Source organism: Quercus robur, chromosome 9, assembly GCF_932294415.1.
Source record: "Quercus robur chromosome 9, dhQueRobu3.1, whole genome shotgun sequence".
Lineage (NCBI taxonomy): Eukaryota > Viridiplantae > Streptophyta > Magnoliopsida > Fagales > Fagaceae > Quercus > Quercus robur.
The window spans coordinates 31,335,332-31,407,420 of NC_065542.1; the positions used below are offsets into that span (position 1 = coordinate 31,335,332).

The window sequence follows — 72,089 nt, forward strand, 5'->3', positions numbered from 1 at the left end:
CTGTGTTTCATGAAAGGTCTAAACATATTGAGGCAAATTGCCATATAGTTAGAAATAAAATTCCGGATGAGACAATTAAAACCTTTTATGTGTCATCTAAGAATCAACTAGCTGATATTTTTACTAAGGCACTTGGGGTAGATAATTACCTAAGGTTGCTGAGAAGGTTAGGCTCATTTAATATCTTTGCTCATTGTATTCAGTATCTTGAACAGACAGTTGAGAATCAAGGTGCAAGAGCTTTGCTCTTGAGGGAAAGTGTGAAAAATGAGAAGCAAAGAGTACAGTAATATGAGGTACAACAGGGTGTTGCAATTGGAATTGGAAGTAGTAATCAAGTGGCTAGTATAGCAGCTGGGAGAAGGAAGTGTAGTGATCAAGTGGTCACTGCAAAATCAGTCTTGGCAAGTGCAGAGCTGTTAGAAACAATTGAGGCAGTGCCATTTCTTGAAGATTTTATGCATTGACTTGGATCAGTGCAATTAGATTGTATGACAACTGGAAATTAGTTATAATATAAGCACACGTGTCATATTAGAATAGGATTAGCTTCATAACAATTTTTTTTTCCACCAAAATAGGGAGTTAGTCATACAGTTTTAGCTTGTTTACATCATGCATATATAGGAGTAGTGGTGATGTATAATTAATTGATTTTGTACTCTCTTTTCATTGTTTTTCAATAAGAATCACAGTTTTATTTAGAGAGAGGGTCTTCTAGAATTTTACAACAGAAAAACCATTATAAGCTTATTTATCCGATCCTTTTTCTTTGCATATATTCCATTCTCACTCTCAACGCAATTGCCGATTTCAATCCCAAGAAAGAAGTATATAACTTAATGGTTTTGCTCAAAAAATTTCAAAGGGTACTCTCCACTTTGTAGTGAAAGAATGCAGAGTGCATACACGGAAGATTTCTTTTGGTATAAAATATTGTTTCTCAAAATATCACTTTTCCCAGAGCGTAGTGTTTGTGAATTGCTGAGGTTGTATATTGCATTGACTTTGGTGTTTGTGTGTTGCTGAGTGTGGAAGCTGCTATGAGTTTGAGAAAATGTATTTGGGATTTGCGGATCTGCGGTTTATTGCTGTTAAGGTTTTTTATCTTCCCAATTTAATGATTAGGATTGCAATTTGTAGAGTCTGAATTTGCTGAATTATTTGATTGGTTGCAGTTGATGTCATCTGAGTTTGCCTTATAATTTGTAGGTTCGCTTTGGGTTTGCAAAGACCCTTTCTATTAATGTATTGTTTTTTGGTGCGACAATTTATGGATTGTTGTTTGTGGGACAATTATTGGTTTATATTTATTGTTTGTGTAAATTGTACATAATTGTAAGCATTTACATAAACCATATATAACATATTTGCATGAATATTATAAACTACTCTGTTTAGTTTACAAAAATGGATTGTTAACAAGTGCCCTTAGGGCACTCGTTAGCATGACCCTATATTTTTTACCAATGAACTATTGTGTATGGTAAAAAATAGCTATGCACTACAATTGAAAAGTCAAATTTTTTGTTTTGGTTCCACCAATGCAACCTCATTTTAATAGTTGATGGTATTAAAAATAGCAATATAATTTTTTAGCACTACCAATAATAATGCTCTAAGAGAATAATGTCAGCTGCGAGTGTTAATTTTTTAAGGGGAAAATATAGGCTATATGTATAATCTATGGGGGTACAAATAATATGGAGCTCGAGCTCAATTCTTGAAGTGATGAAATGACATCGACCATGAGCCCAATACGTAGTATGAGGAATTTTGGGCTGAAATCCCAACACATATGGATAGATGAAATGGGTCTTTGGGGCTTTATAAGAGTCAGGAATGGGCGGAGTGTTGGGCCTATAGCTTGGACGGGCTATTGCTCAGTCAACAAGTTGGTCCTAAGGAAAAAACCTCAGCCCATGAGTTTGATTATGTAAGTACGCAGTCTTAAGATTAGTAGGCCATGAGCCTCAACAGTATCATGCTTGTCTTGGGCTTTTTCTTGACCCTTAGTGCTTCATAAAATTTGTTTGATATTGGCTTGATTTGTTTAGTAAAAGTGAGCTTGAGCATGCACCTAAAAGCATATACTAATCAAGTAAATAAAATGAAATTTTTTTAAAAATAAATAAATAATAATAAACCAATAAAGCAATAACGGGGACTGTGTAGTAGACATTCATCCTAAATTTGACTTCTTCAGAACAATGGAACAGGGTCAGAGTAATTACAACTAGAGGCCCATTGGGCTAATTACTTGCTGTTGGATTTTTTAGGTGCTTGTTTAAAGATCAATAGTCAAGACTGGAGTGGGAAAGAGAAGCAGGCAAAGGGACTGTGTGTGTAAATTAATTAACATCGTCTGCTTATCTTTGCTTGAATTATGTCTTGGGCCCTTGGCTCCAACCATGGCCGAGTCCAATCTTTTGTCATTCATTGAGTGGTTTTTTGCGGGAACTAGAAATCCAAGAAACATATATACGGCATAGCTATGAAACATGAATGCAATTGAATGCATGTATTATATTTTAATTCAAATGACAATACATGGAAAAAAAAGATTAAAGAAGGTAAACTAGTATAGCAATAATGGAGAAAAAAAATTAAAAAAAATACACATATAAATTTAGATTAAGAAGTACTACGTCCATAACATTTTTACAATACTTTCACAACAAATCCTATAACTAAAGTTGTTATTGGTTTTAATTTAAACCTAACACTAAAAGTTCTTTTTTGCCCACCAATAAGAGCAAATAACAATATGTCACTTCGAAATTGTTATGAAAATGTTGTAGGAATAACATTTCTCATTTAGCCTAAAAGGTTTTTTTTTTTTTTTTTTTTGGTTAATTAGCCTATAAGTAAATATTCTCATTTGGTCTTTTGAATATAAAATTAATAATGGGTTTAGATCCATTTGCTTTAGCCTAGTTATCAAAATTGAACCTAGCATTGAACTGTCAACATGGTGGTTTGATGTTTCAGGGGTTCAACAATTGTGTCATTAATTCAACCATAATATTTATAATTTATTATTATTATTATATATATTAAAAATTACATAAAAAAAAACTATAAAATATGAGACAATATTAAATTTAAACATAAATATTCAAGCATACCAAAGATTGAAATTATTAGAATATTATTGCTCTAAAATGTATTCAAATACATAATTTCATGTTTTTTTTTTATATGTACAAAATGACTAAATATAAGACACTTTAATTGATCTTTTGACAATTATTAAAATAAAAAATTTTAATCTTTTAGCTAATTACTTCAAGTATAAAGCACACAAATAAAAAATCCCATAAATAAAAGTGCAAAATTTACGGTGATTATTTGCTAAAAGTAACTTTAAAATGAAAAAATCAAATGGTTCAAATTAAATCCCACGTGTTCGATATTTTCTTTTTCTTTAATCTCATATTCCTTTCACACTGAACCAAAATTTTGTCTAGTCTACTGATATGACGGTTCAACAAGCAATTTGATACAATTCTAAGAGCATCCATAGTAGTGGAGCTAAATTTTTAGCAATTTAGTTCCACCAAAAGTTACTTTATTTATTTTACCTATACACATGCTGCAGCAGTGGATCTATTTTAGCTTTCAACACAATAAAATAATATATTCATCACAATAAAATAATATTTCTACTACAATAAAATAATAATATTTCTACTGCAATAAAATAATATATCACCACCACCACACAGCACAAACATCCTCCATCACCACTGGCCACCAGTCCACAGCAGGAAAAAAAAAAAAAAAAAAAAAAACAAACCCAACCCAAATCGAACCCACAAATCCACAACCACCACCACCACCTCCACCACCACTGGCCACAAGTCCACAGCAAGAAAAAAGAAAAAAAAAAAAAAAAAAACCAACCCAAATCAAACCCACAGCCACAAATCACAAATTGGACCCAGCCATCATAAATTGAACCCACGCCGCTACGACCCACCACCACCACCATCTCCACCGTGACCCCTGAAATCCAGCAACCCAAACGCCGAAATCCACCAAACCCAAATCCAGCTACCCAAATGTCAAAACCAAACACCGATCTCAACCCCGATACCAACGCACACTAGAGCACAACCACGACACAACAGCTGGAGCACAACGTTGAGAGAGTGAGGTTGAGAGAGATACCGGAGTTGAGAGAGAGAGAGAGAGAGAGAGAGAGAGAGAGAGAGAGAGAGAGAGAGAGGCATTTTTTTAATAAAAAGCTGGAATAAATTTTTATTTTTTTTTTAGTTCTAATGAACAGTGCACATCTATAGACAGATGTGCACTGTTCATGTGGAGTTAAAAAAAATGGATATAGCTCCACTGCTGGAGCACCATTTTAGCAGCAGTGTAGCTATATTATAGTAATATAGCAATATAGCTACACTGCTGCAAATGCTCTAATAACCATGAAATTTATATAAATTTGCTAAAAAACCTAGTATTTATAAATTTCTTTTCTTATTAATTTTCCACTTATTTTGTCATATTACGTTAATTATTTTTTTTTACTAAAAACATATTATTTGAAAACAAAAATAATAAAAAGCTTAAGACAAACTTTTTGCTCCAAATGGCAATTTCAATATAGAATCTCCAACTCTCAAAAAAAAAATATATATATATATATATATCGATCTCCAAATAATCGTGTTGGATCTCCAAATATATCCTAACTTTCAATATTCTTTTTTCTAGTTTTAAATATTGTAATATATATATATATATATATATATATATATACATTTTTGAGGGGGTATTAATTAATTGCACAATTATACCTCACCATGGCTCCAACAATTTCTGGTGCAGGTGAGGTCTAATTGCAAATGAGTTTCTGGCTCATCTCAAGAGAAGCCTGCACCAGAAACTCATTTGCACAAGTGATGAGCTACAGAATTTGATTCCCATATTGTACATGCTTTCCAAGCTATCATGTCCCTATGAAACATATATCTTATTATATATGTCCAGGTTGTGTTTTAAGTTATTCATTTCAGATACTATACTACAATCCATGTGAAATAACTGTGCTTCTGAGGTAGTTTGAACTAAAAGTTTTCACACACACTGTTTTTTTTTTTTTTTTTTTTTTTTTTTGAGAAAGTACACACTTTGTTATTGAATGTGGTTAACTTGAACTAAAACTAGTAAAGTTTGATAGAAACCTAATCATAACAATGTGTCAACATGCAATCATGGCTCAAATATGTTAGTGGTAACCGATCAATAAGGTTGGCTTCCGAGTACCGACAATACCTTGGGAACATTAGCAATATTCTGTTCAGTAACTTTAAAGTTTTCATGCAATTAATAGATTGCACTAATGGAGAATATAATCTTCCAAAACGGAAATGCTGCCATTAGCCCCTTGTTTTGAGTTTGATGTACTTGTCTTTTTAGTTTTTACTTGGTCAAAGCCCTTTTCTATGAACTAGTCAAAAAATTTCTTGCACTCATCATAAGGGAATCTGGAAAAGGAGTGCTAAACTTCTAATATTCCTTGCGTATGAAGTACATAAAAGCATTCAAATTGTTTGTCGAGAGCATTGGTGCTTGGTGCATTATCTGCTTTCTTTTAGGAAAAGAATGGATTTCAAATCCCTTTTGTATTTATTTTGTGCCGACAAATGTAATGTAGAATTTAATAGCATATTGTTTACTTTGTGCAAAACAATGCTCATTGGGAGGACTGAAACTATTATTAGTCTATCATATATGTTCTAGATTATACTAAAACAAAATAAAATTAGATTGCATAATTGGAACGTGGAAGCTTTCATTTTTTCATTATGGACTAGATAATGTGAGGCGGCTGCCAATGACTATGGTCTTATATGTATGTTGACTAGAGACAAGACATCTAACCCTCCACCTTTTGACTCAACTTAAGCAATCAGCAGCAAGTGACCATGTGGCAATATCTTCAAAAGATTAACTTTTACTTTTTTCAAAGGCTTCAATAACTACCTATGATAATCCACTCTTTATACCTTGACCCTTGTCCACATTGCTGAATACAAAATTTTCTCTCTATTATGACACAGTAACCTAATTTTTGTATTTTAAATTTTTAACTGACCATTTCTTAAGATACACACGTTTGATTATTTATAATAGGGATAATTACACATTACCTACCTATGGTTTACCTCTAATTCTAAGTGCCTACCCGTGGTTTGAATTTTGACACTTTGCCCACCTGTGATTATCTCCGTCTATGTGCCGTAACCCAACTCTCCGCTTTCCGTTACTCTAACACAGAATAAGTAAAAAACAAACCCCAAAACGGATCAAAACACTCTCACTCAAATCTTGAATATGAAGAACATGATGAACATACCCAAATTTTGAAACTTGAGTTGGCTCACTAAACCCAAAACATGAAGATTAACTAAAAACTAAACCCAAATTTTTCTGTTTTTCATGTTCAAACTAATTGTATCCAAACTAAACCCACAATCATGTTCTGGGTTTAGTGAGTCTGAAGAAAAGTAGAAGAACATACCCAAAAACTAAACCCATGACAGAAAACCCAGTTGCCCAAACCCCATAAAAACATAAGAAGATAACAAATTTACAGCAATCAAACACGAAGCACAAATACCCATATGGTGAAAACATCTAAATCATCAGTAATAAAAACATCTAAATCATCCAAAATAACCAACAAAGCTATAAACTTCACAATCAAAGCCACCTTGTGCATCGAATCACAACTAGAACACCCCAGCGACTATTTGGTTTGTTTCCCGTGGCCATGAGTGACTCTAAATCCAATCAATCATTCATCACCTTCACCGGCCACTCCTTGAACTTTTTCCCGATCCAAACCCAAGAACAGATCTCCATCCAATTCCCGCAACCAAACATGTCATCTTCATTCGGATTCAGCAGCGACGAAACCGCACCCTTCTTCAGGTTCTTGGGAGCAGTGTGGGTCAATTGCTTGGAGTTCGGCGTGGGTTTCATTGCCTGTCGTCGACCAATCAATTCTGTTCTTCGTGGGTCTGAGTATGTAAAATTTTTGCTTCGTGGGTCTGAGTTTGTTCTTTGTGGGTCTGAGTTTGTGAAATTTTTTCGTTCATCGTGGGTTTGGGTTTGTGAAATTTGTTCTTGGTGGTTCAGCAGTTGTGGTGGCTATGGCAGTGGGTTATGGTGGCTGGTGGCAGGGGCTGGGCTTCTACCCCTGATGCTCGCTGCGCCGCCTTTTTTTTACTTAGAATCTGTACTCTCTCTCTCTCTCTCTCTCTCTCTCTCTCTCTCTCTGTTTAGTGTTTTTTTTTTTTTTTGGTGCAAGACATTTGGTTACTTTGAATTCTCAGTAGAGTTTGAATCGTTGAAATTTGATTGCTTATTGTGGGTCAAATTTGATTGCTTGTTGAGTTTTGGGTCAAATAAATGTGAAGTTTTGATTTTGGTTGAGTTTCACCATATGGGTATTTGTGCTTCGTGTTTGATTGCTGTAAATTTGTTATCTTCTTATGTTTTTATGGGGTTTGGGCAACTGGGTTTTCTGTCATGGGTTTAGTTTTTGGGTGATTTAGATGTTTTATTATTGATGATTTAGATGTTTTATTTTGGGTTCAACTTCCTGTAATTTTTCAGATTTTTGGTATGTTCTTTATGTCCTTCATGTTCAAGATTTGAGTGAGAGTGTTTTGATCCGTTTTAGGGTTTGTTTTTTACTTATTCTGTGTTAGAGTAACGGAAAGCGGAGAGGTGGGTTACGGCACATAGACGGAGATAATCACAAGTGGGCAAAGTGTCAAAATTCAAACCACGGGTAGGCACTTAGAATTAGAGGTAAACCACAAGTGAGTAATGTGTAATTATCCCTTTATAATATATTTAATTTTTATTAGAATGCTATTTCTTCATTCATTTTTTATTATGATAAGTATTGTAGCAAAATATTATTTTGGTTAACGGGATGCTAATTCAATGTGGGTATTTTTGGGGGGTTCATTGAGCAAAGTTGGGCTAAAATACTATTTTGCATGAACTAACGTGAATGCTCTTAAGTGTTATAACCTTCAATTTTTTTTTAAAGTGATATAGCCTACTATCAAGACTTAAATTTCACTCTTAATTATTGTAATTATCGAATTATCTACAAAAAAAAAAAAATAAATCCTTTATTGCAATTTCTTTTTGCGAAAGAGGATTTATGGGGATTATCAAACTCAATACTCTAGAGTCTAGGAGAGAAAAAAACTCCATCTTTTATTAAAAAGGGTAAATACTATTTTAGTTCTTAAACTTTATCAAAAGTTTGTTTGTCATCCTGCATTTTAAGTTCATTTTTTGTTCCAATATTATTGAAAATTTCATTTTTCATCCTTAAATTATTGAAAATGTTTTATTTATTTCCTTAAACTTAACAAAAAGTTTGTTTTTCATCCCTTAACTATTGAAAAAAATTCCTTTTTTATCCTTATTTCTGTCTCTAAACTATTAAAAAAAAACTCTTTACAAAGTTTAGAGATGAAAAAAAAAAAAAATTAAAGTTTATGGACGAAAAACAAACTTTTAGTAAAGTTTAGAGACTAAAGTAGTATTTTACCCTTTTAAAAATTATCGGCTACCTTAAAAAGTTTAAATTGGGTTTCAAGTAATTGCCAATGATAATAGCATCATTTGCAATGTTAGATGCTTGTGGTTCTAATTAACTCCACATTCCCCTCCCTTGCTATCTACTAATTAGAAAAGGTATAAATTCATTAAAATTAAAATAATTGCATTTTAAATTCAAATACACTCCTACAAATATTGCATATGGAGTTATGGACTTAAATTTTTAAAAAATTAATGAGATTATACTAAGATGTATCCACAATATTCGTTATTTCTTTAGAAGATCTATGGATTTGGTAGGAAAAAAGTGTGTAAACTCTAGACCTAAATCCTTTCATTTGAAGAGATTGTTGGTCATATAGTAATGCTTATCCATAGTGATTTTATGTAAAAGTAATATTATATTAATTACATTTAGTCATCTCAATAAGTTATAAAAACAAATTATGAAATTTGTTGTATATATATATATAGAATTTTTAAACACTTATTTATAATGAAATACCTGGAACTAAAAAAAAAATTGTGACGTAAGCAATCAACATTAATTAATTCGTGATGCAAGCATCGGGGCTGTAGTTGACTGATTAATTATGAACTGTTGGTCTGGAGGGCCCTCTTTGATTTATGATTATTATCTCTAATTCTCTATGCAGTATACACTGTTTATTTCTTGGCAGTTTCCAACCCACAGCAGCGATCAAGCCTTGCAATTTTTTGAACTAATTAAGGCCAAAATGGCCAAATGGTCATAAAATTCTAAGTATATAGTTAGTAGTCCTAGTTACTAAACTATATTATTTACTAACATCTCGAATTTAAGAGACTCGATTTTGACCTATAAATCGAGTCTCAAAGACTCGATTTCCATGATCTGATGTGACACTTTTTCCTACTTGGAAATCGAGTCTATAAGGCTCAATTTATACACAAAAAAAATTTAAAACAATTCTAACTCTCAGGTCTCTCGTACAAACCAAAATACACAAAAAATAAAAAATAAAAAATAAAGAATCCATAAACACAACAATTAGGGAGAAAGAATCAGATCACATCGGAGAGGCGACCTATCCAGAACATATCAGAGACGAAAAAAAAAAAAAAAAAAAAAGACAAAGGGAACAACCCAGGCCGCGCATGGTGTGGGTCTCGCACGGCGAGTGGTGTGGCATGGTTCTTCTCTCGTGTGCGACCCAGGCCAGGCCACGCCGCCATGTGCGACCCTGGCCAGGCCGCATGCGCCGTGCGCAACCCAGGCCAGGCCGCACACGGCGTGGGTCTCGCACAGCGAGCGGCACGGCATGGTTCTTCTCTATTTCTGGCTTGGGTACTCTCTGTTTCTGGTTTTTTTTTTTTTTTTTTTTTTTTTTTTTTTTTTTCTCTACTTCTGGGTCTGGGTTGTTCTTTGACCTTTATAAGGTTTGTAAATTGAGTCTTAGAGACTCGATTTTCATGTGGCGCCACGTGGAAAAATATACCACATCAGAAATGATTAGACCATAAAAATCGAGTCTCTTATACTCGAAATGTTAGTAAATAATATAGTTTAATAACTAGGACTACTAACTATATACTTTGGATTTTATGGCCATTTGGCCATTTTGGCCACTAATTAATTCCAGTAATAGGTTTCATCCTTATAATATTTTGCTAGTGAGAAGAAAAAGAATAATCGGATTTTGTTATCGAACCTCCCTTTTTTTTTTTTTTTTTTCATTTGAGCTACGGATTTTGTTATTGAACTTAGTAATTCATAAAAATGTGTATTTGATCTAACATCTACGCACGCGCACCAAAAAAAAAAAGAAATTTCTTCCAAATTTACTAGGATTGTGGTATTAAATCATTAAATTGCAATATTGACAGCATGGAACTCTGTGTTACAGAATTCACAAACAGTACACTTAGCTCAAATAAAAATAAATAAATAAATAAAAATTCACAACCAGTACACTTAACACACTTAGCAAATCAAAGTGAAATATAAAATTGAAAAGTATGAACCGTAAAGTAAAATAGATAAAGAAATGACAAGCAAAATAGTCTATGTTACATCATACTTGTGGCTGCTGGTGGCCTTAGAAAATTATATATGCGCAGTCTTCTTGAAGCATGGCTATGACGTGTGTGGGTAAATAGATTTACCCTTCTTGACAATGCAGCTTTTGGCCTCGTTGGACTTTAAGGCTTCAGGGGAAGAAGGAAGGCAAGGAGCACGGAAAACATTTTCCATGGATTCGGCTACGTATTTAAATACCATTCCCTTTACGGCCTTTGCACCAAAAAAAGAAAGGTACGACCCATTTAGAAAAATTTTAAATATACTAATTATTTTATTTGAACGGCCTAGGATAGAAACTTGGAAGTTAAGTATACGAGTGACTAATGCTTCTAGAATATTTTTGGGGTTTATATATCCAATTTACCTTCTCTGTTTTCTCGATTCTCAAAAAAAAAAAAAATATTTTTGGGGTTTACAAATGCTCTGAAATGAAAATCGTGCTAATCTGACATTTGCACAGTAGATTTATCAGTTTAATAATATTATTCTCATTCTCTATTTTTCAATTTTTGTTTAATTTTCTTTTTTTCCAAAGGGCTAATAATCCCCCAAAAAAGCAAGAAAGTTTGAAGTAATATTCCTTCTTTGAGTGACTGACCTTCTTACCCAAAAAAGTCAAGTGTGTTTAGTTATTTTCTTTTTACCAAAAAAAAAATTGGTGATTGAAAAAGTTCTCTCTCTCTCTCTCTCTCTCTCTCTCTCTCTCACTTTCATACAACAGTTTTTGATTATCCTTTCTAGAATTTTTATTATAAATTTATAAGCTAGCCGAATAAAATAAAAGGTGATCACATTGTCACATGCTAATTGCTAAATAAGAAAATAGTTTAGTCCCCAAGTAAGATGGATTTTTAATTCTGATTTTGCTCTGCTCCTGTGCTGCCATTACCACACTTATGCAATAGTCTGCTTACTAAGCTGCTGTCTATTATGGCAGACCATTATAAGCTTATTTATCCGATCCTTTTTCTTTGCATATATTCCATTCTCATTCTCAACGCAATCGCCGATTCCAATCCCAAGAAAGAAGTATATAACTTAATGGTTTGGCTTAAAAATTTTCAGAGGGTACTCTCCACTTTGTAGTGAAAGAGTGCAGAGTGCATACGCGGGAGATTTTTTTTGGAATAAAATATTGTTTCTCAAAATATCAATTTTCCCAGAGCTTAATGTTTGTGAATTGCTGAGGTTGTATCTTGCATTGACTTTGGTGTTTGTGTGTTGTTGAGTGCTGAAGCTCCTACGAGTTTGAGAAAACCTATTTGGGATTTGCGGATCTGCAGTTTATTGCTGTTAAGGTTTTTTTTCTTCCTAATTTAATGATTTGGATTGCAATTTGTAGAGTCTGAATTTACTGAATTATTTGATTGGTTGCAGTTGATGTCATCTGAGTTTGCCTTATAATTTGTAGGTTCGCTTTGGGTTTGCAAAGATCCTTTCTATTAATGTATTGTTTTTTGATGCAACAATTTATGGATTGTTGTTTGTGGGACAATTATTGGTTTGGAAAAAATTTAGATATAATAACTTAGATGTTGTTCCTTATGTTTCTCTCTTCAGATTCAGCTATATGGCTATTTAACTAAAAAATACACTTTCAACACATGAGAAAAAATCCACATGGCAGAATGTTAAAAAGGAAACCTAAGGAACAACACCTAAATACTGTACCTAATGGTTCGTTTGGATTGAAGGGAAGGAAGGGGAAGTAGAGTAGATTTAGTACAAAATTAACTTATTTTTAGTCAACTCTATTCTACTCTACTTCCCTTCACTCTCCCTCCATCTATATAGGCCATTAGTCTTGCTCTATTGGTTTATATTTATTAGTCAACCTTAATCAAATTTTTTTGAGCTTTTTTTGAAATATGCTACTAATATGATTTCCAAATGAATAAGTTAAATAATACATAATATTTCACAAATTTTTTTAAATAATTATTAGTATATAATCTAATATGAGTATATAATAAATAATATATTAATGGTAAGTTCATATGAAAATAATGTTATTCCAATAATAACTTTTTTTGGCTAAACCAATAACAACTTATAACTTTCACAAATTGTTTTAAAAAATTACAATAATTTGCGTCCTTAACATTACTCTTTTCAAGAATTTGTTGAACGTGCTTTTAATTCTAGCTCTTGTTACATAGCTACAACTCACATAAGAATGAGGGCATATCTTGTTATGAAAATTGATGGTTCCTCTCTATTTTAAATATTTTTCAATATTGTATATTTCATTATTTATATTTTGTTTAATAGATGTAATAATATGTAGACTAGCGTGTCATTTAAAATTTGTAAAATAGAATCTAAACCATGAAATAGGTGAAATTGACAAAAATGTGTCATCATCACCTTGTAGGCTGCTAGGTTAAAAAAAAAGTTATAATCCCTATACTGAGAAGAAACATCCAAAATAATAATAATAATAATATTATTATTATTATTATAGTCACGTACTATCAACGCCCACCAAAGTAACTAGTCAACTACCATTTCAAAAGGTTAATTCCCACACGTAAATTTCCAAAATCCAAATTCTAGATTACAAATTATGACCTTTTTTTTTTTTTGGAGAAACGTCAATTTATGACTTACCTTGGAAAGTTTAATTGATAGAAAATAAAACAATTACATTTTATCAAATTGGATTTGAGGGGAAAATTCAAAAAAGGCAGTCAGAAAACAGAGAAGGGCAAAAGAGAAAAATACAAGACAGAGGAGAAAGCCACCGCAGAAATAGAAAAATAATGGGATAGCATTATATTTGCTAACAAAGTCAGGCCCCTCCAATCATTTCATTTTAAGGAATTGATTGGTTCATGGACAGCCTTGGCTTGTTTTCAATACTCAGCATCAGGGGCTTGATCGAACCAAGTGCATGTATACAATTTGATGAACTCATTAGATTCAGTAGTAGGATCCATAAAATCTCTCAAATTAGAAAGGAAAAAAAAAATGTAATTTGGAATTAATTTGATCCTGTAAGTCCTAAAAGATTGGCTGTCTGGTCATGGTTGAAATACTTCTTATTATAAAAAAATAAATAAATAAAAAACCTTCCTTCCATTTTTCTCTGATTCTGGATTGAATAAGCCAAACATACAATGTAACTCTGTGTTTTAGACCAGAAACAGACTTTGTTTTGCCTGTGCTCTCTAAATTTACAAACCGAGACAACTGTTTGATCAGGAATCAATAGAAGCAATTGAGATTTGAGAATACTGTTCTTCCAATCCAACCTTGACTAGACCCATGAAAGGGTGGACAACAAAACTTCAATCAAACTAATTTGGTGTTCTAATTATAACTCTTTCTCTTTTAGCAAAGAAAAAAAAAAAAGATCTTGCCATAATAAATGCCACAAAAGCATACTAAATATAGTTAATCTTGCATATTCATTTTCCTATTCCAAAAACAGAGAAATCACAAAAGCATAAAAAAGTACACTGAAAAAAGAAAAGAAAAAGAAGTACACTGCAAAAATTCTACAACCCTTTATTTATGGTTACTAACCAAATATGCCTCTATTTTCCTTTCTCTTCTTACTAACCAAATATGCCTCTATTTTCCTTTCTCTTCTTGAACAATGGTCATGGTGGTGTGGTGGGTTACCCTTACCCTTCTTCTGGAAGCAGCAAGCGACCTTAGTGTTGGGCTGTGGGGTTGGTGCAGATTTTGGCTGCTACAAATTTCCATATCATTCCCATCACTGACTTTCTCTTTGCTGGAAAACCACTTCCATCTCCATGTTTCTGTTTGCTGAAGCTGTGCTGTTCTTCACTTGGACTCGAGTCCACTACCTTCTTTGGCTTTATTTTGATGCAGCCACAGCAGCCCATCTCCCCACTTGGATTCAGCTTTCTCACCACCATCTTTGTACCTTCCATTTTGTTCATAGCCATCTCTCTTCTCTCTCTCTCTCTCTCTATATGCTGCAAATTTTCAATTTTGTGAAGGTTTTTTTAAAAGATTTATAATGTCAATCATGTAGAAAGACATTCTTGGACACCAAGAGTCCTACAGTGTCAAACCTACAATGATGCAATGATGCAAATGATTACATCTTCAAATTCTTTCTTCTTACATACGCTAAGGCTATGTTGGAATCTAATCTCCTATGGTTGATATATCTTTGTACAATTTTTAAGTCTTATGCCGTTTCTGATCAGCGTAAAAAAAATAATAAAAATAAAAATCTTTGTTTAAATTTAATAATAGCTGAACTGGTAATTAGTTAATGATGAAATTTGACAAAATTGTCTTTAGAAGTCGACTCAATGATAGCTAGCCAAATTGAGCGTGGCAGGTGTCTCTCACAGCGCAGCCTAATCCAATAATATGTTAATTAAAATACAAGAAAGATTGGAGTTCGTTTGATGCACCTTTTAAAGTAAAAAAGAAAAATAAATGAATAAATCTTGTACGCTTTGAAGTCCCAGGAAATCCCAGAGGAAATGGCAGCAGATAAGAAGAGTCCATACCTTACCCCTAAAACAAACCCCAGTACTAATATACCCTTCCAATATCCAAGTATTTTTAGGGCCACTTAAATTTTTAAGAAGAAAGAATTTGAAGATGTAATCATTTGCATGAACAGTGTATAACATATTTGCATGAACCTTGTATAAATATACACGTTTGTTTATTTTACCATATAAATCTTATATGAACAGAAAAATGTAAACTAATAATTTTCCATGTGTGTTTTTTTTTTTTTTTTTTGAGTAAGCAGTAATACTTATTAAAACACACACAAAAATAACAATAGTGTTTTTTAATTAAACCGAGTTTATAATATATTACATAATCAGAGTACAACTACAAAATGACATAACCTTTGTAGTTGTAAATCAGAGTTATAAACAACGGACATTAGACACACACAACCAACGTGGGATAAACATACCTATTTGGTTTGGTTTTAAGAGCAATGCGGCACTTACAAGTTGTTACTTTCTAAGTGGAGAGTTAAAAGCCTTGGCCGTTTTATTCTACTACTTTTAGTTTACATTTGGTCAGCCTTAATCAATTTAACATGCTAGAAAGATGCTATTAAGATGATTTCCAAATAAATAAGTTTAAGAATACATGATATTTCACAACTTTTTATATAATTATTAGTAAATAATCTAATTATGATAGTTATAAAATAAAAATAATATTAATGATAGGTTCATGTGAAAGTAATGTTACTCCGATAATAACTTCTACTTCTTTTTTGGCTAAACCAATAATAATTTGTCACCTTAACAAATAGTTAAAAAATTGAAATAATTTGTGTCCTTAACATTACTCTTTCCAAATTATACAAATTTATTTGCTCAAAAAATTTTTGAATACACTTTTGATTCCATTTCCTTGATACAAAGTGTTGATGCTCACTTTTGGCAAAGGGCCCAACAATAGAAGAAGTCCAACAATATAGAGAAGGTGAGAAAGGTAAAATAGTAAAGGAATAAGGAAACGAGCCCAGTAGGCTGAAATGGCAGGATTGATGACTGGCAAGCCCACAACAATTAAAAAAAGAGGTAAAGAAAAGGTAAATGGGTCAAGGAAGCCTGAGAAATGAATTAGTAAACTCAATGGGTCGGCCCAAAGGCCAATAAACCCAAGAAGTAATAAGAGGTAAAAATGTGGTAATTGAGCCAAAGAAACCCAAAGGATCTAACAAAAAGGCCATAGGAGTAAAAATGGTAAAGAGAAAGTAAACAAGCTAAGGAAGCTTGAGAAATGAAATAATGAAATGAGCTGGCACAGCAGGAATGTTGGCCAACAAAGCCCAAAAGAGGTAAAGATGTGACAAGTAGATCTAGGAAGCTTTGAGTAAAAGATTAACAAAGAAGTGAGCTGGCACAGTAAGAACGTTAGCCCACAAGTTCACGAGGTAACATGAAGTAAATGGGGGAGTAAAGTTATAGCAGACACGATGAAATGATATGGTAGGATCGATAGTCGAGAGGCCCACAAACGCAAGGAAGAAAAATATGGACTCGGCAAGAAGATGAGGGCCCTTGCCCAAGCAACGCCCAATCCAAGAAGAGAAAAAAGGCAAGAAACATGACATGAAAAGCCCACGCATCCTTCAACAAACACAGATTGGGGAGTGGTGCAACCAACAACATAAGGCTTAATCCTTATCCAAATGAGAGTAGTAAAAAAACAAAGAGAGGTAAGAAATAAGACAAACAATTTTGTCTAGGAATGGGGAGTGGTGCAACCAACAAATTCAAAGCCATGGTAGTAGCTAAGTAGTCGGCAGACTAGTGGGCAGTCTTGGAAGGACACCCATAAGAAGCCAAAAGCAGTTGAGAGGTAAAAATGGTAAATCTCACCATGACAGATAGTATAAAAAGTGGTAGCTGTGAACAATAAAGAGGGGGGAGGGGGGGGGGGGGGACAAGGGACGGAAGGAATGAAAGAAGAAGAGGTAGAACAAGAAAGAAAAAAGAAAAAAGAAAAAAATATACAAAAATCATAGAGACATGAGTGGTAGGGATAAAAGCATGCATCAATAGACTACCTTTTTTCTCTCCCTCTTGACAGACCCACTCTTTGAGATATTGAGGATTGAAACTTAAACCATTTAGACCATTTTTTCCAAAGTGCGTAACATTTATGGCAGAAGCCTTCCTTGAGGTCACTCATATTGGGGATTAGTTCCCTTTTTGGACTTGTATTTGCTAAGAAACTAAGCCTACTCTTCGGGCAGACACCTTTTTCTTTTATGCTTGTTGCTTTATTATCACTATTGTATTATTCTTCCATAACTATATTATGCCACTTTCCTTTATTTTGATGTTAACATTATTTGTTTAGTATTATAGTTGTTCTACCATACTATATTCATGCAATAACATTTGTAATAGTTGTTCCTGCTGTGGGCACACCATACACTTAACGCTTTTGCTAGAGTGCGTCTATATTGGGACGGCTTGACTTGTGTACAAACTGGCCTGAAGTGTATTTCATTTAGGACAGCCCTAACTCTTTTACCTCAGACCCACAAGCCGCAGTACAATAGGAGAGATAAACGCCCAACAACACAAAAAGGCCCACCATACAAAGCTACAACTCATATAAGAATGAGAGAAACATTATTTGTTTATGAAAATTGATAGTTCATATTTATTTTAAATATTGTTCATTTTGTTTATTTCATAATTTAAAATTTTAATGGATGCAACAAAAATATATATTGCCTTCATTTTGTTTATTTCACAACAAATCATAAGTAGTAGGTTGTTATTGGTTGCTATTATTAGGGTAAAAAAGTAATATAAGTGATGAGTTCAAATTTGAACCAATAACAGCTAACCACCTATAATTTGTTGTGAAAATCTTGTAGACGTAGCACTTCTCTTTTATATATATATATATATATAACCGAAACCTTTGAAACTCAATTTTCCACGTCAGCACAATATTTAAATAAAATTATTTTTGTTTAGTCTAAACTTAATAAGGAGTGAAATTCTACCTCTGAAATTCTACCTCTCTAATAAGTCCAACTTAAACTCAAACTCATCATCTTTTTTAAACAAAATTATTTTTGTTTAATTCAAACTTAATAAGGAGTGAAACTCTATCTTTTTAACAAATCCAACTTAAACTCCAATTTCGAGATAAATATGAAAACTTACTTATTGTTCCAATCCTAAAATCAGTAATGTTGAAGTGCATGTCATAATTTTTCCTTTTTTTTTTTTTTTAATTTTTGTTTTAATGTTGAAGTGTCACAATATAAATATATATATATACACACACATAGAAATACCACCTTTAATTTTTTATCAACTTTTCTTCTACGTATTACTTCAGCAAATTTTTAGATATATATACAACATTTTCCTCTACTACTTTATCCAATTTTTGGATAGATGCAAAAGGTAATCAATTTTTATTCCTTCACATTGTCTTTTTCTATGCTAAAATTAGTAGCTATTAGCAAGGTTTTCAAACCCGGACTGTTTATTAAACCGTAAAAGTGAGAGGTACAAGGTTTTTAAGGTCAAACTGAGGTCGAACCAGGGTCGAATCGTGATGACGTCATAATTAATTTAATAATTATTTAAATATATTAAATTTGTAAATATTAGCAAAATTTATTAAAAATATCTTAAAAAAATTGAAACCAAATACATAAAATAGTACATTATAAGGTTAATAAAAAATAGTACAACATAAATAAGCATAAAAAGAAATTTTTATAATAATCCTTTAGGAGAAATCATTTCAATTAACTAAAAACGACTTTTAAAATAAATTCATAAATTGCATAGGTATTATTTAAAAGTTAATTTAGTAATATTTAATATGTTGAGAAAGATGACATAGAAGTTTAGAAAATATAAATCATGTAAATTTAATAATATTGCATATTAGCTCCCAAGTAAAGCACTTGGTCTGTTGGTCATGGCTTCAGTCTTGCTTACAAGGTGTGAGAGCTCAGGTTCGAATCTTGGCAGCCACATTTTCTTTAATTTTTGTCTACATTATGACTGGTTGAACCGGGCTATGATTCATCCAGTTTTCCCGGTTGAACCCTGGTTCGTCCGATTCTCTCACAACTCACTGATACCCGGTTTTTTAGGCTTAAAAAACGGGATTTCAATCCAGCTCCCATTTTTCCCAATCGGACCGCCTAGTCTGGTCCGGTCCGAGTTTCAAAACCTTGGCTATTAGGTAGAAAGTGTCACAATTTTTTCCCTAATACACAGTTTTTTTTTTTTTTTTTTTTTAATGTTGAACTATCACAATTTTTTTTTTTTTTAGTTTATTTATTCTTTTTATCAAACTTTTCATTCCACCATTATCAATAATTCTCCTTCTCTTATAATTCATATTGATTAGAAATCGAACTACTTTACAATTTGAAATTTTATACCAGATGAAATTCTTCAAAATTGATTTAAAATCGAAATTTCTGAAACTCTCATAATTTTCCATGTCAGTATAATATTTAAATAAAATTATTTTTATTTAGTCCAAACTTAATAAGGAATGAAACTCTATCTCTCTAACAAGTCCAACTTAAACTCAAACTCATTAGTTTTTTTGAACAAAATTATTTTTGTTTAATCTAAACTTAACAATGAGTGAAACTCTATCTCTCTAACAAGTCTAACTTAAATTCAAACTCAAATATTAATAATTTATCTCAAAATTTGCGAGGTTAATTATGAACACTATAAAAACAATGCAAACCTTAATTTTTTTTTTAAAGCCGAGTAGAGGAATGAGCATTTCTTATGTTATTTTCTTCTCCTCTACTTTGTTAATATATATATATATATATATATATATTATGGTCTTTCATGTATTTTTGAAAAAGTAATTTTCGTACATGAACCACCAAACTCTCTTTAGCCCTTTTTTACAAGATTAAAAAAAATTGCAATAATTGAAATTTTCTTTTGAATGTAACTCATCTTTTTTTTTTTTCTCTCTCTATTATTTAGTCATATATATATTTTTTGTTTTAATAATATCTAAATAATAAATCATCTGATTTTTTAATAATTTTTTTTGATTCAAAAATTTTAATATCTGAATTTTTAAGTTATTTTTCTGTAGAGTCTGAAATTGTCTTATAAATTTTTTGTAAACCATTGCACATTTAAGCAATGACTTATTCATCAAATTTTAATACAAGTTGAAGTTATATAAGAATAAATCATGCAATGATATAATTTTTTAATTAATTTAAAATTTTATAAAATTACTTTAATTTACCTCATAGATAAATAGGGTCTCGCATATAGCAAAATTTAACGACAAGTTGTTATTAAGCAGAAACAATCAAACAAATATTCCTGATGGCCACGTATCAATGTCCCGTCAACTCTTTTAAGGGAACTCGTTTCCCATCAAGGCACCAAGCCACCAACTGCTATTTCAGAAAGTTTTAGTCCTTCAACGTCAACGTCCAAATTCTAGATAACAAATTATACATTTTTTTTTCTTTTTCTTTTTTCCTTTTTTATGAAACTTACAAATTATGACATAAAGTTTTAATTGATAGAAAATAAAACATGTAGATTCTACGGTCAAAGAGCTTTTTTTTTCTTATGAAAATCATTTTTCTAAATTGAATTTGGGGAAAAAATAATTCAAAAAAGGCAGAGGAGAATTAGAAAGTAATTACTCCGTATTTGCTAATAAAGACAGGTCCCAAGAATCATTTCATTTTAAGGAATTGATTGGTTCGTAAACAGCCCTGGCTTGTTTGCAATACTCGAATTTGGTGGCTTGATTAAAACAAGTGTATGCAATTTCACTAACTCATTAGATTTACTAATAGGATCCATATAATATCTCAAATTAGAAAGGGAAAAAAAGTAAATGGAATTAATTTGATCTTTAATTAGTAAAAGAATGGTTGAAAAGACCTTGCTTCCATTTTTCTCTGATTGTGAATTGAATGGGGCCAAACTGCCAAAGATAAAGTGAAAGTGTGTGTTTTAGACCAGCAAAAGACTTTCATGGAACATTGCTACAAAACCAAGACAACCTCTTTGTATAGCATTTGAGAAGCAAATATAGTGTCAAATCTTTCCTAGAATGCTACCAAGTTGAGAATATTGTTCTTCCACAGGATCCATAAAAGGGTGGACAAGAAAACTTTCAATCAAACTACTTTGGTGTTGCAATTTGATGTTTTATAGCTCTCTCTTTTAGCAAGGAAAAACAAAAAGATCTGGCCATAATAGATGTCACAAAAGCACACTAAAAATAGCTAATCTTGCTTTATCAATTTCCCATTAAAAGGCATAGAAATCACAAAGCATAAAAAAGTACACTGCAGACTCTGCATATAACTAAAAATACAACAACATGACCCATTATTTGTGGTTACTAAACCACATAAGCCTCTGTGCACCTTTATCTTCTTGAACCATGGTCATGGTGGTGTGGTGGGTGTGGCTAATTTAGCCTGCAGCAATCGACCTTATTGTTGGACTTTGGGGTTGGTACAGATTTTGGTACCACAGATTTCAATATCTGTACCAACACTGACTTTTTCTTTGCCGGGAAAACACTTCCATTTTTCTGTTTGTTGGAGCTGAGCTGCTCTTCACTTGGGCTAGAGTCCACCACCTTCTTTGGCTCTATTTTGGTGCAGCCACAGCAGCCCTCCTCCTCATCTGAGCTCACCATCTTTGCCTTTTCCATCTTGTTAGTTGCCATCTCTCTTTTCTCTCTAAATTTCCTTTCAATTTTTCAACTCCAAATTGTGAAGGTTTTTGAAGAGATTAATAATGTTAAGTAGAAAGACACTCTTGGACGCCAAGAGTGAACTGTGACATTCTTGGGCTCCAAGGCTGAGCTGGAATCTAATCTCCTATAGTAGATATGTCTTTCTACACTTTTAATTATGATTTTTGTAGGTAATTCTCTGCTTTGCTGATCAGTGAAAAAATATTTATCTTGTTTAATAATAGCTGAAGAGATTTAGGAATTAAAATTAATATCTTTTTTTAATCTACTTTTATTCCAAGGGTATTTAGAAGTCGATGTCAATGACAACTAGCCAAATTGAGCGTGGCACATGTCTCTCACATCGCAGCATAATCCAATAATATATATATATATATATATATATGTGTGTGTGTGTGTGTGTTACTTCTAAATTTGTACTAATACGTAAGAGATTGGAGTTTATTAACTTCATTTGATTTTTAATGGACCCTTAAAGTTTTTTTTTTTTTTAAATCTTGTACCCTTTGAATTCATAGGGAGGAAAAAGCAGCAGAAGAGTCCATACCCCTAAACAAAGCCCAGTACTATATAACCTTACAATGTCCAAGCATTGTTTGGGCTGCTTAAATATATAAGAAGAAAGAAGTTGAGGAACTACAATTTATTTCCAGAAAAGAAAGGAAAGGTTGTTTGGAATGATTGTCTGTCAAAGATTTAATCTTTTTTCCCAAAGGTCAGTGTTTGTGTGATGTTGAGTTTGTAATGAACATTGACTTTAGTGTGTGTTTGCTCTGAGTTTGTGGCATGCTATATGTTTGATAAAATGTCCATGTGGACCTGCATTTTATTGCTTCCCCAAATGTGAGGCTTTGGAGGTGCAATTTGTAAATTTTGCTGAATTATTTGAGTGGTTGCAAATGATGATATTCAAGCTCTCTTTACTATTTGTAGATAAGCTTTTGTGGGTATAAAGTTCTTCTATTATAGATGCTTATTTGCCTATGTGGATTTTAACAGGAGGGTGACATTGAAAATCTGCTATTTGCTAATTGAGGAGTTATGGCCAGGATCCAATTTGGTCAGTACCTTGTTGTTTTTTAGTATGTTCAATCTTGAGAATTTTTTTTTGGTTTGAGACTTTGAAAAATGAACAAAAACTCCAAAATGTTAAATCATGGATCGTTGGCATGAATCTATCTCAGCTTTCATTTTCTTTCATTTTTTTTTTTTTTTTTTTTTTTACATTAATGTTTGCATCAATCTTTTCTGGAAATTCTATCTAAAGATCTGGTTGATTTCCAAATTATTTTCTAAATATCTAATTAGGTCAAGATTTTTTGTCCTAGAATGATATAAAAATATATGAGACTTATATCTTCAAAAAATTAGTTTATTCGGAATTTGATAGAATTTGAGGTTTTTTATTTTTTTATTATTTAATAGTAGCTTCCACTTTCTATCTATTCGTTTCTCTTTCAAGCCCCTTCAATGTTTCTAGTGTCATATAAAGTGCATCAGATATGACTAGAGAAAAAACCCCATTTGAGCATTGTTAGAGAATATTTAGGTTCCGTTTGGGTCAAGAAGGGAGGAAGGAAGAGTAAAGGAGAGTAGAGTTAAATTAAGTTGGCAGAAAATATGTTAATTTTGGGCCAATTCTACTCTACTCTGCTCCCTCTTCCTCCCCTCAATTCAAACTAACCATTAGTTTTTTGCTTTCTTAAGTCAAAATGGCAATATTGGATTACAGTTGATGTTTGTTGAACTGGTTCAAAGTCTTTGGACCCTATATTTGCTGAGTGGTATGTGTTGGAAAATATGGCTAAATAAACAAGTTTTGATTCAACAATACAAATCCTAGAAAAAGAAAATAACAATGACAAAAATAAATAAATAGAGTTAGAAAGATCTCACAAACTATATAATCACGCAAAATGTGTTGTCTTTAAAGATTGATTCATGCCATCCAGAGTAGAACTCGGTGTGAATGACTCTTTTGGTCGAACAACTCCTAAGATTAGATTATAGTGATTTCTTTAAGTTGATCACACACTCAAATAAGAAAAACTAGGAACAACCTTAATTGCCTTTCCTTAAAACTAAAAACTTAGAAGCTGAAATTTTGTGAAGATGAGCAGAAAATTTAGAGCTGAACAGAGGAGGGAGAGTGGAGGCAGCAAGGCAGAAAAAAAACTGAAGAGAAAGAAGTAAAGCAGGGTTTAATATATATCAACTCAGAAAGACAAGTGGGCTACCTAAATGGACTAGGCCTCTAATGGTTACTGTGCAGATTTGATGCCCAACGGGTTGCTCAAATACTCACCAACGGCTACATCAACACCAAATTTATGCAAAAGGAAAGAAAGGGAAAAAGTGAGGCCCAAGAATGACATAACAGGCCTAAGGCCAAGCCCAAACCAACACCAAGCCCATAGTGTTCAGTCTTATAAACTTATGACATTGTTTATTCCTAACCAATGTGGGACACAAAGTATAGGTTAAGTGTTTGAAACACACCTACTCCAACAATATGTTGTGACTAGGAAAAATCACAAGCTAGTGCACTCTAATTTGAAGTCAAAGAGTGCAGAGTGAAGACAGGGAAGATTTCTGTTGGTATCAATATTGTTTTTCAAAATATCAATTGTCCAGAGCTTAGTGTTTGTGAATCGCTGAGGTTGTAACTTGCATTGACTTTAGTGTTTTGTGTTTGCTGAGTTCTGAAGATGCTACCAGTTTGATAAAATGTCTTAGGGACATGAGGTTTATGGCTGTTTAGGTTTTTTATCTTCACAACTTTGGATTGCAATTTGTAGGGTCTAAATTTGCTGAATTATTTAATTAATTGCAATTTATATAATCTGAGCTTGCTTTATTATTTGCAGATAAGCTTTGAGTGTGCAAAGACATTTTCTATTTATGGGTTGTTATTTGCTAACTGAAGTCTTCAATCCTCTGTTGCTCTATCTGGTCAGCATCTTGTTCATTCTTTCCTTTTTTTAAGTATATTAATGTTAGATCTGGGCTGTTGGTTTGTATCTGCCTATGCTTGGCTTTTTATTTCTTTTTGGTTTACATTAATCAACCTTATGACACTTTTATTACCTGTTAATTGTGGTAACTTTTTATTGATTATTATTTGGACCCACCAATGATATCATTTTTTCACTTACTAATAACCACTCAAAAAATAAAATATAATAGTCACTTACCACATTAATAATTTGTAATTTTTTTTTGTAAATCTAGCATTTTCCTTTATATTAACATGCTACTATGTTGATTTCAAAATAGATAAATTAAAAAATACATAATTTTTCATAATACTCAATTATTAGCATATAACCTGTTTATGGATGTCACCATAAATAATTTCATTTTAAACAATTGATTGGGTCATGGACAACCTTGGCTTGTTTTCAATACTCAGCATCAGTAACTTGATCGAACCAAGTGTATGCAATTTCATGAACTCATTAGATTCAGTAAAAGGATCCATAATAATATCTCAAATGAGACACTTAAAAAAAAAAAAAAAAAAAGTAATTAGAATTAATTTGATATTGTAATTTGTAAAAGAATTGGATAGAACCAGGCTTAGACAACTATTTGATAAGGAATCATCCTATGAGAAAAAAAAAAAAAAAAAAAAAAAAAAAAAAAAAAAAAAAAAAAAAAAAAAAAAAAACTAGTTGAGATGGAATCAATAGAACCAATTCAGATTGAGAATCTTGTTCTTCCAGTCCAACCTTGACTAGATCCATAAAAGGGCGGACAAGAACGCTTCAATCATTTTCTCTGGTAAAGTGGGGTATTAGCAGTACCTACTTTAGTGTCGTAATTTGATGTTTTATAACTCTTTCTCTTTTTAGCACCAAATAAATAAAATAAAATAAAAGATCTTTCCATAATAAATGTCACAAATGCAAACTAAAATTAGTTAATCTTGCTTTATCATTTTCCTATTTAAAAGGCAGATAGAAATCATAAAGAATAAAAAGAACAATATAGATAACTAAAAATACTGTCATTTAAATATATATATATATATATATATATATATATATTCCAAATGTAGTGGACAGAGACTGAAAAAGCAATATATATGGTACTAACTACTGAGTCCAACAAACTATAGACAGGCACCTCTACAGGAACTACTACCTGAAAAGAGAACAATACAAATGGCCTCTACTACTTTTGACACCAAACTCGAATCTACACTACACTAATATAGTGATGTCTTTGTGATTAATGGGTCCTACACCCCCAAAAAAAAATTCCTCTTCCCCTATGGAACTTTCAACAAATAAACAGCCAGCAAAACTCATCCAAACACACAAATGATCCTTAATTTTTCTACCAACTAGCTATTTACAGTAAACATCAGCTGCATTACCATCAGTATGCTAGTATTACTATCTATCAAGGCATGCTAAATTCCAGACAGTCCTCTTTTGAGCTACTGCTATTCCATAGTGAGAGCATAAACATAGACTAAGCAATCTCCAAATTATATGGTAACTCTGTAGAACATACAGTGCACAAAATTAAATATAGTGGCAGCTTCATTCTTCTTGCTGGTTACATAAGCTTACTTTGCACCAGAATTTAATTCAGCAACATATATAAAGGAGTACATCACAAGCTTAGACAACTATTTGATCAGGAATCAATAGAAGCAATTGAGATTTGAGAATGCTGTTCTTCCAATCCAACCTTGATAGCTAGACCCATAAAAGGGCGGACAACAAAACTTCGATCAAACTACTTTGGTGTTGTAATTATAACTCTCTTTTAGCGAAAAAAAAAATGATCTTGCCATAATAAATGTCACAAAAACACAAAAAATAGTTAATCTTGCATATTCATTTTCCTATTTAAAAAGTAGAGAAATCACAAAGAATAACAAAGTACACTAAAAAGAGAAAAGAGAAAGAAGTACACTGCAAAAATTCTACATACATTTATTTATGATTAATACTATGGTCTATGGATACATAAAAATTCACAAGTTTGTGCCACAACTCGCTATATAACGAGTTGTGAGTGGTGGAGATGTATTCCCACATAGCCAATCTCCACCACTCACAACTCCCTAACATTACTCTTTATTTATGGTTACTAACCACATATGCCTCTATGTTCCTTTCTCTTCTAGTCTTCTTGAACCATGGTCATGGTGGTGTGGTGGGTTACCTTTACCCTTCTTCTGGAAGCAGCAAGCGACCTTATTTTTGGGTTGTGGGGTTGGTGCAGATTTTGGCTGCCACAGTAGCCCACCTCCCCACTTGGGTTCAGCTTTCTCACCACCATCTTTGTCCCTTCCATTTTGTTCATAACCATCTCTCTTCTGAAAAGCAATATAAAGAAATGAAAAATATGAAGAAGCAGAGAAGATAGCAAAGAAGAAAAGCAAATTGATGAACTAATTATGAGTTTCTTGATCTGATTGATTCACTGTGTCCAGTACATATACATAACCAATTCCGTAAAGTTTGGGATCACTGTAACTAATTATATCATGACTCATCAGATGCTTACACGTGGACTTGCTACAATAACTTACTTTACTAATACCACTAGCATAAGCTACCTACAGCTTAGACTACTTTACTATAGTGACTACTCTATTCCAGGTCGTTTTCCTTCAGCCTTATCACATGCTATGTCACATGCCTCTACATCCCCCCTCAAACTGAGGGGAGGAAGACCCATCAATTTGTATGCAAGATCCAGAAACTAAGGAAAAGACAAAGCTTTTGTGAAAATATTAGCCAACTGATAGTGTGTGGAAATGAAGTTGATCTGCAAGTCTTTATTAAGAACCTTCTCCTTGATATAGTGATAGTCTACTTCAATATGCTTGGTTTTAGCAAGAGAAATAGGACTAGAGGCTAAGGCTAATGCAGAAACGTTATCACACCAAAGCATACGAGGTAGAGATAAGTATACTCCCAAGTTCTTAAGAATCATCTTTATCCAACATAATTCAGCAGCTGCAGAAGCCAAGGCTCTATATTCAGCCTCAGTAGAAGACCTAGCCACAGTCAACTGCTTATTGGTAGACCAAGTAATAGGAGAATTCCCTAGAAACACCACCATGCTGTAATGGACCTACAATCAAGAGGATCACTAGCCCAATCTGCATCACAGTAAGCAGAAAGAGCTAAATGACTAGGCTAAAAATGAACTTCATGATGCAAGGTACCCTTGAGATATCTAAGGATTCTTTTGGCTGCCAACAAATGATGTTGAGTAGGTTAAGTCATAAATTGACAAACTTGTTAAACTGAATATGACAAATCAAGTCTAGTGAATGTCAAGTATTGCAAAGCCCTAACCATACTGCAATAGACAGCAGGATCTGGAAGTAAGGGACTAACTTGAGAGCTAACATGCATTGTAGGGGAACAAGGAGTGAGACAAGGTTTGCAGTCCAACATATTGAACTTAGTAAGCAAGCCTAAAGCGTATTTAGATTGATGCACAAAAAGTCCTTGAGAAGTGTACTCAATTTGAAGACCAAGAAAGTGTTTCAAAGGGCTAAGATCTTTCAAGTCAAAAGTAGCCCCAAGTCTGGAAACAATGTGAGCAATAAAAGAAGGACTATTCCCAGTGATGATGATATCATCAACATATAAAAGAAGATAAACCACAAAGGTATTATGATGGAGAGTAAACAAGTTGCAATCAACAGAAGAGGCTTGAAAGCCAATGAGAAAGAGCTCAGAGGTAAAATTTTCAAACTAGGCCCTTGGTGCTTGTTTAAGGCCATAAATGGCTTTATGAAGAAGGCACACATGATCAGGATGAGTAGCATCAATATAGCCTAGAGGCTGAGACATGAAAACTTCCTCTTGCAAAATGCCATGAAGAAATGCATTGGACACATCCAATTGATTCAAAGACCAATGATTCTACATAGCCAAGGCTAAAATGATCCTCACATTTACTGGTTTGACAAAAAGGTCTCTCCATAATCCAAACCATATTGTTGCAAAAACCCTTTAGCAACCAATCGGGCTTTGTATCTAACAACAGCCCCATCACTCCCTCTCTTAACCTTATACACCCATTTACAGTGAACCACATTCTTACCAAGTGGAAGAGGGACTAAAGGCCAAGTGTGTTGCTTCTGAAAATAATGAAATTCAGAATCCATAGCTTTAATCCAATGGGGAAACTGAGTAGCAACATTAAAACTTGGTGGTTCTACTTGAAAGTAATCCCTTACTATGGCAAAAGGTTTGGGCTTGAATATGCCATGTTTGGATCCGGTAAGCATATGATGAGTATTAGGATGAGAAGAGGGACTAAACTGAAGAACAAGATTGGTGGAGGACTCAAAAGTGGCAAATTGGGATGGAACAACACTAGAAGAAGGGACAAGAGTAGATGAGGAAGGAGGTACAACATCAAAACCAATAGAAGAAGAAAGATCAGTAGAGACATTGGGAGCTATATCAAACCTAGAGGTAGGAAATGAAGGAGTAATAAAGGAGGGAAGAACATCAGAAATGACAAATAAAGAAATATCAAAAGAATTGGGTAAAAGAGTAGATAACTAAAGGTCAAAAGAGGGGTTGTCAAAACCAATAGGGTAGGAAGGAGTGGATAAAGGTGTAGGAAGAGCAGGAAACACTAGCTTACAAAAGATGATATGTGAAGTGATATACACTTTCTGAGATTGAGGGTCAAAACATATATAACCTTTGGACAAAGGTGGATACCCTAGGAAAATACATTGAATAGACTTTGGTTGAAGCTTGTTGTCAGTATAGGGTTTTAGTAGAGGAAAACAAGCACAGCCAAATGTTTTTAAACCAAGTAGTATGAAACAACTTTTCCTAGGGTGATTTGAAAATAAGAACAGAGGAGGGAAGCTTATTAACTAGATATGTTACAGTACTAAAAGCATAACACCAAAAAGAAGAGGGAAGCTTAGAGTGGTGAAGCATAGACAAACCACTCTCAACAATTTGTTTGTGTTATCTCTCTACTACCCCATTCTATTGAGGGGTGTAAGGACAGTACAGGACAATTGGTGTTGAATACCATTATCTAAGCAAAAAGACTTGAAATGGTTATTAGTATACTCACCCCCACCATTAGTTTTAAGGGTCTTGATTGTAGACTCAAACTGATTTTCTACAAGAGCTTTAAAGTGCACGAAAACAATAAACATTTTAGATTTATGCTTAAAAAGAAATAACTAGGTAAACCTAGTAAAATCATCAACAAAAATGACATATAGCCAAGTACAGAAGTAACAAGAGCAAGGCCCCAAACATCACTGTGCACCAACTGTAAAGAAAAAGTACTTGACATAACATGCTTTGGAAAAGGAAACTTGTGCATCTTAGCACTTATACAATATGTACACTGTGAATAAATGTCATCATTAACAAAAATTTTGACAATATTATTGAAAGAAGACAAGGTAGAATGAAGGAGCTTAGAGCAAGGATGTCCAAGTCTTTGATGCCATAGCAATGCTTAAGGAGAGATTGCAGTATTGACAGAGGATTGGAAGGTAAAGGATGAAGGATGAGTAGGATCAGCAGATAGTTAGGAGGAAAAAGGGATTGGATAGACACCATCCTTACTCTGGCCTTGATAGAGAATCTACCAATAAGCATTTTTTTGTAAGAAAAGTTTATGAACAGATAGCAAATTGGAAGCCAAATCTGGTACCCTAAGGATTTTGCCTAAACGAAATTGATGAGAAGGTGTAAGAAGGTTACCATTTCCAATATGAGTCACAGGCAATTCTTGCCTATTGCCAACAGTAACAGATTCATTCCCTACAGTGGCCTAAGAGTGTAAGGAAAGCTGAGATAAATCTAGAGTCACATGATCTGAACATCCTGTATTAGTGAGCCAAGTAGAGGTAGATGCTAAAGCAGAATTAGCAGTTGCAGATGCTGCCATAGAACTAACTGCCATAGATGCTAGTTTAGCTGAAGCATGTCTGCCTTAATAGAAAAAAATTCATGCAATGATAGCAGTCCAAGGCAGTGTGACCATTCTTGCCATAAATTTGACAAGTAGGTCTTGAATTCTGAGATTGATATTGAACCTGATTTAATTGAAAACCAAAACTAGTCCTAGAGGATTGAAAACCACCATTCTTGATCTGAGAATGTGATTGAAAACCAGGAAATTGAGAAGTAGTATTGGTAGTCCCAAAGGATTGACCAAGATTGAAACCAAAATTGGTATTTACAGATGTTTGGCCATTGTTGAAACCAAAATTATGGCCAAAATTGTTAAAACCTCTGCCACAACCCCTCTGATTACCATTCTTGCCTCTGCCTCTATTATTGTTCTAATTAAACCCACTTTGAAGAATCATAGCCATAGAAATATCCCTAGACACAAATTTTTTTTAATAGCTCTCTCTTTAGCATTTAACAAAGTATTTAACTCTTCTATGGTAAAAACATCATTCCTAGTTCTTATTGTTGAACAAAATGCACCTTATTCTTGAGGCAAAGCTTCTAAATCTAGGTGTATAAGCTCTTCTTCATCAATGAAAACAGCAACAAAACTCAATTTATCCTTAACTTCTTTGATTCTTTGAAAGAAATTATCAATGCTTTCAAAACCTTTCTTAATACTCAACAATTCATTTCTCAGCATTAAAACATGAGATCGAGATACAAAAGCAAACCTTTTCTCAAGCACATTCCAAACTCCCTTCATAGACTTCTGACCCACTATAATGGCTAAGATTGATGGAGATAGAGTGGAGTTGATGAAGGTGAACAAGGCTTGCTCTCGATTCTTCCAACTGAGATACTCAGGGTTTGGCTCACTAGTAAAGCTTCCAGAATTGTCCCTCAAGAAAGGATCAGGTGCTACACATGAACCATCAACAAAGCCTATCATGGCATAAACTTCAAAAATCACAACAATTTGATGTTTCCAAACCATATAGTTGGTGAAATCCAGCTTCATTGTCATCATACTCGTCATATTAGATAAGAGCAGCAACAATGGATTCACTAAAGAATTTGTAGGAGTAGTTGTTGTAGTGGAAGTGGAAGGCATGGTTATCAAAATCGCGATCTGGATCGTAGGATCGCATGATTTTACGATCCCACCTCATCAAAACAATTAGAATCGCACTAGGATCGTAAAAATGGTAGGATCGTACATAGGATCGTGTAGGATCGTATAGGATTGTAGGATCGTATGAGATTCTACCGATCCTACCGATCCTACCAAAAACATAATTTTTTTGTGTTTTTTTTTTTTTGGATAAATTTTTTGTTTTGATGAAGCTTTAAGGATTTTTATTTTTTCATGTTGTGATGGTATGACTTTTTATTTTTTATTTTATAAAATTATGTCAACCTAAGCAAATGTTTTCTAATTTCTAATTCACTTGTAATCAAAATGAAAGAATGTTTCATCATTTCTAAATGAAGAATTTGACTTGGCTTTGCTGCATTTTAAACTATAATATTGTTAAATTTGTTTGATCAATATACTAATTTGTGTTCTAATATTACTAAAATATTTTTTTTAATATAATTTTATCAGTTATGCGTGTATTTGTATATAGATTGATTGATTTTTTTGAGTATACTCTTTAATTGTTGCTGAGTGGTATAACTTGAATAGTTGAGTGTGAAATTGTATCTTGACATCTTTTACAACTCTAGTATACAAATATATAATGTCTACATAGATGATGAAATGAATGATGATGATTAGGAATTTAGAACGGTGGTTATAAGAACCTTAGAATGAGAATAATTAAATATTCACTTTATCTTAATATTCATCTTACTTTTGGATTTTATATTGTAGTTAGTTAGTTTCCATTTGCTAACTTATTTTGGATTTCAAATTTGGAACTTAGAACTTAAAAATATTTTCCTTATGTTTTGATAAATATTTTGGTATTTGGTTGCTAATTAAATATTTATTGAACTTTTTAGATACATTAAGTCAAAACTTAAATATATTTGTTTCGTTAATATAGACTTAGCGATGTATGACATGCAAATTACATCATATGATGCAAATCTAATTTTTTTTATGGATGAATTTATAATTTACGTAATTATTCAACATACAAAGTCATTATCAATGTGTTTTTTTTTCTTTAAATCTGAAAATATGTAGGATCTTACGATTCACGATCTGATCCTACGATCTACGATCTCACCTACCTTCAACGATCCTACATAGGATCCCGATTTTGACAACCTTGGTGGAAGGTGTTGCTGAAGAACTAGAGCTCGGAGCAAAAGCCATTAATGGTGGCTACGATACCATGAAAAGCAATATAAAGAAATGAAAAATATGAAGAAGCAGAGAAGAGAGTAGAGAAGAGAGCAAAGAAGAAAAGCAAAATTGATGAACTAATTCTAAGTTTCTAGATCTGATTGATTCACTGAGTCCAGTACATATACATAACCAGTTCGTAAAGTTTGGGATCATTGTAACTAATTATATCATAACTCATCAAATGCTTACATATGGACTTGCAACAATAACTAACTTTACTAATACCAGTAGCATAAGCTACCTACAACTTGGACTACTCTACTACCGGTCGTTTTCCTTCAGTCTTATCACATGATGTGTCACATGCCTTTACATCTTCTCTCTCTATATATGCTGCAAATTTTTAATTTTGTGAAGGTTTTTGAAGAGATTAATAATGTCAATCATGTAGAAAGACATTCCAGGACACCAACAGTCCTACAATGACAATCTTAGGCGCTAAGGCTATGTTATTATTATTATTGTTATTATTATTATCTGTATATATTAAGAGGATTCAGAAAGTTAGTTATTAATTTTTTTCCTGTCAAAAATATCCCTAAATTAATTAACTAACAACTTAAATATAGGGATAAAATAGTAAATTAACAAAAGAAAGTTAGTTATTACTTTTTTTATTGTCAAAAATACCCCTACCTAAAACTTAAAAGTAGGGTTAAAATAATAAATTAACAAAAATAATAAATTCTTACTTCTATGTTGAAATGTCTTCCTACTTCTAATAAGCTTCTACTTTTATGTTAATTTAAATTCCTACTTCTACTCTTTAACTCCCTATAAAATAGGATCACTATTTTGTTAGTTTTAAAACTCCTCCAATCTACAAAACTCACCCCAAGTATTCTTTTTTTTTTTTTTGGTAATTGGAAAAAATAGAAATCACAAATTATAATAAATGCAAATTATTAATCTTTACCCAAAAAATAGAAGACGCGCATGCTCAAAGGCTAGTTATTATTATTATTATTATTATTATTACAATAAGGCTATGTTGGAATCTAATCTCCCATGGTAGATATAATCAATGTACACTTTTAAGTTTTATGCCTTTAATTATGATTTTTGTAAGTAAGTTTCTTCTTTTCTGATAAATGAATTAAAAAAATAATAGGCATGGCTGAAGTAGTGATTGGCTGGATAGGTGGAGTTACTGAACAAGTAATTAGTTTGTGATGGCAATTGACAAAATTGTCTTCAGAGGTCTATGTCAATGATAATTAAGCCAAACTGAGAGTGGCACGTGTCTCTCACAGCGCAGCCTAATCCAATAATATGTTAATTAAAATACACAAAGAGATTGAAGTTCATTTGATTTTTAATGCTCCTTTTAAAGTTTAAAAATTAAAAAAAAAAAAAAAAAAAAAAAATTCTTGTACTCTTTGAAGTCCCAGGAAATCCCAGAGGAAAAGGCAGCAGATAAGAGTCCATAGACTCCATACCCCTAAACAAATCCCGGTACTAATATACTCTTCCAATGTCCAAGCATTTTTATCTTTTAGGGCCTCTTAAATATATAAGAAGAAAGAAGTTGAGGATCTAATAATATGCATGAATATTGTACACTATAAACACTTGTTTAGTCTGTAATATAAATCTTATGTAACTAGTAAAATGTAAACTAATAATTTTCTTTGTATGTATACAGTTTTAAGAACAGTGCTACACTGTAATTTCCTAGTCCTAAGTGAACAGTTAATAGCCTCAGTCGTCTTATCTTATCTATTATCCTTTCCCTTCTTTCTTTTTTACTAAATTAACTAATGTTAGATGTGTGGGCTGCTGTTGCTACTACTACTTATCTCTGTGTGCTTGCCATTTTATTCTACTATTTTTAATTTTTGGTTTACATTAGTCAACCGTAATCAATTTTTTCAAAGCTATAAGTTCAAGAATACATAATTTTTTTGTAATTTTTTAAATATAATTTAAAATGATTGGTATATAATAAAAATAATATTAATAGTAAGTTCTTGTGAAAATAATGTTATTTCAATCATAACTTCTTCTTTTTTGGTTAAAACAATAATAACTTATCACTTTAATAAAAACTTTTTAAAAATTTAGCATTACTCTTTACAAATAAATTTATTGAATACACTTTTTTTATTATAAGAATGAGAGAAACATTATTTGTTATGAAAATTAATAGATCATCTTTATTTTAAATATTGTTCATTTTGTTTTGTTTATTTCATAATTTAAAATTTTAATGGATGCAACAAAAACATATGTTACCTTTATTGCGCATAAACACCGGCGAAGCGAGGAACTCCCCAACAACACATTTTGTCTGTGTATGGGTCATGTCCCAGTTTTGTTAAAAAAAAAAAAAAAATCAACTAATATTCTTGATGGCCACGTACAATGTACCGTCAATTCCTTTAGTTATGAAGGCACCAACTGCTTTTTCAGAAAGTTAATCCACGGACGTCAATGTCCAAATTCTAGACAACAAATTATGCCCATTCTACGGTCAAAGAGCTTCTTCTTTCTTTTTTTTTTCTTTTTTTTTTAATAATGAAAATAATTTTTCTAAATTTAATTTGGGGAAAAAATTCAAAAAGGCAGTGGAGAATTAGAAAGTAATAATTTGCTAAGAAAGTCAGGCCCCCATTAACCATTTCATTTTAGGAAACTGATTAGTTCATAAACAGCCTTGGCTTGCTTGCATTACTCGGAATCAAAGTAATCTACACTTTATGATTAGATTCATTATTCTCTCAGGATTAAGAGTTTATGTAAATAGAAATCGTGAGATTTATTATTCAATTGACAGTCATTAGGAGAATAATAAATCTCATAGCAGTCTAGTTCAATATGTCTTAACTCTTAAAATATATCAACATATCAACTAGAAATCTCCACTTTCATGATTAAGACAAATCATCTTAATTGATATGTTATAATCTTCGCAGATGAAATGTCCAATTTTATCACCTACTACGAACTATAATTCTGAATTTACAAAGAACTTGTGATTTATATCTTCTGTGACTTTTCACATAAATCACATACTATGCATCTCATGGACTATATAATAATATCCAAATATTCATGTTATCATTATTTCAGATAATAATAAAACAAATTTATTAATCATAATATTAAGTCATATATAATATCATACATAATGTCATACTTAATATCATACATAGCATCATACAATAAGATTTAAGGGCACTAATCCTAATAGAGGAATAGTTCTTCCCCTGGTTGTGAAGGACTCAATAGCGATGGGGAAGAGAGGTAGACCTTTAGATCCTCGAATGCCTACTGACACTCGGCCGTCCAATCAAAAGACTTTTTCAGCGTGCGGAAGAAGGGTAGACACTTATCCGTTGCCTTTGACACAAACCTGTTAAAAGCGGTGACTTTGCCATTTAAACTTTGTACTTCTTTTACGTTCTTTGGGGGGGCATCTCTACTATGGCCTTAATTTTGTCCGGGTTGGCCTCGATACCTCTTTGAGACACTATAAACCCTAAGAACTTTCCCGTCGTCACCCCAAACGCACATTTACTCGGATTGAGTTTCATGTTGTAAGAGCGAAGAGTGTCGAATGTTTTCCTAAGATCCACCAAATGGTCCTCCTCCCTTCTGCTTTTTACCAACATGTCGTCAACATAGACTTAAACATTCCTCCCGATCTGGTTCGCGAATATCTTGTTCATGAGGCCGAGTGACATCACTTTGTATAGAAGAGGCCTTGGCTGGTAACGAATGAAGTTTTCTCTTGATCCAACTTGTCCATTTAGATCTTTTTATAACTGGAAAAGGCGTCCATGAAGCTTAGTAATTGGTGCTGGGCCGTAGAGTCAACTAGGACGTCGACCCGCGGGAGGGGGTAGCTATCTTTGGGGCATGCCTTGTTTAGGTCAGGGAAGTGTAAGCACATCCTCCATTTCCCACTAGCTTTCTTGACCATTACCACGTTTACCAACTAGTTGGGGGAGTGAACTTCACTAATGAAGTTCGCCTTTTGTAACTTGTGGACTTCTTCTGCTATAGCCTGGTCCTATTCTGGGGGCGAACACTCGCTTCTTCTGACAGGCGGGTGGAAAAGAGGGCAATATATTCAGTTTGTGCACCATAACTAAAGTGTCGATTCCTAGCATGTCTTTATGGCTCCAAACGAATACATTTCGGTTATCTTTGAGAAAAGTTGTAAGTGCTTACTGGATCATCGAACTGGCTAGCGTACCAACCCTAGTTATTTGATCAAGCTTGGGGTTGTCGAGAAGTATCTTTTCAAGATTTTCGACGGGCTCTTGTCATTGTCCGATGCTCCTCTATATTCATGGCCTAGAGGTGGTCATCCATCTCCATCATAGCTATGTAGCATTCACGTGCGGTTACCTGATTCCTGCACAGCTCCCCTACTCCATAATCGGTGGGGAATTTGATTATTAGGTGGTAGGTTGAGGTTACGACCTTCCATGAATTGAGGGTAGGTCGTCCCAAGATGGCATTGTAGGTGGCCGAGTAGTTGACTACAAGGAATGTTACGTCCTTAGTGATCTGCTGGGAGTAGTCGTCCACCGTTACAAATAATGTGATTGCACCAAGAGGGTATACCCTTATTCCTCCAAAACCACGAACGGAGCGTTCATCGGAACTAGTCGCTCTCTATCAATCCTCATCTATTGGAATGATGGGTAGTAAAGGATATCAATTGAACTACCATTGTCAATCAGAACCCGGTGCGTGTTGTAATCTCCTACTCGTATGCTGACGACAAGTGCATCGTCATGTGGGTGGTGAAGACGTCGGGCATCTTCTTCCGAGAATTCGATTACGGGGTTGTCGATTTGTGACATCTTCGGCATGGAACTTGTCAATTGGACATTATGGACCATCCTCAAGTAAGTCTTGCGGGCCTTTTTGGACGACCTCACAACCGTTGTGCCCCCCATAATCATTTTAATGTCTCATATGGGCAGCCTAGAAAGCTTGTTTTCTCGTCGGAGAGCCTGCTCTTGGGGTAGATCCATTTTTTCTTTACTAACAAATGTCTGCAGCTTTCCTTGCCTGATAAGGGCTTTAATTTGCTGCTTTAGGTCGTAGTAGTTGGCTATGTCATGGTCGTGATCACGATGGAAGTGGTAGTACTTGTCTCTAGACCTCTTATTAGGATACCTCTTCAGCTTGCCGGGAAAGGTCAGGGCTCCTTCGTCCTTGATTTGCATTAAAACCTAGTCGATTGGGGCAGTCAGTTGGGTGAAGCTTAAGAACTTTCTTGCAAGGGGCTTGGAGCGTCTCTCCTTCCGCCACTCTCCAATCCTAGCCATCTTTTGCCCTCTGTCCAGTCGTATATCTTCTTGTCTTTCCCCTTGGGCTTCTCTTCTCGGGCCAGTAGTGGGTCTTCCACGTTCATGTACTTGGTTTCCCTATAAAGCACATCTAACATAGTCTTTGGGTCGTTCTTATATAGGAAAAATAGGAACTTGCCCTTTCGTAACCCATTGGTTAATACTACCACGAATATCTTGTCATCCGCTTCGTCGATCGAAAAAGCCTCCTTGTTAAAACGAGTTATGTAAGACCTCAACGTCCTCCCACTGCTTAATGTTCATCAGGCATGCAGTGAACTTCTTGTACCTGTGTCCCCCGATGAAGTGTGAGGCAAACTGGACGCTTAACTCCTTGAAGGTTCCAATGGAGTTTGGCGTTAGCCTGTTGAACTAGATCATTGCGGGTCCCTTCAGCGTGGTGGGGAAGGCTCTGCACATCATCTCGTCTAGCACCCCTTACAGGTGCATCAGGGTCTTGAAAGAATCTAAGTGATCTAAGGGGTCCTTGGATTCGTCGTAATTTTCCACTTGCGGCATACGAAACTTTGGTGGAAGGGGGAATGAAGTGATGGGCACTGTGAATGAAGAATTAGTTCAGTGGACCAAGTCATCGAGGTCGCTAGACACCCGTCCTCTAAGGATGTTCATCATAAAGTCCATCCACTCCTTCATCATTTGCATCTTGGTGACTATGTGAGGTGGAACCATTTCGGTGACGGATGGCCAGCTCGTGTCCTGTCATTCTGGCCTGCTTGTGGTGTTGCTTCCTTTCGGCCCTTCTTCGTTCCTTCTCTAAGCATTGGTACCTTCTTGGTCTTTCTCTTGAGTATCCATTGCTGCGTTCTTCTGGCGCAACTATTCTTTTAGGTCATGATTCTACTTGGTGAGGCTTTCCACTACTACTATGAGGGTTTAGACTTGCCTCTCCAGGGCAGTGGGTCATGATTCGTCACCCTGATTGTTGGTGGTTGTTGCCATTGAACGAGTAAGTACCATGCAACTTTTTATCCGAGAAGTGATGAATATGGCTTATCTCTTGATCGCCCTATGTTCCCACAGACAACACCAATTGATGATGCCAAAAAATCACCAATGAGCCACATAGCCCTTACGCGCTCATGACAGTACCTGCACAACAAAAAGAGAAGATCTAACAGAAAGCACCGGTATGGTGCTGGCCAAAGACCCTCCGAAGGTCAAGTTAGAAAACTTCTCACAACTCTAGAGTGCTAGAGTTGGGGTGAATTATGGGAACCTTAGTTTATGAGGGTCTTGGGTTTTCATAGTAGTGTAGGGTTGACATCCGTGCCTTGGTTAAGAAGATATTTCCTTGTAGGAGAGATCCTCTTTAAGTCGCGTATTTTGCGAAGTTCTTTCCTTATAGGACATTTCTTGATTAGGGTTAAACGTGGGGCGCAAAATGTTTTCTTATATACTTATGTGTGTAGACCAAGTCATGCTGAATCCGTCAGCTTCGTTGTTTGTCAATGCCTTCTGATCGTTCCTATTTACATTGACAACCTTTAGGTGCACCCGTCAGTCTTTGAGATGGATCATCAATCTTTTAGAGGTGTTTATGGGCATGTAAGCAAAGTCATTAGCTTCCACAAGTTCGTCAGCTTTGATTCAAGAATTTCTACCTATCAGTAGGAGTAGTTGTTATAGTGGAAGTGGAAGGTATTGTTGAAGAACTAGAGCTCGGAGCAGAAGCTATTAATGGTGGCTCTGATACCATGAAAAGTAATATAAAGAAATGAAAAATATGAAGAAGCAGAGAAGAGAGTAAAGAAGAAAAGCAAATTTGATGAACTAATTCTGAGTTTCTTGATCTTATTGATTCATTGAGTCCTATACATATACATAACCATTCCGTAAAGCTTGGGATCATTGTAACTAATTATATCATAACTCATCAAATGCTTACACGTGGACTTGCAACAATAACTAACTTTACTAATACCACTAGCATAAGCTACCTACAGCTTAGACTACTCTACTATAGGTCGTTTCCTTTTAGTCTTATCACATGCTGTGTCACATGCCTTTACATCTTCTCTCTCTATATATGCTGCAAATTTTCAATTTTGTGAAGGTTTTTGAAGAGATTAATAATGTCAATCATGTAGAAAGACATTCTAGGACACCAAGAGTCCTACGATGACAATCTTAGGTGCTAAGGCTATGTTGTTGTTGTTGTTGTTGTTGTTGTTATTGTTAGGCTATGTTGGAATCTAATCTCCTATGGTAGATATAATCAATGTACACTTTTAAGTTTTATGCCTTTAATTATGATTTTTGTAAGTAAGTTTCTTCTTTTCTGATCAATGAATTAAAAAAATAATAGGCATAGCTGAAGAAGTGGTTGGCTGGATAGGTGGAGCTACTGAACAAGTAATTAGTTTGTGATGACAATTGACAAAATTGTCTTCAGAGGTCTACGTCAATGATAATTAAGCCAAACTGAGAGTGGCACGTGTCTCTCACAGCGCAGCCTAATCCAATAATATGTTAATTAAAATACATAAAGAGATTGGAGTTCATTTGATTTTTAATGCACCTTAAAAAAAAAAAAAAAAAAAAAAAAAAAATTCTTGTACTCTTTGAAGTCCCAGGAAATCCCAGAGGAAAAGGCAGCAGATAAGAGTCCATACACTCCATACCCCTAAACAAATCCCATTACTAATATACTCTTCCAATGTCGAAGCATTTTTATCTTTTAGGGCCTCTTAAATATATAAGAAGAAAGAAGTTGAGGATCTAATAATTTGCATGAATATTGTACACTATAAACTTTTGTCTAGTCTAGAATATAAATCTTACGTAACTAGTGAAATGTAAACTAATAGTAATTTTCTTTGTATGTATGCAGTTTTAAGAACAGTGCTACACTGTAATTTCCTAGTCCTAAGTGAACAGTTAATAGCCCAAGTCGTCTTATCTTATCTATTATCCTTTCCCTTCTTTCTTTTTTACTAAATTAACTAATGTTAGATATGTGGGCTGCTGTTGCTACTACTACTTATCTCTGTGTGCTCGCCATTTTATTCTACTATTTTTAATTTTTGGTTTACATTAGTCAACCGTAATCAATTTTTTCAAAGCTAAAAGTTCAAGAATACACAATTTTTTTTGTAATTATTTAAATATAATTTAATTATGATTAGTATATAATTAAAATAATATTAATAGTAAGTTCATATGAAAATAATATTATTTCAACCATAACTTCTTCTTTTTTGGCTAAAACAATAATAACTTATCAGTTTAATAAAAACTTTTTAAAAATTTAGCATTACTCTTACCAAATAAATTTATTGAATACACTATTTTTATTATGAGAATGAGGGAAACATTATTTGTTATGAAAATTAATAGATCATCTTTATTTATTTATTTATTTTTAGATCATCTTTATTTTAAATATTGCTCATTTTGTTTATTTCATAATTTAAAATTTTAGTGGATGCAACAAAAACATATGTTGCCTTTATTGCGCATAAACAACCAAACAAATATTCTTGATGGCCACGTACCAATGTACCGTCAATTCCTCTTAATGGAACTTATGAGTTCCCATAAAGGCACCAACTGCAACTGGTGCTTCAGAAAGTTAATGCACGCACGTCAATGTCCAAATTCTAGACAACAAATTATGCCCATTTTACGGTCAAAGAGCGCTTTTTTTTTTTTAATGAAAATCATTTTTCTAAATTTAATTTTGGAAAAAAATTCAAAATTGCATAGGAGAATTAGAAAGTAATAATTTGCTAAGAAAGTCCGGCCCCCATTAACCATTTCATTTTAAGGAATTGATTGGTTCATAAACAGCCTTGGCTTGCTTGCAAAAGTTGCAATAAAGGCACCAACTGCAACTGGTGCTTCAGAAAGTTAATGCACGCACGTCAATGTCCAAATTCTAGACAACAAATTATGCCCATTTTACGGTCAAAGAGCGCTTTTTTTTTTTAATGAAAATCATTTTTCTAAATTTAATTTTGGAAAAAAATTCAAAATTGCATAGGAGAATTAGAAAGTAATAATTTGCTAAGAAAGTCCGGCCCCCATTAACCATTTCATTTTAAGGAATTGATTGGTTCATAAACAGCCTTGGCTTGCTTGCAATATTCGGAATTGGTGGCTTGATTGAACCAAGAGTATGCAATTTCACGAACTCTTGAGATTTAGTAATAGGATCCATATAATATCTCAAATTAGAAAAAAAAAATGTAATTGGAATTAATTTGATCTTGTAATTCGTAAAATAACAGTTGCATGGTCATGGTTGAAATACTTCTTTATAAATTTAAAAAAAAAAAAAAAAACTTCCTCCCGTTTTTCTCTGATTGTGAACTGAATAAGCCCAAAGATACAATGAAACTGTGTGTTTTAGACCAGCAACAGATTTTGATTTGCCTATGCTCACCAAACTTTCATGGAACATTGCTACACACCAAGGCAACCTCTTTGTATAGCTTTTGAAAAGCAAATATAGTGTCAAATCTTTTCCTAGAATGCTACCAAGCTTAGACAACAGTTATGATCAGGAATCAATATATAAGCACTTGAGCTTGAGAATATTGTTCTTCCAATCCAACCTTGACATGATCCATAAAAGGGTGGACAAGAAAACTTTCAATCAAACTACTTTGGTGTTACAATTTGATGTTTTATAGCTCTCTCTTTTAGCAAAGAAAAACAAAAAGATCTGGCCATAATACTATAATAGATGTCACAAAAGCACACTAAAAAGAGCTAATCTTGCTTTGTCAATTTCTTATTTATAAGACATAGAAATCACAGAGCATAAAAAAAGTACACTGCGAAAAAGGAAAAGTAAAAGAAACAGGGTACACTACAAAAATAACTAAAAATAAGGCTGTTATTGCATAGTTCCGAAACGATGCTTCCTTCCTCTCATGAAGGGATGGGTCCTACCTCCTCTGCCAGTGAGAGGAAGTATAGTCCGGAACTATACAATAACTTTTCCTGAAAACACTAGTATATTACAATACGACCCATCCTCTATGCACCTTTCTCTTCTTGATCTATGGGCACGTTGGTGTGGTGGGTGTGGCTATTTAGCCTTATTGTTGGACTCTGGTGGTGGTCCAGTCGTGGGTACTACAGATTTCAATATCTGTGCCAACACTGACTTTCTCTTTGCGGGAAAAACACTTCCATTTGTCTGTATGCTGGAGCTGACCGGTTCTACTTTGGTGCTGCAGCCACAGCAGCCCACCTTTCCATCTGGGTTCAGCTTTCTCACCATCTTTGCATCTTCCTTTTTGTTCATTGCCATCTCTCTTTTCTCTCTAAATTTGCTTCAAATTTTTCTACTCCAAATTGTGAAGGTTTTTGAACAGATTAATAGTGTCAAGTAGATAGACATTCTTGGACGCCAAGAGTAGTAGACAGTGACATTCTTGGGCACTAAGGCTGTGCTGGAAATTAAAATTACTACTACCTTATTTTTCATCCACTTTTATTCGAAGGGTGATTGGCTTAAGTGATAGCCGTGGAGCAACTGAGCAAGTAATTAGATTATGATGGCAATTGACAAGATTGTCAGTGATAACTATTAGCTCAGCCAAATTGATCGTGGCACGTGTCTTTCACAGCGCGGCCAAATCCAATAATATGTTTCTTCAAATAAATAAAGTGGTTGGAGTTTATTTCACTTTTTGTGTGGGAAAAAAAAATATATCTTGTGCTCTTTGAAGTCCCACACTTAATCTTATAGCCAAAAGAAAGTAAAGGTTGTTTTGAAAAGAATACTGTTTGTCAAAGATTCAACCTTTTTTCCCACAGGTCAGTGTTCAGTGTTTGTGTAATGTTGATTTAGTAATGCAAGTTGATTTCAGTGTGTGTTTGCTCTGAGTTTGCAGCATGCTAAGTGTTTGATAAAATGTCCATGTGGACCTGCATTTTATTGCTTCCCCAAATGTGAGGCTTTGGAGGTTCAATTTGTAAATTTTGCTGAATTATTTGATTGGTTGCAAACGATGTTATTCAAGCTCTCTTTACTATTTGTAGATAGGCTTTTGTGGTTGTAAAATTCTTCTATTTTATAGATGCTTATTTGCCTATGTGGATTTTAACAGGAGGGTGACATTGACAATCTGCTATTTGCTAATTGAGGAGTTATGGCCAGGATCCTATTTGGTCAGTACCTTTTTTATTTTTTATTTTATTTTTTTTAGTATGTTCCATCTTTAGAATATGTGTTTGGTTTGAGACTTTGAAAAATGAACAAAAACTCTAAAATCTTAAGTCATGGATCGTTGCCATGAATCTATCTCAGCTTTCTCTCTCTTTCAATTTTTGCCTTTTTTTTTTTTTTCCTTAAGGTTTGCATCAATCTTTTCTGGAAATTCTATCTAAAAATCTGTTGATTTCCAAATTATGGTCTAAATATCTAATTTTGTCAATATTTTTCCTCCTAGAATGATATAAAAACATATGAGACTTATTGCTTGAGAAAATTAATTTCTTTGGAATTTGACAGAATTTGAGGTTTTTTCTTATATTTAATATAGTAGGTTCCACTTTCTATCTATTCGTTTCTCTTTCAAGTTCCTTCAATGTTTGTAGTGTCATATCAAGTGTATCATATATGACTAGAGAAAAAACCCCATTTTAGCATTGTTGAGAATATTTAAGGCCTGTTTGGATTGAGGAGGGAAGGAGGAGGAGTAAAGTAGAGTTGAGTTGGCTGAAAATAGGTTAATTTTGGGCCAATTCTACTCTCCTTTACTTCTCCTCAATCCAAACAAACCATTAGGTTTTTGCTTTCTTAAGTCAAAATGGCAAGATTGGATTACAGTTGATGTTTGTTGAACTGGTTCAAAGTTTTTGGACCCTAATATTTTCTGAGTGCTATGTTGTGACCAGTAAAAATCACAAGCTAGTGCACTCTAATTTGAAGTCAAAGAGTGCAGAGTGAAGACAGGGAAGATTTCTGTTGGTATCAATATTGTTTTTCAGAATATCAATTGTCCAGAGTTAAGTGTTTGTGTATTGCTGAGGTTGTAACTTGCATTGACTTTAGTGTTTGTGTTTACTGAGTTCTGAATTTGCTACCAGTTTGATAAAATGTCTTAGGGACCTGAGGTTTATTGCTGTTTAGGTTTTTTATCTTCACAACTTTGGATTGCAATTTGTAGGGTCTAAATTTGCTGAATTATTTTAATTAATTGCAATTTATATAATCTGAGCTTGCTTTATTATTTGCAGATAAGCTTTGAGTGTGCACAGACATTTTCTATTTATGGATTGTTATTTGCTAACTGAAGACTTCAATCCTCGGTTGCTCTATCTGGTCAGCCTTTTGTTCTTTCTTTCGTTTTAACTTTTTAAGTATGTTAATGTTAGATCTGGGCTGCTGGTATGTATCTGCCTATGCTTGGCTTTTTATTTCTTTTTGGTTTACATTAATCAACCTTATAACACTTTTACAAACTGTTAATTGTGGCAACTTTTTATTAATTATTATTTGGGCCTACCACTGATATCATTTTTTTACTTACTAATAACCACTCAAAAAATAAAATATAATAGCCACTTATTGCATTGGCAATTTGTAAAAAATTTTGTAAATCTAGCATTTTCCTTTGTATTAACATGCTACTATGTTGATTTCAAAATATATAAATTAAAAAAATACATAATTTTTCATCATACTCAATTATTAGCATATAACCTGTTTATGGATGCCATTATGAATGATTTCATTTTAAACAATTGATTGGGTCATGGACAACCTTGGCTTGTTTTCAATACTCAGCATCAGTAACTTGACCGAACCAAGTGTATGCGATTTCATGAACTCATTAGATTCAGCAAAAGGATCCATAATAATATCTCAAATGAGAAATTAAAAAAAAAAAAAAAAAAAGTAATTGGAATTAATTTGATATTGTAATTTGTAAAAGAATGGGATAGAACCAAGCTTAGACAACTATTTGATAAGGAATCTTCCTATCAAAAAAAAAAAAAAAAAAAAAAAAACTATTTGAGAAGGAATCAATTGAACCAATTCAGATTGAGAATGTTGTTCTTCCAGTCCAACCTTGACTAGATCCATAAAAGGGCAGACAAGAAAGCTTCAATCATTTTCTCTGGTAAAGTGGGCTATTTGCAGTACCTACTTTGGTGTTGTAATTTGATGTTTTATAACTCTTTCTCTTTTTAGCACCAAATAAAAAAATAAAAAAAAGATCTTGCCATAATAAATGTCACCAGTGCAAACTAAAATTAGTTAGTCTTGCTTTATCATTTTCCTATTTAAAAGGCAGAGAGAAATCACAAAGAATATGAACAATACAGATAACTAAAAATACTGACATTTAAAATTTAAAAAAGAAAAAAGAAAAAGAAAGAGGGAGTGAGAGAGAGAGAGAGATAGAGAACTAGAAGTACTACAAGAAGACCCATTATTTATAATTACAAGTGGGTCTTAACTACATATGCATCTATGTACATATTTTTTACTTCTTGAAGCATGGTCATGGTGATGTTGTGGGTTTGGCTATAATATATGCTAATGCTATATAGCCTTACCCTTTACCCTTCTGGAATCATCAACTGACCTTGTTGGACTGTGTCTGTGGGGGTGGTGCTGATTTATTAGCTAGTACGGCTGTAACCATCATTTTCATCACTGACTTCCTCTTCACTGGAATTACACTTCCATTTTTTGGTTTGTTGAACCATTGCTCTGTGTTGTAGCTTACCTCTTCTTCACTTGAGCTCAATTTCACCTCCTTATTTGCCTCGGCCATTGTGTTCACTGCCACTTCCAAATTTTTTCTTTTTTTTGATAGTACTGCCACTTCCAAATTGTGAAGCTTTTTATAGAGATTAATAATGTCAATCTTGGGCGCCAAGAGTGCTACATGGCCATACCAATGAACAGTGATAAACTTGGACTCCAAGGCTTCTAATCTCCCTGTGATAGATTTTTCCTTGTACACTTTTCAGCCTTTAATTTTGATTTTTGTGGGTTATTCTCTGCTTTGCTTTTACTTTTATTCGAATCGTGGACTTTTTTTTTTTTTTTTTTTTTTTTTTTTTTTTTTTTAAAACAGAAAGGTGGAAGGCTTAATTATAGGTGGAGCAACTGAGCAAGTTATGTTGGAAATTGACAAAATTGACATTAGTAGTAGTAGTAGAAGATGTCAATGACATAAGTGTGAGTGTGAGTGTGAGTGTGGCACGTGTCTCTCACAGTAAAGCCTAATCCAATAATATTGTTACTTATCTATACTATGACTTCCTTGGGTTGGAATTCTCAATTTAGATGTCCAAAATACCCTTAAATCCATCTATTCTAAGGATTAAATCATAGAATTAGACATGTAAAATTAATAATTTAAAAACTCCTAATTTTAGCTAAATTAAAATTTAAAAAAGAAAAAAAAAATTTCTCGCACTTCCACATTCTCTCTCACGTTAGTTATCAAGTATTAAAACAACTTCATTTTTTTGAAAAAATAAAATAAAATAAAAATAAAACTGATTTTTTTCCCTTACAAACATACTCTTTTTTATTTTTTATTTTTTATCTTTAAACTGTTTTTTTTCCCACCTACACGTTTTCTCTCTCACATCATTAGTAGTCAAGTATTAATATAACTTCTTTTTAAAATAAAAAATAAAAAATAAAATAAACCTGTCATGAGTAAAACGTGAAAATCCAAAAAATAAAAAGCCTCGTCCTGTGCGCGAATCGTGTGATGAGGCTAGTAATAAATAAGAGGTTGGAGTTACATTTGATTTTTAATGAACGCAAGTCCCAGAACAAAAGGCAGCAGATAGATTCCGTAGTTCCCCCAAACAAAGCCCAGTACTATCTATCCTTCCAATGTCCAAGCATTGTTAAGCCGCTTAAATATATAAGAAGAAAGAAGTTGAGGAACTACCACAATCCATTTCCAGAAATGAAAGGTTGTTTTGGAATGAATATTGTTTGTCAAAGACATAATTTTTTTTTTCTCCCACAGGTAAGTGTTTTTGGTTATGTTGAGTTTGTAATAGACATTGATTTTAGTGTGTGTTAATGTGTTTACTCTGAGTTTGTAGCATCCTACGTGTTTGATAAAATGACCATTTGCACCTGCATTTTATTGCTTTCCCAAATGCAATTTTTAGGGTCTAAATTTGCTGAATTATTTGATTGGTTGCTAATATTGTCATTTGAGCTTGCTTTACTTTTTGCAGAGAAGTGTTGTGTTTGCAAAATTCATCTATTCATGGATGCTTGTTTGCCTATGTGGATTTTAAGAGGAGGGTAGCATCGACGAGCTACTATTTGCTAATTTAGGAGTTATGGCCAGGATCCTATCAGGTCAGTACCCTTTTTTTTTTTAAGTATGTTTAATCTTTAGAATATTTTTTTGGTTTGAGACTTTGAAAATGTACAAAAACTCTAAAGTCATAGTCATGGGTGGGTGGCATGAATCTATCTTAACTTTCTCTTTCTTTCAATTTTTGCCTTTTGGTTTTTTGTGTAACATCAATGTTAGCATCAATCTTTTCTGAGCTTCTTTCTAAAAATCTGCTACTTGGGATGATTTCCAAATTGTAGTCTAAATTCATAATTGGTCCCCATTTTTTGTCCAAAAATGATATAAAGCATATGAACTTAAGCTTGAAAAAATTATTTCTTTGGAATTTGACAGAATTTGAGGCTTTTTTCTGTAATTTAATTTGGTCACAAGTTAATTCTTATCCAAAAAAAATGTAGGTTCCGCTTTCTTTCTATTCGTTTCTCTTTTGAGCCCCATTCAATGTTTCTAGTTTCATATCAAGTGTATCAAGTATGGCCAAACAAAGAACCCCATTTGAGCCCTGTTGAGATTGCTTAGGTTTTTTGCTTTAATAAGTCAAAAAGGAAATATTTTATTACAGTTGATTTTTCTAAAGCAGGTTCAAAGTCTTTGGACCCTCTATTGCTGAGTGCTATGTTGTGACCAGTAATCAGTAATCAAAACAAAAACTCAAGCGATAAGCTTTAACCATTGAAGATGGAGCACTATATATAAAACCTGAGTAGACTTCATTTTTTTTTTTATTGCTGTTTTTGAAGTGTTGGTTATGTAGTATTCATTAGATTGTTATTAGTCAATTTCTAATTCTTTTCTTTGAGTGATAATTTACATTTAGAAAAACAATTTTGGGGTTCAATATTAGATTGTTTCTGTAAGATCTTATGCTCAGTTGAGTTTTCAAGGAAACTGTGAAGGAAACAACTGCTTTTTCTAATTTCATTTTATATACCTTAATCTGTATTCTTGAGTGTGTCGGAGCCTACAGTATCAAATTTAGCTTTAAATTTGTATGCAATATTGAATCAGAGCACCATTGGTCTAGAAGCTGGGGAGAGAAGGTTCTATTGGCTGTTTTAGACTTATTACTAGATTAATAAAGTTAGGTATGCCAATCTCCGAGACCAAGGTCAAGCCAATAAAAATTCTCAAAAAATATATACTGTAATATGGATGTTAGTGCCAATATTTTAAGTTTGACTGGGATGTCCCTATCATGTCTTCATCATTTGAAGCCCCTTGTTATATCAATATTAAGTTTTGAGTCTTTTGAGTTTTGACCAACCACTAGTACCACAATTATAAGTTCATATGAATATAAATTGTATAGCTATTTGCTCTAGCTTCTATGGGAAAGGCACTTCTTATGTTTCCTGGAGGTTTCTTAGGTCACTCACTACAACATTCATAACTAAGATAATGCAAAATTGAGATTGATAAGCTACGTGAGTAACTTTTGTCAATGTTACATTGCTCACTTTTATTGCAAAATTTCATCATTACATTACATTGTTTCTTTCTTTATACTTGCAAAAGATCAAAACGATTAGATATCAAAAACTATTTCATCTAAACATATTTGTTGATAAAGTGGTGTACACCATCTAACATTTTCCGATGCAGAAACTATTATAGTTTGTAGAAACAACACTACTAATGGTCCATCAATATTTGTCGTTTTCCTTAATGCGTGGCAACATACGATTGCTTTTTGAAGCATATATTAGGCTAGCTCTCAATTTGTTGTTACCTTCATCTTTTTTTTTTCCTTTTTTTTTTTTTGGGTAGTGCTAGACGTCCGTATACTTTTTGTTTGTCCCGAAATGTTGTGTCTCGTTCCCATATACAAGTATCCAACCCAACCCCTCGAGCCAACCAAGGCTCATGAATTCACTAGATTTGGTGTGTCCCAAACTTATTAGAATAAATAAATCTGGAATTTATAAACCTTGTATTCTGTAGTATATAAATAAATATTAATAGGAATGTCACTGTGTCGGGTCCTAAAAGATTATTAAAATTTAAAAGGATTACATTGGAGTAGACTTAGGTTACGCTAATTCTTATTTTTAACCTTTAAATAGGATTATATTAAAATAGGATTTTGCTAATTTGTGCCCTAAAGGCACACAATAATTTTTATTTTTGAAAAAAAAAATTGGAAATTAAAAAAATATTAACAATTTTTTCAAATTCTAAAAAAATATTTCCAAAAAATAAAATAAAATAAAACACATGTTCCCTTGCGGGATATATATATATATATATATTTTTTTTTTTTTTGTGCTAAAGTCCCTTTCGGGATATCATTTTTTTATTTATTTAATTTTTGTGGATAAAATCTTGACTCATATTGACTTGATCGCAACAGGAATTCTGTCCTCTATGGCCTATGTTGCACAAAATGTAAGAGCACGCCATTATATAAAGCAACTGTCACCTGCCATCCTTGCTTTTTATTATTATTATTATCTTCTTAGGTTATAAAAAAATTAAAACTATGATTTTTTTATTATTATTATTCTGATCCATAGTTCATAATAAAGTGATTAAAAAAAAGAGGTTCATCATAAATAAAGCGAATAATATTTATAAAAGTTGTGTGATCCTAAATTTTTTAGAAGCATTTAATAAATGTAGAGTATCAAGGGCACCACTTTATTAAATGGGCAGTGTTATAAAAAGTCCGGTTATTGATGACCCAATAAATTTACCAATCATGATTATTCCTCAAAGTTGCGTCTAAAACAAAATGACCCTCATTCAAACAAAAAGATCAACCATAAAAATAAAAAAAAAATAAATATATATATATATATATATATATTAACAACCACTCCACTTTGTGGGCCCAAAGAGGCGGCGAGATGGTGGCGCTTCCCGAGACCCGGCAGCAATGAAACCCACACACCAACCACTACAACCGCCCGCACACACAGCCGTTTCTTCCCACCAACCAGACACAAACACAGCTGACCCATCGGTATCGGCCTGTCACCACCTCATTCCGTTACCCATTACACTCCAAAACCACCGCACAAACCACCGGTCCGCCCCAAATTACATCAAAACATCACAAATTTTCCGATCGGGTCAATTGATCAAATACCCAACACACACACATACACACAAAAAAAAAAAAAAAAGAGGCCATTTCTTTTCATTTATCTGACGCTGGGGTCTAACCAGGGCAAAATCGTTGAATTCCTAAGCTTTGAATGACGGTGAGCTTATAACACACTAGACCCACATAGCAAATCAAGACGAAAATCCAAAATTCAAAACTTTGCGGGCTGAAAATGCTAGAAATGTATGCTCTGTATCATTTAAATAACATAGAAATCACAAGCAAGTACACTTCCAGATCAGTGGCAATACCAGAATCACAAAAATTATTTAAACTCATTGTGGAGCCTAAACCATGGTTGACGAGTACAGCAATCCATGGTGCTATGGTGTGTGTGGGTGCACAGGGTTGCCATTCTTGAAGCAGCAAAAGCTTTTGTTGGCAAGTGATGAAGAGGCATCGCGAGGACAGGAAGCGTGTCCGAGGAACTGAGCCAAGCGCTCAAACATCAGTAGCTTCACTAGCTTCCTCTGTTTCGGAATTACACTTCCGAGCTTTCGTTTGTTGAACCATGGCTTTGTGTCGACCCCAGAGTCGGAAAGTTCTGCAACTGGGTTCAGCTTCGCCACCACCTCTGGGTCTTTCTTGGTGCAGACCACGTAGCCACCTGGGTTCAGATCTGGGATCACCATCTCGGGGTCTATCTTGGTGCAGTCCACCTCGCCACCTGGGTTCAGACTTGGGATCACCATCTCTGGCTCTGACATTTTTCTCAGTGCCTTGTCTCTCTTCTCTATGATTTTCTTCTTCTTCTTCTTCTTCTTCTTCTTTTTTTTCAAATTGTGAATGGATGAAAGATTCCTTTTTGCTATGTAGTATTTAAAGAAAGAAAGACACTGACTTCAGCTACAACACAAGCGGTATACAGTGAGTGATACGTGGTTGTGATAACCATTACCCTTTTATTTTAATCAAGTTAAATATAAAGCCACAGCTTTAGGATTTGATTTCTATTTTCCAACTTGTAGGCGATTCTCTGTTTTTTTCTTTTTCTTTTTTGACCTTATTAAAGATTCTTCTAAATGCTGCTGAGAAGATTAAATAAAATTAGTAATTACAAAGTCTCAATTTTTGGTTTTACAAACGTGTGTCTTTTAAGACATGAATTAATCGAACTTTTTTTATATTTACTTTATTCAAAAGATTGTATTGTTGGTTCTAGTTAGTTTAATTAGTAAAGTTTCTGATGATTGAATAAAAAATTTGGAGTTCAATCTCCGCCTACACCGAATACTGATTGATGTCTTGGTCTGATGATAAAAAATTATCATATTGAACTATATAATTGTAGTCAAGAATAAATTACAACATTCTTAAAAAAAATAAAAATAAAAAGAAGAAGAAGAAGAAGAAGAACCCCTTAAAGATTATAGCCTTAGAAGATGACAAATGGTATTAGTTTGAATGGTTTGTGTGACAGTGAGACCATGGAAAATTATCTCCAAACAGTTGTTGTAGCAGTTACCTCAAGTAGTTACCAAAAAATCTACTATATGCATACTGAGTGATCATTAATAGCAACAAATATTAATACTTGGTAGAGGAAGTTCATCATGGGATGACATGTAACACACTTGACACTACTTCATATATAAATAGGGGTTGAATCTACCAAAAATATACTAGACTGAGATTATTGTATTATTTTCTTAGGAGATCAAGTAGTTTATAGACAAATCAAATAGTCTTAAGGCTTGTAGAAGATCTTATTCTTGTAATTAAGCTTATTTCATTTATGTTTATATTATTGTTCAGTAAAGTATTTAAGTAGTTTGATGCAAGATTTAGTTGTTTGTTTAAGTTTGATTTGATTTGATTTACTGCTTAGTTTGAATTAATTTACTTTTAAAATAATCATTTAGGCTTTAATCCTTTAAATTTGCTTCATAAGTTAAATTGGGTAATCTAGACTTAATAACTTAGGCCCATAACTTAGAATTTTTCTCATTATAAATTTTAATTCGCGTATTTGTTAAAAAGTTTTTTGTTTTCGAACTCCAAATGTTAGTCTTCGAGGTCAAATTTTCACTTCCAGTTTGTTTAAGAATCTTGATATTCACTTCAAGCAATCTTAAAAAACACTATTGAGTTACCTAGGCTAATTAAAATTTGGTTTCTACTCAAACAAATTGTAGGCCAAAACACAGGAAAGTAATAATAAACTTAGAATTGTCTCTCTCCTAGAAAAGTATAACTTTTACCAACGGTGGTGGGCTATAAGTCTTGTGTCAAGCAAAATGGATTTATAAAGACAGTTATAGATAGTCGGTTACTTTATCTATATGCGTCTAGCATGGGTCCACAAATTCAATCCACTAATAATCATAAGTTACCACTTACCAGCCACTAGAGAGTGTTTTAATTTTAAGGAAAAAAATTTCTCTTGTAGTTTTTTTTTTTTTTTTTTTTTAATTACAATTTTAACCTCATTTTTTATTTTTTAAGAATAAATATTATTTAATTAAATTAGGAATATTTTTGACATTTTTTAAAGTCATAACTAACTTTATGAATCATCTTAATATATAAAAATTATACTCTAAATATTAGTATAATCCTTTTATATTTTACAATTATAACCTAATTACGTAGACTTTGACACTGATTTGGCAGATTGATCTCTGTGAAAAATGAACAATATGCTAACCGACTTATAAATCTTAGATATGTCTTGGTGGGATGTATCTATCTTAATTAATTTTTTCTTGACCTTTTTTTCTATTTTTTTTTTTTTTCTGAGGAAGGACCTTTTTTTCTATTGATTTGGTTCTTTGGTTCACATCAATCCCTTTCTTTTCTTTTTTACCTTCTCTTTTTCATTGATTTCATCAATCTCTTTGGTTTTTATTTTTTATTTTTTAACAAGAATGCTAAACTTTTATCGCACAAAACAACAAGATACAGCTCTATTAAAGCGAGAAATATATACCTTTGTGCTAGACAGCTCAAGACCCAGAAATCAGAAATTCATTAAAACTTCTATAAAGCCTGGTTACATACTACAAAAAAAGAGACATCTCAAACTCAAGTTTACACAAGCAATAAAAAGTAAAGTAATCTAAGAATAGATCACTTTATTAGGCAGATTCTTCGATTTTATATGAATGATGATCAGATTTCTTTGGGCCCAGCGTCGTACACTGCAGTAACCTCAATCCAGCTAATTACAAATCATGGCTATCAAGCTTTTCCCTTTTCCAATTTTTTTAGCCTCAATCAATTCCATGAGTTTATCCCACTCAGAAATTTGATTGAAATCCTGGCACATGTCCGTAATCCTCCCCCAGATTTCATCAATCTTTTTTGTTATGAGCTTCTGTTTAAATATGCTATTTGGATGATTTCCAAATTACACAGTATAATTTTTTCTCTTATCTGGTCACAATTTGTTGTTCTTCAATTAAATATAAGAAATGGCACATTGGACCATTGGTTCCCCTAAGATATTTATTCGTTGTTGAGTCAGTCCATTTCTAGGACATTTTCAATATCAAAGTTTACTACTTATGCATCTTATTTTTCCCATTTTTAGTAGGTTAATTTACATTTAAAATCAAATATTTTAAGGGTTGTTCAAATTAAATAATCATATAGATATAGTTTCAAAAGTTTCAAATTAAATCTTAAAATAATGTTACAAATCAAACCTTATTGAAACTTGAACTTTTAAAATTATATGAATTTTAACCTTCTCTTTTGGGTTTGATTTTTGGGTTTTATTGGAACCTTTAAATTGATGTGATTTTTAAAGTTTAAGTTTCGGTTTAAAACTAACAAAACTATGAGGCTTAATATGTAATTGCCTTAAATCTCATTATTAAATTTAAAACTTTCAAGACCGTAAAGTTTAACTGTAAACTAACCCTTAAAGTATTGTATATTTAAAATGTAATAAGTGCAAGCATGTTAGGTATTGCTGTTGAATTGTGATTTTTCTTGTTTATATTGGCTATATTTCGTCCCAAATTTCTTTGTATATTCAAGCATAAATTATATGTATTTTGTGGGCTTATATTGTAATAGGGTTGGGTTAGAAATCCATGAAGAGCAACTAGAGATTGCAACTATGACTGGACTCGCAAGAGCAAGCAATGCACGAGTAATTTTGTACTGTAGAGAAATTAGTTATTTGGATCACCTAATTTACCCTTCTTAACCCTATTATATACAACATTCTTTCCCACACTTTAATTTTTTGGAAAATCAAATATACTAACCTCTAGAGAAAGCTACTCTTCCTTAAGAGAAAATTCAGTTGTAGTCTCCACTCCCAACCTCTCTCATTGACGTACTTTGAAAGGAGATTAATCCAAACACAACCTACAAACAAATTGAGTGTTGAGAGTGTCTTGATTCAATAGGAAGCATTGGAGCTTGACCACATTTTCAGCCGATAAGGCATAGTGATGCAATCGGGTTTATAGGATTCAGAAAGTTAGTGAAGACATAACTCCAAGTAGTCCATTGGTTGGAGAGCTTAAGTATAGTAGATATATTAAGCTTGGAGGATCTCTTTGATTATTTTTGTACTTTTTTTTTTTATACAAAATAAAATTTTTACTCTAACCTAATCTAAGTATACATGTTTGTGAAACTCTCTCTTAAAGACTTAAACCCCTAGCCCTGGGCTTTGCCTCCCCACACCCTACAAACATTTATATTTGTGAAGTGACTACAACACCAAAGGTACACGGTGGTTTGATTATCTTTGTACTTTAACTTATTTACTAGTAAATCATTTCTTGATTGGAAGACAACGAAAAAGTTTTTACACTGAATTCTTTAGTTTTTTTCTTTAATGGCACATCAAATATTGTTTTGAGTTTATTATTCTTTTCCTTATTGTCCTTTACATCATTGCATTCCACTTTTATTTTCGTCAATGCAATTGTTTGGTGGTTCAGTTGATTACTTATCCCATTAATTATGATTATCTTAAAATTAATTAAATCATAATTAAAATTTGGGATCTAAATTAGCAACTAGTAATTAAGCTAGTACTAGTACGCTTTCTAACTGTAAATTCGCAATAAAGACAAATAAACAAAAACAAAGCGAGTGGATAAAAGATATCCAAGCGAGCTCTTTTGAGAATGTTGATACGAATATTGGATAATATTCATTCACGATTTCGTATAACAGTTGTCAGTTGTCACAACTCAGTTATTTTAAAAAGTACAAACTACAAAGCTGCCGCAACAAGTTGTGTCGTCGTCACTTGATGTGAGAGAGAGAGAGAGAGAGAGCTTGAGAGAAACATCAGTGGTCCGCATTTGCTCCCATGATTTAACGTTGTCTTCCTTGAAATGTGGCAAGTGGCAACATATGATTGAGTTAGCTTTATGAGGCATTAAATAAGGCCTACTCTAGATTTGTCTTTTAGTTTCTTCCTTTTTTATTAGTCCATTAGTATTAGACGTCATTGTCAGTATATACAGTATATATTCTCTTTTTAATTTTTAAATAATATTATATGTATTTTTATACATTTTTTTTACTTATATATATTTCTAAAAGAAATATAAACAACATTACTAGAATACTATTACCAAATAGACCCTTACTATCTAAAGAAACTGATAATAAGAAAAAGAGAAATATGAATTTATGTATCCATTAGATAATAGATTTTTTTTAGGAGAATTAGAAAATAGATTTGTATGAGTTTGAACTGGAATTATCTATCACACATTAGTTTATTTTTTTAGTTTTTATATTAAGATTCAATTAATTTTAATATGTCATGATCAACTAGAAAATGTATTATCCAAACAATGGTAAATGAGCATTAATACTGATGTAACGGAAGAACACTTCAACAGGTTCTATAACCGCTGATCATTAAAGATGATGAACCCGATCATCTAATACGTTACAAAAGCAATAAAGCCTAGTTAATGACAACCGTTACTTATTGACTTTAAACTCTCATTAAGGCAAATATCGTTACACACAGGAAAATAATTACCTATAATTATGTACATGAAAACATTTATGAGCACAACAACTACCCAAGCTACTTATAAAAGGGACAATCTGTCCATTTACTAAGGTATGTCAAAAAACTACTACAAAACACTATCTATGCACAAAATATAAGGGCTGATTTTGACTTAAGTATTAGAGACTCCCCCACCAAGCACAATCTGGTGGTCTCTTTGATCACCTTTGTTTATTTTGCAGGTACTACAATATCCTTAAAAGCTTTAGATTAGATGAGTGACCCAATTGACGATTTTTGGCATTATCATGTCATATGTTTGAGTTTTTATCCTAAATTTTGGTTATCTTATTAATTGAAAAAAAAAAAAAAAAAAACATGTGATAACAAGTTATGACTAGTATAACATAAAGAGGGAACACTAGAAATGAGACAAAAGGATTTCTATACATGGTTCAACTACTATAATAAATTTAAAGATTGCTTTCATTATTTTTTAATGCAGTTAAATAAAATGATGGATATTCAAAAAAAAGTTAAACAAAACTTGTGACTAAAATAAAATTGGGATGTTTGTATTTTATGAAAATTTGAAATAACACATGCAAATTGCATACTATAATGAAATTAACAATTAATATTAATGTTTATTAAAAAAAACAAAAAACACACACACACACAATTAATATTAATGGTCATGTGTAAGTCATGTGATCTTATAATAACAACAACAACAACCAAGTTTTAGTCTTAATTGTTTTTTTAAATCAAATATGAATTTTAATATGTTAGTTAGGTTAGCCTCACTATCAAAAAAAAAAAAAAAATATATATATATATATATATATTTAGTCATTCTATTGAATTCGAATAGTAAGATCAGCAATGTGACCACTAAAAAGGTATAAATTTTCTCTTTTACACTTACAGATGTTATAATTGCTAAATTATTCTTTCTAATTTCTCAAACAAACCAAAATATCGGTGAGATAGTTGTCAAAACGTAAATCGTATTGTGAATCAATTTTTTTATTTTTTTGTATTATGTATTGTATAATATTGTGTATCGTAATATAAACAAACACTTAATAAAATTTATAAAAACAATTATAGATATACATATATAAAGTGTATATTCATTATAAATTTTGAATATATTCTACTAATGATTAATTTATTCATCACTTATGTAATAATATTTAACAAGATAACTAAATAAATCAAACTAGTATGTGTTTATAACACACACATTCAAATTGATTAAACTCAAAAATGATAATATATAACAAATTATCCAAAATGATAATTTCTTTATTAGGAACCTGGTGGTTCCTAATGGGGACGGATAAGAATTGTAGGGGAATTGACTTGATTCGAGATAGTCATCTTCCATAGAGAAAGAAAGAGATTAAGAGAAAAAGATGCACTAATGAACTAAGAAATTGGTTTATTCTTCAATGATGGAAATGTGATTATAAGTAGGTATTTATATAACCATAAAACTATTTTATTGGCTCACATTGCCTTATCCGAATGGTTCTATTATTTCCCATGTGCATCAATAATTCCAACATGTGTTAAAAGTGATTAACATGCTTGGAATTGTAACTAACTAAATGCATTCTATACCCCAAATGTGGATTCCTAACATTTCCCTCTCCTTCAAAACACCTTGCCCATAAGAGGTTGTTGTAGTTGACATCTTCATGAGGGGAAATCAGCCACTAACCCAATACTCCAAAGCATCTTGAACATTGAACACCAACTACTTTTAAGCACCTTGTCACAGCCTATAACTTGAGTAAGTGGAACCCATCATTAACTAGATCAGCAAAGGAGCACCAAGAAATCTTTGTGTTGTGGCCTTTCTTTCTATCAAATACCATGTCTCTAATCATAAACTTCCAAACAAATGGCCACCCATGCAACTCATGTAGGTAAGGAGATGATTGTCCACAAACTGCAAATAATGCAATAAATGGATCCAACTTTTCACATTCCCATGAAGCTAATATTGAGGATAAAGAGAGTTTCTTAAGAGCAATTTCTATACCTTCACAACCTTTAAGATCCTAACTCACACCCAAGTACTTATAAAAATTATGATCAGCTCGATTATGGAACCCATCATTTATTCCACCGTAGCCACCAAGAAAAGAATCATCTAGTTCAAATTCAATCGCATTGCCACTAATGTTAGTGGCTGTTACTTTCATGCCTTCATTCTTGATTACATGAGCAACCCCATCTATTGAAGTATGAGTATTATGATCAACTCGATTATAGAACCCATCATTTATTCCACCGTAAACACTAAGAAAAGATTCATCTAGTTCAAATTCAATCACATTGTCACTAATGTTAATGGCTGTTACTTTCATGCCTTCATTCTTGATTACATGAGCAGCTCCATCTGTTGAAGTATGAGTTTGGCCATAGTCAAACACCATTGGATCACTCATATACACACCAACAGCAACCACTTCATGCATTGTAGATTCTTAGATCACCATCACCTTCTTTGGTGGTTCTTTGGATTGAACTTCAAGGGTAGCGTGTACATAGATACCTAATCAACTCCATCTAAGTGAATGATGTCATCATGTTCATCATTTCGCAAACTTAATTTTTTATTGAAATTTTCTTTGTCAACATCAACATTTACTATCTCTTCTTGTTCTTTTATTTTAATAATATATATTTTTAAAAAATTTCTTTTTGGTATTCTAGTTTCTTAGACTTATAACAATAATGACAAAAAAAAAAATAATTATATTGTTAGGTAATACCATATTTATAGTATAAAAAAAATTGTAAATATAAAAGTGAAGTAGAAGTATGTAATCCAAATTTGAAGGAGAAAGAGAAAAAACAATTATGGACATATTATTTTATTAGACTAGATTAAGTAAACTAATAGTTTTTAATTAAAAACAAGCCTTACAACTTGTTAAATTCAAATAAAAGTACAAATTTTAACCAAAAAAAAAACTCATTTTAAAATAATTTTTCTATATATTATATGATACGATATAAACACTGTATTATACTATGAATAAATACTTACCATACATCATTTCAATACATAACTTTTTACATTCAATACTCGTATTCATGCACCTCTTTTAAGAATTTATATGACAACTTTCAAAGTGGTAAGGCACGTACAATCGGTTGATATTTTTTCTTCTCAAAAAAAAAGTTGACATCTTTGACAGGGGCACGACTTTCTATTGCTCTAATGGATTGAACATGTTACGAAACTAACGTGTGTCTTCTTTTTCTTTTGCTAATCAACTCAAACATGATTATATTAGGGAACAAATTGTCACATCCTGTTTATCATTGGAATATAAAAAAGCACCCTGACTCGATAGAAGTATATAGAATCACCCTCCTTTGATTTCGGGTAAAGGGCCTTTTACTGCAGGTCTTATCACTCTTGACCCTTTTACGTTGAAAGCCGAAAGCTCCCCACTTCGGTTTTTTCATTCGCTTTGGCAGTGATGGCCTTTGCGAGCTTTTCCTATTCTAAATAGTTTCTTTTATATTTCGCAGCCACACTGAAACACATGTTTATAATGAATAATGATATTAACTGTTTCTCATGGACTTTTAGTTCTCTGTTTTGCATTTGATTAAATTGAAGTATTTGTCGGTTGTTATGCTAAATCAAATGGATTTGTCTGATTTGTGCCCTTGTTAGTCGCAATTCTCGGCCAACATGACTGTAGAGGTGACGTAGTGAAAGAGAGAGAGAGGTAGTGATGTAAATTAGGTCCATCACTCTTGGAAAGTAAGAGCATCTAATTTTAGCATTTAACATCTTAAAGACTATTTTATTTATTTCAACATATAATTTCACAACATATTTTGTATCAATTCTCTTAATTTTTCCATCCGTCAAATACTATTCATTTTTTAATTAATTTCTTTAACACTTCCTCTCTGCTATTGAAACCCAACAAAGAAAATAAAGTAAATATTTTTTTTTATACCTTCATGGGGACTACTAGTCTATTTGCCTTTGACATCGTTGATATTAAAGTACGGGTGTTCATGGTGTGGTGTAGTGCAGTTTTAGGCCATTTTTAGCATCGTATTTTGCGGTGCGGTTTAGCCAAAATTATAACTGCACCGCAACTCATTTTTTCTGTCACATATGCAGTACGGTGCGGTGCGGTGTATAGTTTAGCTAAAACCATAACCGCACCGCACCTCATTTTTTTGGTCACATGTGTAGTGCAGTGCAGTGTATAGTTTAGCTAAAACCATAACCGTACCACACCTCATTTTTGCGGTCACATGTACAGTGCGGTGTATAAAAATTCACCTGGCTATATAAAAATTCAACATATATATCACCATACAATTCAACATGTATTAGTGATATCACTATCTCAGATTCTCAGGTATACATCAAACATGTAATGAAGTCAAGTACTTTGAACAAGGTAGAGTGGCAAGCAACTTAAATGTTTTAACTATCAAAATCTAATGCTCTTTAGTCTTCACTTTAGATCAAGAATATGATGTAAAGCATTTATGTGAAACACCACGTACAAAGCAAAAAGGATTTACCCATACTCAAAGTAATTCTAGTCATGCCTACTAATTTCAAGTTTCAATTATCAAAACCATAATGTGATAGGCTAAAAACGAATTGACCCCTTATGATAAATTAACCAATTAATTTAGCCAAGTGAATTAATTAAGATAATTAACATGCAAACACGTGGTAGCACAAACAAATTACCAATTAAACTAATTATGCAGCGGAAAATAAATAACACGGTGATTTGTTTACAAATGAGGAAAACCTAACTGCAAAAATCCCACCGGGTGATTTTCAAGTCACCACTCCCGAAATTCCACTATTATCATAACAAGTGGTTATAAGTAAAGGAATACCAATACCTTATACGAACCTACAGTTGAACTCTTACCACAATACCCAATTGGACTTGTTCTGTAGTGATAATTTCTCATTTCGATGCACGGCTCCTAAGTACGTGACTAACTAATTGCGTGGATCCCAGTACGCGACTTCAATCATCAACTAGAGAAGGTTGTTGGCTGCAAAGTTCTTCAGTTCATTCCAATGATAAAGATCAAGAAGATGCTTGGTCATAAAACCCTACGGTGCACATACACAGCAACTTCTTCAAGAACGATGAACTAGAGCAAATTCTGTCTCCAGTCACAATTTGCTTGAACAAACTTTACTCAACACTTGTGTAACTTGTAAACACTTTGACAGCCCTTAAAATAATCTTTTTATATGTCTAGGGTTAGGAGAAAAGAAGGTCCAAAGACACATTCACAGATTTCAAGAAAACAGATCAGAATTTCTGTTTCTTTCTTAAACCTCGACAGATAGGAGGTGTTAAGTAGCTGTCGAGCAAATATTGAGTACACGGGCTAAAACAGCTTTCTTAAGCTCGATAGATGCAGTTGTCGAGCTTTAATGAACTTGCAATTCTCAGCTTGTTTCTTGGATAGACTTGATGACTTCAACACAGTTTCTTGAAATATTAAAAACACCTAGATCTACCAAATTACAAGTAAAGTACGTTTTGTTAAAGGATTAGCCAATTACATAAAATAGTGACATATGTTCCTAACAATTGAATCATATATGTCCTAACATAATGTAAACAAGTCTTAAGCAAAGCATGAAATGAATTACAAATCCAAAACAAGTATTAATTGTAAACCCAACAAGAAATTATTTAAATGAACATGAACGCAACCCAAAAAAAAAAAAAAAAAAGGTCTGTTCATCTAATGCTATACTTCTCCCCTACTAATATAAACCCTATTAAATTTCAATGCACATTAATAAACCCAGTAAAATTACAACATTCATCACATTATTTACTTAAAAAACCAAATTATTAATATTAACATTATATAAAAACAAAAGCACAAAGAACCACACAATCACAATATTAAGTAACCCAAATGAGAATTATAACTAGAATATTCAAAATAAACGCATTGATTAAACAAAATCCATGGTCTTTAAGAGCCAGACACAACACATAAGAGTCTAAGACCCTCAAAATCCATAAAACATTAAACCAAGATAAGCATTCTCTTAGTACCACGATAGAAAACAACCAAATAAAAAAACACTATTACTCAAAAAAAAAAAAAAAAAAAACAGATCTATAATAATCCCATAAACTTGAATTGAACACATGAATACCTCAATAGTAGAAGCAACGGTAGTGAATAGTCTAGGTGGAAGTGTGGCAGCTAGGGTCTGACTTCTGAGAGCTGAGAGAGTGATAAGAATTTTATTTTTATTTTTATTTTTTACTAATAGAAGTTATAGACTAATGTGGCGGCTAGGGTATTAAATTTTTAATGTATTGATCTTTTATCCTTATTTTATATATAAATATATATATATATATATATATATAATAAATATATATATATATATATAATAAATATATATAGAGGGTGCGGTGCAGTTTGTGCGGTTTTCATATTATAAAATCGCAAACTGCACTGCATGATACAATGTGGTGCATTGTTACTTACGGTGCGGTGCAATACGATTATGCCATTTTACAGGCGGTTTTGGTGCGGTTTGATGAACACCCCTATTTTAGAGCATTTACAGTAAAGCATATAAAAAATTTAGTTTTTCGCAACTCAAAATATTACTTTATCTATTTTAACAACCCACTTTATAATATACCTTACAGCAAAGGTTTTATATTAACATTTAACACAATAAAATAATATATCTAATACAATAACCAACAACCACAACTATCAATACATTAAAATACTTTTTTTTTAACACTCTACATTAAAATATTATTTTTTGTTTTGAGTTTTGAGCTACAGTGGGCTACTATAGATAGCAGCTAACAGCCCACTGTAGCTCAAAGTTAAATTTTTTTAAGTTTAGCTACTTTATTGTAGCCACAATTTTGGAAAATTGGTTTCTAAATTGACTCTTAACAACCTCACTAGGATGCTCTTAGGCACTAAATCAGCATTTGAAGTGGTAAAAAGTTATTTTACCACCACATGCTCTAAAGGCAAGGAAAGTATCTTTTTTTTTTCTTTTTAAGTCAAACCTCTCTAATGACTTTGTTTAGTTGATTACCTAGAAAAGTGGATCATCTTTATTAAAAAATTCACCCTTTTTTTTAATCATGGTTAGAAATTTTCAAATCTACCCCACCCCAAGTCTTGAACCCGAGACCTTGGCTTTTAAACCATTGAGAGGATCCAATGATTTTCCTTAGCACTCACAATAAAGAGGACCCAAAAACATAAACAAAAGTTAGTAATTTTCAAATGTACAAGGGTAAAACAAAACATTTCGTAACCATGCCTATGAACTCCATTGTAGGCATCGACCACAAATTTTGATTATTGTAGAGCCTCGCATTGCAGAGAAGAGGGCTCAAGCGGTTATTAATACTCTTCCCTACACTCACTCTCAGCGAGTGGATCCTACTGGTTTCTCCAGCGGCATATGGCTGTTATGGAATGAGAGCCCCTTCTTCCAAGTGGACATTCTCATCCATAGTGAGTATAGTATCCATGCACTTATGAAGGTATCATCTCCATTTCTTTCCTTTTAACTTACAACCGTATATGCTTCCCCTAATTTTAATAAACATAAAATTTTTTGGGATTATTTACAAAATCTTGCTAATGTAGTATCTTTACCTTGGGTTCTGTTGGGAGACTTTAATGATATGATTTTGGAAGATGAAAATATGGGGGGTTTACCATTAAATAGAAAGAGAATATCTGCATTTAGAAATTTCATGGATAAGTTTGGACTCATGGATCTAGGTTTCCAGGGTCCTCGATTTACGTGGACCAATAAAATCCCGATTTGGCAATATAATATTAAAGAATGATTGGATAGAGGGTTGGGGAATGCCGAATGGAAAATTCTTTTTCCAGTAGCAGAAGTACACCATCTTCCTAGGGTTAAGTCTAAGCACTACCCCATTTTGGTTATAAGTGACCCTTTAGAGCAGAAATCTCCAAAGCCTTTTTAGTTTGAGCAAATGTGGCTTACTAAACCTACCTTCCCTTCCCTAGTGGAGGATAGTTGGAAAGCATCGGAAAGGATCCCATCTGCTTCCTCCTCCCTATCTAGGTTCCCTCATCATCTAGATTTTTTAACAGACAACATCCGTGCTTGGAATAAATACCATTTCAGAAATCTATTCCAGCACAAAAATTTTATTTTAGCTAGGCTTCGAGGGCTCCAAGTGGCTTTAACTAGGAAACCATCCCCTTTTTTGTACTCGCTTGAATAACAACTTACTCAAGAATATAACACCATTCTCCACAAAGAATATTTATATTGGCAACTCAAATCTAGGATCAAGTGGTTAAATTATGGTGATGCGAATACTAAATATTTTCACCTTAAAACCATTCAAAGACGCAGTCAATCGCGAGTGGTTACCTTAAAAGAGGCCACGAGATTATGGCTTACAGGAGAACTATTACTTCAACATATTAATGATGCTTTTAAAAATTTGTTTCATGCTACGTCAGCTCATATGCGTCCTCCACCTAGGAGCACGATGCATTATTGTCAAAATAGTCCTTTCCTAGAACATGTCTAGTCTCTATCCTGTATTCCCCAACCTGATGAAATATTTAGGAATATTAAGGATCTCCCTCCGTTGAAGGCCTCGAGGTCGGATGGTTATCATGCTCTTTTCTTCCGAAAAAATTGGAACAGTTTGGGCCCAAGTCTAATTCAGATAATTCAAAAGATTTTTTAGCAACTTAATATTTCGCCAACATGGGATACCACAAACCTAGTCCTTATACCGAAAGTGGCACATCCTGAATTGATCACTCAGTTTCGACCAATTAGTCTCTGTAATACCCTATACAAGTTGCTATCCCATATCATCATGCAATGGCTTAAACCTTATATTGCTGAGGATATCAATCCCTATCAAGTTGGGTTTGTGTCGGGGTGTAGACCGAGAGATAACATTATCCTCGTCCAGGAGGTAATTCGGATGTTAAAATCTAGACAGGGTCAAAATGGGTACGTTGCTATAAAATTGGATCTTGATAAAGCGTATGATTGATTAGAATGGTCTTTTATTAAGGAATCGCTAGAATTTTTTCAAATGCCACCAAACCTCATTACACTCATCATACAAGGCGATCCTTTATCCCCATATCTTTTTATCCTTTGTTTGGAAATGTTGTCGATCGTGTTGGAAGAGGCTATTCAAGATAGGCTTATCCACCCTATAAATTTTTGGGGTCAAGTACGCCTCTCACATTTGTTTTTCACTAATGATATCTTTCTTCTCACTACAACCAAGGCTAGTGACTGCAAGAATTTATTAAAAATCCTACAAAACCTTTGTGCATCTTTGGGCCAGCTTATGAGCGTTACCAAATCGCAACTATGGTTTTCCCCTAGTAAAACTAGGAGTATAAAAAAGTAGGTGGTTGGCATCTTTGGTATCCCAACCACGGACCACATTGGCACGTATCTAGGGACACCCATCTTTACCACCCGTCGAACAACACAATCATATCAACATTTAGTAAACAAAATACAAATGAGAATTGAAGGATGGCAAGAAAAATATTTATCTATGGCTGGCTGGACCACCCTCATAAAAGCATCTGTGACATCTATCCCAATCTATGTCATGCAAACCACGCTCCTTCCTTAAAAGATTAGTCACTAGATAGAAAAAATGAGTTGCAAATTCCTATGGGGGGATACCGCTCAACATAAAGGCTGTCACACGGTTAACTGGGAGACCATCACTTTACCCAAAGAGGTTGGTGGGCTAGGAATACCATCCACCCATCATAGAAATCGGGCGATTCTCATGAACTAGGCCTGGCGCCTATATACAAATCCTAACATGCTATGGGCCTAGCTTCTCAAAGCTAAATACTTCCAAAACACAACCCTGTTTACCAATCCACAAAATCCAGGAGGGTCTCATATTTGGAAAGCTTTCTTGATAGGGATCAAATTGTTACTTGAGGGCATGAGCTAGATTGTCGGGGATGGACAAACTATTCAAATTTGGAAGGACCCTTGGCTTCCTAAAGGCTCCGTTCGCAGTTATATCGTAGGTCCCCTCCTCCTCCATGATGAAGATCATAGGGTTAGTTCGTTGTGGACTAATCACTTTTGATCTTTCGATTCTCTCAACCTCCCTCTTTCCCCCCAACTTCAAAACCTTATCCAGGGTATTCCTATGGTACACTTTGCTAGAATCTTTGACACTTATATGTGGTACCATAACAATGGTACCTGTTTAGTTAAATCAGCTCCAAATTTCTTTTTCATCAACAACAAGTACCTTTGAATAAACTGGTATGGAATCGGATTTGGGCTTTACAGTGCCCAAAAAAGATCCAAAATTTCTTCTGGAAAGCTATTCGCAACTAATTACCCACCAAACAATTCCTAACTATTGGGTGCAACCATCTGGATGACCACTATCCTAGATGCCACAACCTGGATACAACCATAAACATACTATGAGATTGTCCCTAGGCAAAAGAGGCTTGGAGTCAATCCCCGGGAATCTTGCCTATGTCCTTCTTTCACATGTCTTTGCAAGACTGGCTTTGGTGCAATGTAACTACTGAAATCATTATCTTGCATCACCAACTCCCTTGGCAAGTTTATTTTCCTTTCATTTGTTGCAATCTCTGGTTAGCTCACAATGAAAGGATTTTCTAGAATCAATCTCAATCCGAACATAGCTTTATCCACTCCTCCATGCAAGCTGCCATGGAATTTTACTTCCTAGATGGCACTGTGAACCGGATCCAGGTTAGAGTCCCACAGACAATATGATGGATAGCGCCCATCCCTATATTAAACTAAATACTGATGGAAGTGCAATGGGTAACCCAGGAATAGTTGGTGCAGCGGGAATATTACGGGATCACTCAGGTGGATGGATCTCTGGATTTTCACTTAATTTGGGACTAGCATCAAATAATATGGCTGAGCTGGTAGCTATTCGGCATGGTTTGGAAATGACATGGAATATGGGCTTTAAGTTTATATAGCTTGAACGTGACTCTAGTGTAGTGCTATCATGGTTAACCAATAAAAAAGCAAGTTATCCTACTAATATGATGCATTTAATCTGTGATTGCAGGAGCCTTATGGACCAGAACTGGGAGGTGCAAGTGCAACACAGTTACCATAAAGCTAATGAATGTGCGGACGCACTGGCAAAGCGAGAAACTCACTAATGGCACCTTTTGTCTGTATATAGTACCTATCCTAGTTTTGTATATTTGTGTTATGTAAGGGATATGGCTGGCCTTGGGTTAATAGACTATGTGCCCGACAGACGAGTGTTGGTGATGTGTAAACTTTATATTATATAAATAAGACCTCCCATTTCCATCCAAAAAAAAAAAATGCATTTAATATTCCCTAATTTATAATGGATTTATGTAATTAAAAAGAAGAAGAAGAAGAACAAGAAGAAGGTTCTGAAGCACACTCACAGAAGAGCTCACTTAGGTACAGTACAACCACACCCACTTGATCAGCGGCACTGGAACCCACACCACCACCGCCGCACCTTTGACCCAACAAAACGAACCCCCCATGCGCACACAGCCCTTTCATCTCACCTAACCAGACACAAACACAGCCACCCCCATCGCTTTCACCAAAAACCCACCAATCAGTCCTAATTGACATCAAAAAGTCACAATTTATCCAATCCGATCAATTGCCCACTAGATCCAAAGAAAATCAAAAAGGGCAAAAAAAAAAAAAAAGAAGCCTTTCTATTAATTTATCTCAGACGGTGGGCGTTGGTGAAATGCTTTGTTCCATTTTTCTTTGATTCCAAACCTGGTACAATTAAACTGCGTTGTACTTGTACTTGTCGTATAGGCAATTCGTAGAATTCACTAACAATAATACACTAGACCCACGTAACAAAATCAAGGCAAACATTCAAAGTTAAAAATTTTGCACGCTGTAAATGCTAAAACTGTATACTAAATACACTGAAGATCACTAACAAATATCCTCATCACAAAAAATTATTTAACTCATATAGAGCCTAAAAGGCTAAAACAACAGTGCCGAGCTAGGAGGTATGCTATGGTGTGTGTGGGTGTATAGGGTTACCATTGTTGAAGCAGCAACAGGTTTTGTTGGCAAGTGATGAGACTCCAGAGGAAGAGCTACCGTTTGGACAGAAAACTTGTACAAAGAATTGAGCTAAGCGCTCAAACACCATTCGCTTCACTGACTTTCACTTCTTTGGAATCACACTTCCAAGCTTTTGTTTGTTCAGCCATGGTTTTGTGTCCAACCCTTCGGCAAATTCAGCAGCTGGGTTCTACTTCACCTTCTCCGACTCCATGTCTCTCTTCTCTCTAATTTTCAATTTCAAATTGTGAATGGATCAATGGTATCATGTATAATGTATTAAAAGATAGACAATGACTTAGTGGCTAAGCTTCCTAAATTGATATGAGAGTGGGACTGACTGTGATACTTGGTTGGAATATCAAAACCGGCACTAATTATATAAAAACCATAAACAGTGAACATTATTATAATAATAATAATAAATTATCTTCTTTTTTTTTTATTTAAAAAAAAGGTAGATATGCAGTTTGAGTTTCTTGTAGGTAGTACTCTGTTGCTGTGCTGGTGTTTGTGTTTGTATCCGTATCTGTTAAGATTCTTCTAGATGCTGAGAAGATAAGAAATACTGCCTCTCATTCTTTGTTTTATTTATTTATTATTATTAAAAAAATAACTAAGGCCAAGACTCAAGCAAGTAAAAAACTAAACTTAGAATTGTCTCTTTCCTAGCGAAGTGTATCTTTTATTAATATTAATGATGGTAGTTGAGTTGTCTCATGCAAAATGGATGGTCGGTTTATCTAATACAACATGTGCTAATTAAATTGTGAATAAATAATAATATGAAGATGAGCTTTTTTAGGAACCTCTAATAAGTCAGAAAAGCATTAAATTGCAGTTGCATAATTTCACTATCAACTAATTAATGGGAATAATTCCTATTATATTATTATTATTAATTATTATAACCTATTTATGGAGACTTGGACCCTGATTTTGCGCTGCTATCGTTGATTTTTTTTTTTTTTTCTTTCTTGCTTTTTCGACTACTTAACGTGGTAGATTTTTCTTTGTTGAAAATGAACAATATGCTAACCCTACTCTTAAAGCTTAGATCAGGCATGCATGAATCTATCCTTTCATATTGACCTTTTGTTCTATTCATATTGTTCTTTGGTTCACAATTCACATTATTCTTTTTTTTTTTTTGGCCCTTCTCTTTTTCATTGATTTCATCGATCTTTTTTTTTAATTCGCAAGCTTAAACTTTTTATCGCACAAAACAACATGATACAACTCTATAATAAAGTGAGCAAATTAGAATTTGTTGTAACTGTATAAAGCCTACAAAGAATGAGATAGGGCAAACTCAAGTTTACACCAGCATGGAGTACAACTTCTTCAGTTTTACATTGATCACTATGATATGAATGATCAGATTTCTATGTGCCCTACGTTCGTACACTGCAGAACCTCAATCCAGCTATTTGCAATTAATGGTTATCTAGGGCCTGTTTGGATCAAGTGATCCTTTATTTTCCAATTTTTTAGCCTCAATTTCCTGAGTATATGTTTTGTTAGAGATATATTAGCCAACTAGTATAGGCTTCGTTCCTTCTACCGGTGATGTGCTCTTGACCTTAACCGGCTGGGTCTTGCCTACAGTGTTGTTACTTGAAGAAATTAGAGTGTTCAAAGCAAGCCTACACTCTGGATACATTAGCATGAGATAACATCATAGGATTTTGGTCATATTCTGTTGGCCTTCAGGATCGGAGTAATGATTAATAGGGATAATCGGAGGCATTCGTATTTCATAGTCAGAGGTGAAATTCTTGGATTTATGAAAAACAAACAATTGTGAAAGCATTTGCCAAGGATGTTTTCATTAATCAAGAACAAAAGTTGGGGGCTTGAAGACGATCAGATACCATTCTAGTCTCAACCATAAATGATGCCAACCAGGGATCAGTGGATGTTACTTATAAGACTTCGCCGACACCTTATGAGAAATTAAAGTAGAATTAGGCTTGGGCTTATACTAATGAGCTAATATATCTCTAACATGTTTATCCCACTTAGAAATTTCATTAA

General features: G+C 33.4%; 2 long non-coding RNA genes across 2 annotated transcripts; one reads left to right on the forward strand and one right to left on the reverse strand.

Annotated features, from left to right (window-relative positions):
• Window positions 1-13,864: 13,864 nt before the first annotated feature.
• LOC126700578 (uncharacterized) lies at window positions 13,865-27,238 on the reverse strand. The gene is made up of 2 exons (XR_007647246.1): window positions 27,167-27,238; window positions 13,865-14,523 (listed from the first exon to the last, which is right to left on the reverse strand). It is a non-coding gene; the product is annotated as an uncharacterized LOC126700578 (long non-coding RNA).
• On the forward strand, window positions 21,497-50,959 carry LOC126700579 (uncharacterized). The gene is made up of 7 exons (XR_007647247.1): window positions 21,497-22,030; window positions 22,901-22,961; window positions 24,769-24,853; window positions 44,580-44,640; window positions 45,712-45,796; window positions 48,697-48,823; window positions 49,405-50,959. It is a non-coding gene; the product is annotated as an uncharacterized LOC126700579 (long non-coding RNA).
• The last annotated feature ends 21,130 nt before the right edge of the window (window positions 50,960-72,089 follow it).